Genomic DNA, 72,089 nt, shown 5'->3' with positions numbered 1-72,089 from the left:
TATGGTGGCTTAGCAGCTGTGGGAAGAGGAGAGAACTTAGAAGCCAGGAGGAGGCAGGGATTGGCGGGAATTCCCACCAATGGGTAAGCAGCCCACCCACGCACCCACCCACCAAGCTCTGCAGAGTTTCAGTGTCATGAATCACAAACAGAAGTTTTGTAAGTCGAGCTGCATCGCAACTGAGTTGGAAGAAAGTAGACTTAGCTGCCAAGGCTAATGAAGGCATGAGATCATCAGGGGCAGTTCTGATCTGGGGATGGTGCCAAAGCTCAGGGTGGATCTGTCCTCAATGGCAGGAGTTTCAGCACAGAGAAAAATGAGGTACTATTTCACAGAATGCATACTTAGACTGTGAAGCTGATATATATATACCAACTTGGACAGATTTAAAAACAGATTAGACCAATAGATTAGTCAAACCTGTGGAGGAGAAGACTATCCATGACTGATATTCATGATGGCTCTAAATTGTATCCAGAGACGTAGTCAATAACAGTGTCCAGAAAACACAACAGATAAGCCACTACTACATTCATGTTCCTTCTTGTGCCCTCTATGGCAACTGAATGCTGCACTAGATGAGATTTTAATCCAGTTTATTGTGGTCCTCCTTATATTTCCAAGACCAAAAAAAAGCATACATTTGAGTTGGTCAACAGGTCAGTCCTTTTCCTTATATGACAATATAAAGGAAGGGAAGGTGTGGTTCTCAAGATATTATTGGACTCCAGTGCCCATCAGCTGCAGCCATCAGGATTGGTGATGATGGTAGTTTTGCTTAAACAACATTTGGAGGATGACAGGATGCTGACCCCTGCAATAAGAGGAACCTTATTGTTGCATTGTATGTGCAAATGACACTGGAGTTACTAGCATTGGATCAATCTCCCGTATCTATTAGAAAGGTGTGGCCCATATTCCCTTTGTGCCATCTGCAGAGCCCCCCAACTGTGTTTCCTGAAAACAAAACATACCCTAATTTTAAAAGCAAAGGGAGGATCAACCAACCAACCAACCACCTACTCCCATAAAGAATTTGCATACGTGCTACCATCCAAGCCACTTTGCCTTCTCCAAAGAAGGGTGTCCTTTAACCACCAGAAAGTTGTCCCACTCTACTCCAGATACAACTAGTTTTTATTTCTGTGCTTGCCACTGGAGGTGGCTTTTTTCCTGTTTGCTTTGAGGGGGAATGAAGTCACCTTTTCTGCAACTGGAACAAACGAAGTTTATCAACAATACAATATTTAAGATCTTGTACTTCCTGTCCCATTCATATTGTCCAAAACAGTTTTCAATGTTGTGTTTCCATCCATTGCCATTCACGCACACACACACCCCTCCACACACACACTTGGCAGACAGTGAGATAAGCTGCATAGTACACACAGGGAAATCATTTGTTTTTATCTTGAGGCATTAGAGAAAAGCTGATAATTTCTGATCGCTTGCAAACATTTTATACAGACCCTGCTGACATCTGCCGTGCTCATCACAATGTCTCCTCCTTTTATCTGAACTTTTCTGACAACGAACTCTAATGTTTGGCATAAAAGGGAATAAATTAAAGAGAACTGGATTTCTAAAGCCAACAGCTCAATTTGTGCAAAGTAATTGCATATGTTAGTGTTATATGCTTTTTATATACTGCATTGCAAACGAAAAGCTGCTTGCAGCTGTTAAATGTTGTATGAAGTATCCCAGTCTTGATCTAAAGATAAGTAAGGATTACCATATCCATATTACCAGCTGAAGAAAGACCTAGAAAATATTTCGAAGGGAGCTGGTTTGCAAGATTAATCACAATGACCTCTGCTGTGGTCCAGGCGACAGCATCCAGTGGAACTTACTGGGGTCCATCTTCTTCAAAAATTACATCTTCTTTCCCCCAACCTCCCCATATTTTCCTGAAAGTAATGTATGAAAAGGGATAACAGTGAAAAAGAGAAGAGCTTCAGGGAAATTTAGTTCACAAGAACATCAAGGAAGGGTTAAACGTTCCATCTCTGGTGGACTTGTAAGAAAGCTAAGACTTATTGGGGCCAGCTATGTAATTCACAGGATTCTTAAGGTCATCTTACACTGAAAGCCAGAAGTTTTTTCTTTTAGGTTGGATGGGTAAACAGTTTGAAAGAAAATCTGGACTTTGTTTTTATATATGATAACAGCAGCAAGACTTTTATATGCACAAAGGTGGAAGGACTTACAAATTCCTACAGTGGAAGATTGAATGGTGAAATCGATGGAGCTGGCAGAGATGGTGAAACTGACTGCACTGATTAAAGAAGATAACATTTATTTATTTATTTAACTTTTATCCCTCCTTTATTATCTTTATAAATGACTCAAGGCAGGGAACATACCCAATACTCCTTCCTCCTCCTATTTTCAACAACAACCCTGTGAGGTGGGTTGGGCTGAGAGAGAAGGACTGGCCCACGGTCACCCAGTTGACTTTCGTGACTAAGGCGGGACTAGAACTCTCCTGCCAGGCCTGATTGGCTCTTGGGCTGAGAGAGAGGGACTGGCCCAAGGCCACCCAGCCGGCTTTCATATGTAAGGTGGGACTAGAACTCATGGTCTCCCGGTTTCTAGCCTGGTGCCTTAACCACTTGACCAAACTGGCTAACTTTGTTTCTACTTGGAAACCACTTTTGGACTTCTTGCTTGAAAGTGAAAAAGATGAAGTTTTAATTTTGGGATTTGGCTATTAGGATTGTATAAGAATATAGAAATAAAGTGTTTTATAGTTAAAATAGAGTAAGAGGTTAATGTATTTTTATGCTACTAACTGTACTGAAGATGGTTGGAAGTACTTTTTTTTTGTATGTCTCTTTTTATTTCTGCACTTTTAAGTTTCTCCTTCCTTCCTTCCTTCCTTCCTTCCTTCCTTCCTTCCTTCCTTCCTTCCTTCCTTCCTTCCTTCCTTTAGTCTCTTTCTATTCTTATGGGTTTTACTTATATTTTGAAATTTAATAACATTTCTTAAAAAAAAAAGAAAAGTGTTAAGCATTGGAGTCCTTGGTGCTCTCTGAGCTCAGTTAACAGCATTGATGGTGTTGCCTAGTCTGACAATGAAACGTCTGCAAACCAACAACCAGGCTCAGAGAGCACCAAGGACTCCACCATTCAACCGAGCTACAGAAATTCTCTTCTGTTGGAGTGTTCAACATTGTTTCTGCGAAAATATGTGTTAAAATCCTGAATTATATTGTGCAGACATGAAGTTTATGCCATCAGCAATTTTTCTGGATACAACCTGCAAAGCAGAGCCCTCTTTAGCTATTGCAGACATACAGTACATTTAAGCCGGCAAAGAAGCAGTTTTTTTATACCATCCTCCTTGTTTAAAAAGAAGTCCTAGGCCTAGGCTGACCATATTTCCTTGAGACAGAAATGGGGCATTGGGATGGCAAAACGGGGCAGGGCTGGGCGACGGGCTGGATTGGCAGGCAGGAACTTCTTCGGTTTTCTCGGGCTGGGAATCTTTGGATTCCTTTGTTTGTGAGAGACAAGGCTGGGCTGGAGAGTCTAGTGAACGGTTGTCCCCAACAAGCTGTTCCTCTCTGCCCATGCTTTTGTTGCAGAGTGCTGGAAAGCATTTGGCCCAGAGAGATCAGAAAAATCACACACCAGGCATTTCTATAAAAATAAATTTATTTACAGAAAGCACAAAACCATATTTACAGGCTTGTGCATTCACACACGGTCAGAGTTGAGAGCAGGAAGCTTACTTAGGCTGCAAGGCTAAAAACTAAACAAAAGTCCTGCAAGCTGCCTTCCCCTCAGGCAATGCAACTATTAACACCTAAACTGAGGACAATTAAATTCTACCTCTTCACCCGGCCAGAATGATTTGTTACCATAGTAACCTTAATTTCTGTAGCAGAAAACAATATACCAATAGCTTTTATGTTCTTTCTTCCCACCCTTTCAAGGCAGGAGCCAATTGGCTCGCCCTTTGATCACCGTCTCTCAGTTGATCCTTTTTTTTTCTTTTTAGGCTTCCTGCCAGGTTGAGCTCTGTGGCTTTTTTCCCACCATTTCTGCTGAGCTCCCCCTCCTTCCACTCAAAGTCAGACTGCATTCTGACAGGTTCACGGGAACTTTCAATTTTTTAAGTAAGGTTTTTAAGAAAACAGGACAAAATGGACATTTATGTTAAAACGACGGGACGGTCTGGAAATGTTAAAAAAACGGGACTGCCCGATTCAAAATGGGACGTATGGTCAGCCTACCTAGGCCTGATTACTATGGAGTGGGTTCCATCCCATTCAACAAAACCTTACTCTGATTAGAACTGCATCCGTGATTATGCAAAAGTATATGAAAAAAGAATACACTTGCCCACACCCGCTCTTCCTGTCTTTGTAGAACTCTGCAGGGGAAAAGCAATCAATTGTTCTGATGCATCTCAGATTAAAAAAAAAAAGATTTTTTAAAAATCTGTTTCATACATAAAATAAACAACCACCTGGTGACCTCATCAAAATTCAGTCTTTGATAAAGTCTAGGGTTTGGTTTGGTTTTTTAAAAAAGGAGATCTAACCACCCTTCTTTCTTCTAGAAGCAGGTCTTCCTGGTGGCTCCTGTCCCATAGCTGCTCTTGGTACCTTTACAACTTCTGTTTCCATGATCAGGGAAGGACGTTCTCTCTGCACTTGTTCAAGACGTAGTTTGTGGGTTTATTTATGTAACTGATACCCCTCTGCAATCTGATGACTAGCTGATGCAGAAAGCACTTGGCTGCACACATTATGTCAGGGCTGTGGTGGATTTTGGCGGTGCCGCTGGTTCTCAGGAAGGAAGGAGCACATTCCAAGAAGGTGGAAGAGATAAAAGGAGGCACAATCTAGGAGGCAGTGGTGGGAAAACAAAGAGGTTCAGGATAGCCCCACCCTAGAGCCTTCTCAGGTTATTTCCCCTTACAGTAGCTTTAGTCTGGGAAGATTCTGTCTATACGGTGTGAGCAAATAAAGAACTGAAGTTTGGCTGGACTGATCCTTCGTCGTTCTTGGGCTGGGCCTGACAGTGCTAGTCGATAGGGAGGTTGTTGTTGTTGATGATGATGATGATGATGTGTTTTTATAATTGGAAGATATCATTTACCTGGGGTGCTGTCAGTCCCAGCCCAAGAACGACCAAGAATCAGTCCAGCCAAACTTCAGTTCTTTAGTTGCTAATGACGTATAGACACACTCCATAACAGGGCTGACATAACTACATTGACGGGCTATTAGCTGTTGAACCAGGTTCAGAGTTCTGCTTCTACAAGGTCCTAAACAACATGAAATTAGGAAATCTTACAGACCATGTTCCCTAATACCAACCTGGGTAATCACCAAGCTAAGCACAAGAATCCTGCAATGCATGCCATGACATATAAGCTATTTCTAGTGGTTACTCTGTTGTGGTGTCTAAAATGCTTTCCTTTCTGGGGATGGGCATTGCCAACCATTAGATACTTAAAGCACTACTGAAAAGCAATCTCTTCACCCAGGACTAACAGATCTGGGCTACAAAAATCTAAACCACTGGATGGCAGCAAAGAGTTATAGAACATTCTCTCTTTCTTCGTCCTGCCATCTAGTGGTTCTCCAGAATAGGTAGCTCTGTCCCAGAGAGAAAACTGTGTACTATGTATCCCATCTTCCATCGTAGTATGAAACATAATGTTGAAGTTTGGAGTTTTATTTTAATATTAATTCTTTTTTGGTTTATTATACTGGTGCATCATACGCAGTGGTTTGAGAAATGTTAGCATAGGGACCCAGCATAGAAATAATTAAATAAAAATAATCATACATTTTTAATTTATTTATAAGATCTGTACAGCCTCCCATTTTAAAGCACAACTTCTTTCTTTAAGAAAAATAAACAAGTAAGGGCAGGAAAAAAATTTTTTAAAAAAACTTACGTTTGCATTACATATTGGAAAGGAAAATCTGAAATGTTATCCTATTTTTAAACATTAAACTATTGTACATTTTAAAAGAAATCTCCATTTTTGAGCAGTTGTGTTTGGCTGAAAAAGTTTTCAAGTTTTTTTTATTGTAAAAACTTAATTTAGGCATAAGTCCAGTAATCTGGATCTCATGATCCCATTCAAAAAAGTAACATCTCTAGGTTTTTCTTTCCTCATTTAGCAACTATTCACAACTTGGGCACAACAAAAAAATATTCTACCAGCTCTGGACAAGTTTGAGAACAAGCACTTTCATGTAATATAGCAAAGCTTCTCTTGAGCCTTCATGTAGCAAATAGTCATTCAGCTGTAAGAGCTTGGAAGAATTCTCCAGAATTCATACTGGGAGAGAAAAAACCCATCAAATGTAACAAGAATATCTGCACATATCAAACTATAATGCAGAGGAATTTGTTTCCAATCAATGCAATTACTATCCTCCTCCTCTTTCTCCTCATCACCTACAATTATTCTGTACAATTTATTTCTGGATATAAAACTGAGCTCCAGATTTTGGAGTTCCAAATTTCACCAGACCAGTACCAATGAAGAATGTAGATTTCACTACAGAAATCAGAGACTATGGCTGAAAGCAGATTTGATGCACTGTACATACTGACATCTATATCCTTTTGTCTGATAATTTTCCAGTGTGCAAGAATGTGCATGGATGTGCACTGATATGCTTGCATAGAATATCAGGTTGTTACCTTCCAAGTGTTTTGTCATGTGCATGCAAGTGGCAAAAAGTTGTTAGTGAACACTAGGTCATTCAGGCTTTGGCTAAGAAGTTAACTAAAAAAATTCTCTTTTTAAAGTAGATTGCAAGAGACGTGGATTTCCCGACCACACTAGAGAAACATTAAAGAAATAGAAGTATTTCTGTATTTGATAATATGCAGATTCATCTACATTTTAAATTGAGATCCTAGGTAATTCGTTGAAAGGTTGATGACAAATCAAGACAAATGTCTTTAACTGTTGTACAACCATAGTTTTTATGTATTCAGAACACAAAATACAAAGACAATTCTTTACTTACTTCATTTTCTAATTAATGCCAATGTTTTTATGCAGAAGGCCAATTGTTTGGGGGTTGTATTAAAGCTCAAATGACATTTGGAACATCAGAATTCTTTTTTCTACTTAAAAAGAAGGAAAACGCTTCAGATTTTCCTCCTGAAATTTGACTATCAGGAATCATTTTAAATATATAAGATTTATTTTAACACTAAGATAAAGTTAAGAATTAATTAAATAGTGGTAATATTTTGCTTGAAGCAAGAACCCTGCAATGAAGTTGTTGATCAAATATCAAAAATCAAACAATACCATTAATTCCAAGGAATGATAAAGACCTGTTGTTTTTTTTAACCTTCCCAAATACAGTATATATAATTTATACGATCCTGAACTGTCAACAGCTAGAAATCCTTCAGTGAAATTGTTGATCAAATATCCTGACCAGAAGGGACAGGGAGTGTAGAACTTGTATGAGACATTTTGGAGGTGAAGCAACTGTCTTTTGACCAGAAGCAATGTCCAGGAGATACATTAAGTGATGACTAGGAGATCTTCTCAGAACAGACTACTGTGTGATCTCCACATTCCTGGCGTAGCCTGATCAAGCACGATAGAGAAAATCCAGCCGAGCGAAACCCTAAAACTTTATTGTTCCAGGATTATTCCCTAGAGCAACACAACAGCAGAGTTTAAATTTTAGGAGTCTGGGAATGACAAGCTATCCGGGGAAGCTTAAAATGTCCATGTGTTTGGACGTTATTGTTCTAACAAGAGGCTAAATGCCCATTAGTCTTAGCACATGTTCACCACCTGAAAGTTTTATTGCTTCTGACAGCAAAGAAATGGTACAGATGTTTTTTAAAAATGCAGTTTTTCAGCAAAGTAACTTGTGCTCCCAGAGCAAGTATGTACATGGCATATACCATTACCATGTGTCTGCATACATTCCAAGTAGCGCTGGGCTAAGATCTGCCTCCAAGTTCTAGAAAAACTTCCTTTCCATGAAATAACAACCACCACCACCACCTACTTTTCTACTTCATCAAACATTATTAAAAAGAAAATATTTTTTTAAAAAAAATCTAAAAGACACAGAATGAATTGACTGAATTACTAAAGTTACCAATGACAATGATTTACTGCCGAGGGCAGTAAAATTACAATTTAATTCAATGGTTGCTAAAATTTAATTGATAGCTCTAGGAAGACAGGCTTGAAGGTATTTAAAAACAACTTTGTAAAAGCAGAAAATAATGGTCTGAAAATCCTGCCTGGGGTCCACAAAGGCTCTAAATAGGGGAGACTAATTTATCTCACAACAAATTGCAATGACAATACCATTACCACGCATTTGCATATATGAAAAGTAGTCTTCTGCTGAGATCTGTCTTCCAGTTCTTGAAAAATTACTTTCCCTGAGAAAAAGACTTCTGTTTTTCTACTGCATCCTCAGGTGCTTTAGCAGGTTTTCTTTTTGGCAGTTATTCTGAGTTTATTTTATGGCTGTAAAATAGCGAAGATGCTGAAGTGTCTGTTGTGGATCCCTCCTTTGCTCTAAAGCTGCTCTGGTGGTCCCTGCTTGCTGACTTGCAAAAGTCTAATGATCTGTTCCTTTATCTTGTCTTCCCTTGGGATTTAACTGAAGGAGGGGAAGCCTGGGAATCTGCAGAGTTTCAGAAAGAGGACTATATGGTGAAAGACAGGAAATCTTCACCTCTCTCTTGGTCACTTCTGATTTAAGCAACCTAGCTGACCCTGGCTGATCTCAGAAGCTAAGCAGGGTTGGGCCTGGTGAGTCCTTGGAGGGGGGGATCATCAGCCGGTTCCAAGGCTGAGGCTAAACTGGGAACCAGAAAAAAATATCATGGAACAAGCCAATGGCAATGGCATAACATTGCCAAGAAAATTGCATAGATATTGACCGGATATCATCATTACTTTAAGCCAGAATCCTGCACTTCAGCCTGAACATCTCACTGAATTTTTATTCTCTTTGAAACTTGAATGAATAAATAAGCCATTTCTTTTCCACTAAACTGAAGGAGAACCGTTGAAAAAAAAATTCAGAATAAATTTTTGACAGAGCTCCAATTCCAGTGCTGAGGATTGGTCTTCACTCTCATCTTTGACTTCATCTCTCTCTTGTGTTTATGCAGTAACCAAAAAGCACAATGTGCATTTATCTGAGCACAGGTGATGAACTGAACCATAGAGAGTCCACTTCTGTAACTTCCATTTGCTCTGAAATCAGTGCCATGGATAACAAACTGTTTGCCCATTAGCAAACGTTACCACTTAAGAAGCAAGGACCTGTCTTTCTTGGGCACCGGTAGGAACAAAAATTCAGATGTTGATGGCTCACCTTCACACCTCCCATTTTATTTTTCCCCAATGCTTTGGATGAGGCACCATTTTAGAATGCTTTGCCATGAAAATATAGCAGCAGTAACAAACTCTGCTGCTGCTGCTGCTGCATTGGGATTAGCACTTACTTGTAGGCTGTTTTACTGTATTTCATTTCAACATCTCTCCCAAGTCACTCCCATGTTCTCTCTACCACTACTTGGAGTAGCAAGAAGTACCTGAAATTGGGAGTGCAGGAATAAGTGAATCAATGCAAGTAAGGAAACAAAGGTAATAGTAATTGCAAAAATGGATAGTAGAGAAAGTCTGCATTGAAGCCTCTCCTCCTGCTTGTAGCTCCCTACACCCCTCAACATTTGGTGGGTACTTGGTGTAGAGTGTCCAACCACTTCTTTTGTCAAGATAAAATGTACAGGTTCCCTCAGGTAAGATGTTAGCAAATGGATTATGGAATGAAAGGATCTTTTTTTGAAAAAGAACAAATGGAAGAAATGAATTGTTTTCCATACTTGGAATTGATTACACTCAGCCAAATGTATGAATGGTTAGACAAGACGTCACAGTGCTGTAATAGACATGTTCTACACCATGTTCAGTAGACACCAACAGACATGCTCAACTCTCATGTAACTGCTTCTCCAGAAGAGTCATTTAGGTAGACTACAGAAACCAAAGAATTGCAGGTTCAGTTTCACTTCTCATAAAGATATATGGATATATGTGGTGTGTGTGTGTGTGTGTGAGAGAGAGAGACAGAGACAGAGGGAGAACTAGAGTGTGCATTATGAGCTGTAGAGTTGTTAAGGAATTCTAAGATGAAATCCATTGCAAGAAAATTTGATGCTGCTGCTGCTACCAGATTTCTCAAACACCAGCAGCGTAGCCCAGTAGAGTACACAAAGAATCTTAACTGAAAAAAGGTACATTTCTAAAAATGGCTTGTAAATAGTGATAGGTGCATTTAGAAGAAGGGTTTACAAGGAGAAAGCAGGGTGATTTGTATTAAAAATGCTCCTTGCCTTATGCAGACTTATAAAAGTTATGGGAAGAGGTACGCAGAACACGTCCACATTAAAGCTGTTGTGAATGTAAATGAGTGAAAAAAATCCTATCTTTTAAAAAATAGAGAATGGAATAAGACCTTGTGAAAATGAAATAAATCTTTAGCAATTTCTAGTGTTAATCTTTAGGAACTGAAAGAAACTCAGTATGCCTCTAATGACAACAGGCACTGGGAAATTTCTTTGGCGGTTTTGTCCATGTTTGTGCAGACCAGAAGAAGCACCACATTACTACAAAATATGTCTGGAAGGAAAAGGGAAAATAAAGGTAATTTGTGTACCTATACTTCAGAGCAATTGCAAGCAAAAAATTAAACAAAATGTAGAACATAATGTGAAATAGAAATTGTCAAATAGTCCAAGAGCTAAAGGAACATTATATTGATTAAAGCAGAATAAGGTAAAAGGCAAAGTTCAATCTTACAAGTAAACAGTGTTTTTTAAATCAATTAATATGTTTATTATTTTTGTCTTTCTTTAGGCCTAGTCTCTTCACCTAGTCTCTCAAATAGTATAAAGACTTTTTTTTCTTCTTTACATACATGAAGAATATACTATATTGAAAGTCGGTCTTCAATATTCAAAAATGTTAGGATTGTTATTTTTTAATTTTATTTTGTTATTGATTTAGCATTATTTTTATTATTACTATTGATTTTTATCTTGAATATTGTGCTAGTTTCTGCAGTAGGTTTTCATGTTTACTGTTTTATGTTGTATAATCAGTCTTTAACTGACATATACTGCATAGAAATGGGGGAGGGGGAGCGTGGCAGTTTAATAATCGAAATAAATAAATATGCACAGGGTTAGTCTGCCTATCTAGCTGTAGAACTGCTGAACTTTTCAAGAAGACATTCGTAATTCATGAATATGGTAGAGTCTGTGAACCTGGACTTGTCATGTTGCATTTCTTGTTCTTGTCAATGTATTGTACCCAAAGATTTTACGATGTTTTAGGGATTTGGTATTTATATTTAGAATATCTGTCGCAGATAATGTGTTTATTCAAAAGATAAAAGAAAAAAATTAAAGAAAAAAAATAAAGAAAAAATAATAAAGATAAAAAGATAAAAAAGATAAAAATTAAGATGTGTAGCTAGGCTATTTGTAAAAACAGATAAAATATATAAAATATGCCGGTCTATGACTGTAATAAAGATCTGATTTGATGTGAACGTATAGCTCTGCCAATTGATGAATATGTTTAAAATGGTGTGACTTATTAAATATTGTATCAAAGTTGCTTTCTCCTGAGAAAAATGTCTACTTCATTCTCAGGGTGCTTCATAATGTCTTGAGATCTTTTTGCAGGAGTTTTTGAACAGCTTTTCTGTGTTGCACAAGGGCAGAACTGGCTGGTTTTCTTCCTTTGTGTTTCTATTCCACATCTCTCCATTTTTCTTCAGGCTCCCTGACTGTTCACATGTGGCAGTTGGGAATCAAAGAAAAACACCCTTAATGAGGTTTTCCTTCTGAATTTAAGGGAAGGGGGGAAAACTTGGTTGCCACCATAAAATCAAAGCCTCACTCCTTCTGTACTGTGTCAATTTCTGGCCCATACAAAGGGGCAGGGTATCATTCACACTCCTGTGCCCATCTTGACCCTCCTTGTGGCAAATACTGCCGTAGATGATTGGACAAAGGAGTGTGCAGTGAAAATCAGAATGGAAATCAAAATCGCTGCATGAATGCCACCATACTCAACCAGGAAAAATTCTCCGTAATTTCTAGTTGACCTATGGACAGTCAACTAGACAAGGCTCATGGACAATTGGTTTTATATATGGTAACTGCAGCAAGGCTGTTATGTGTACAGAGATGGAAGACTACACAAACACCAATAATGAAGGAATGGATTGTGAAGATGGCTGAGTTTGCAGAAATGGCTAAATTGACTTGTTTGATTAAGGAGGGAAGTACAACTACTTTTATAAAAGACTGAAAACCCTTTATAGACTTTCTGCTGAAAATGGATAAAAATGAACTGCTGATTTGGGGATGTATTGATCAAAAAGTTTTGTTTATGGGAAGAAGGGAACTATGAAATACAATATGGGAGGGAGGAGATGCTAATTGCTATAACTGTAACCGCTGCAAAGAAGATCGGAAGTCGCTTCTTTAGATACCTTTCTTTGTCTTGCTTTTTTGTTATCTTCACCTTTTACCTTTTTATAATTTCTTTCTTCTTCTATTTCTTCTATGTTTCTGTGGTTTTTAAAATCTTTCTGAAATCTTCTTTTAATAAAAAAGTATTCGTTAAAAAAAAAGAAGGAAAAATTCTCCATAACCCTCTTCCTCTATAGAAAACCAAAATCAAACCATTTTTATTGCACTGAAAGAAACCAGCCAAAAGAATAGCAAAGAGATGCTTATGTTTCAAGTACAACAAATGTAGCTTACACTAAAGGAGAAAATACCTTGCCATATCAGTTTTTGGGAAGGTTGCACACTTATGCATCTTCCTCCTTCCACATGGTTTTTTGCGCACTTTTTAAAATGTATGCACTTTACAAGTGATTTTTAAAACATTATTTCTCACCAATGGACCAGTTTGGGGATGGAATTCCTCGCATTCCAGACACTTTCATGTGTTTTATATTTCAGTTTTGAGAACTGTAATGTGACTTTTGGGGAAATTTGTACTTTGGGGAATTTTTGGAGGGGTTTGCATAGTGATTCAAAACCAAAATTGGGTACAATTGCACAAAATGATGTGTTCCTTCTTCCCACATCCAGGCTAAATAGAATCATTAAAGGAGTCTGGATGCAATAATATTAAAAGGGGACAAACTTTTGTGACCCCCTGCAACCTCTCTCCCCCTCCCCAAAGATTATCAACTGCGTAGAAGGTCAAAAGCAGTGGTGAATTTTTTTCTGAGGTTTTGAATGAATGAATGAATGAAGCAAAACAGGAGTATTAGGTCTCCAGTACATCTGAAGAATCTGTTTTTAAACATATTCTTTAAATATAACATATTCTTTAAATTCAACAACCAAATTGCCCCTCATTTTTTAAAGCTGGTCTGAAAGGTGTGGGGGGACATCATTCCAACTCCAAAATACCAAAGCCCAAAGAATAATAAATTTGGTGCTGAAAACAAAAACAATGTTTTTTGCATCTATTAATGTCCATTAAGGCGGCAGATGATGGAATGCAACAGATTTTTATCCTCGGTGTTGAATATAAAATGTATTCAATTCTATATTTAGCTGATGTAATAACTAATAATTCTATTAGGTTTTTAAAGAAAATGAGATTATCTGTGAACAATTTAATTATATTCTATGCTAAATCTACAGTAATGATGATAGGTGAGAATGGGCATCCTTTTTCCATGTTTTGGCTATTCAAAAGAAATTAACCACCATACCAATGATGTTCACAAGTGCTGGTGAATGAGGCTGATTAAAGAAATGAAACCATGTCCAAAGCCCATCTCCAGTCCTAATGTTTTAAGAAATTTCCATTCTACTCTATTAAAGACATCCCAAGATTCAACCTCCCCCTCTCCAAAAATGAATTCAGATTTTTAAAAGGGGGACTCCAGATGGCACAGAAAAGGAAAGATTGAGAAATATCCAAGTGAAGTTCATTGTACATACAAGACCAATTACACCCTAGCATTCAAGTTTCTTTGTGGATTTTACAGCACTAATCCCCTGAACCCACTTTCCATTTAGGACTCACAGAGTCGTTATGAGTATGACGGTCTTATAAATGTGACTTCTAAATAAATAAACTTCTGCACTTTTAAGATTCCTAAAAGCCCTTTCCTCAACAGCAACAAAGAATGGGAACATTAGGGAGAAAGAGAAAGAATGGACCTAGCGGTTGGAATTCTTGAAGATTAATCTGAGTAGAGAAATTTTGCTTTGGGGGTTTCCCCCCCTCCGGCCTTCAAATCAGTTCCTGCTCTATTTTTGAACAATTCTGATGCTGTCCTAATGAATTGTCCTTGTATGTATTATTTGTTGTTTAATGTAATGGGCAATAGTGCATAAGAAATGTGCATGTAGAGTATGCGTGGGAGGCTGTTTAAATTTGCCATGAGCAAAAGGCCCTTCGGCCTCTTTCTCATTAGTGATGAAAGCAAAATAATTGGTGCAGGAAAGACGCATTTTCTGTGCAGCTAATAAATCACAGATGCCCTATGTTCCAATTGCATGTTCTAAGTCAGCCCATCAGACGGCTATTCCTGTTTGCAAGAAATCTATTTTGTGTTTCATTCACTAGGAACATTGACCACCTACTTCTCAGAGATTTGGCAAAGAGAATTAAAGAGAAAAGAAACTGACCAGATTCAAGATGCATGATTTCCTTTAAGGACAAAACTTCCATATAGTACTTAAAAAAGGAGCATAGTGATACTTCGAAGAGCTGGGGTGGAGGACCTGTGGCCTCCAGATGTTGATAAAATATAGCCCAGTTTTGCACCTCTACTGTATATGTGCTATTTGTCTTACTTGTAGTTGAAGATTCTGATTTATTCACTTCCTTGTATTTTATGTTATTTTATTCTATTATCCTTGTACTTTTATCCCTGTATTTTTATATTCTGTATTTCATTCTTATTCCTTGTTATATATCTTACATTTATACATACTACTTGTAAATTGATATCTATAGAGAGAGTATTTATATCCACTTACTTTTTATGTTTTATATCACTGTTTTCTAGCCTTATCCCTGTAATAAAGTTATCTGATTTTGATAAAATACTGTATAGCTCCCCAAATCCCTCAGTGCTGGCCATGCTGGCTGATGCTTCTGGTAGTTTTACAGCATCTGGAGATTCACAAGTTCATTCTCACCATGCCTGCTTTCCCTCTGTTCCTGGGGTAAGCAAACAAATTTACAGCAATTTGTGGTTGCAGTGATGAAGAAATTTCCAAAACCATGAAGAGTTTCCACCAATGGTCAAAATGTTAATGTTAGATAATTCCTTTCTGGAATGATTGAAGAACTGCCTACTTTACACTGTCTCAGTTCTTAAAATGGCTTCCATCAGGGAAGGGGAATCAGAGACCTTTTAGATGTTGCAGAACTACAATTCCCATCACGCTTTGGGCTGCTGGGAGTTGCAGTTCACCAACATCTAGAAAGCCAAAGGTCCTCCATGAATAGCTTTGTTTATGACAGAATTTGGCGAGTGGAGTGGGCAATAAAGCTTATTTCAGCACATGCATGAATGTTGGGCTCATTTGATACACAAATGCATGCTCCCATATAAACATTAATGGCTTTTAAAGTTGCTACAGTTTTCTTTGCATGGATGAGCCACTAAAGCAAATGAACATCGGAACCTTTTTGGAATCCCTTCCGTATTGTGTTTGAAGCAGATACTTACAAAGCATCAATGGACATTATTTTAAGCTACAGACCTAAAAGACTTCTCTGGATAGGATTCAGCTGAATGTACAGTGACTGCATTGACAATGTGCTGCCTGTTACTTGCAGTGCAATCCTACCCCTTTATATTCAAAAATAACTCACACTGACTTCTATGGAACTTAGTCTAAAGTACCATTAGGATGACAGTCCAGATAATATTGGGAACAAAGAATAAGACTAGAAAATCAACCTGAACTTTTCATCAGTATGCCTATAATCTATCATCAGACATAATTTCTCAGCATGACCTTAGCTCAGTTCACATCATTGTGGTGAAAGCCTAGCATAGCTGGTTCACTTTGGGCTTAGCAGGTGGTATGCAGACTAAAATTTCTGGTTTAGTATTGCATGATTGCATGAATCAGTCATGCAATCTGGTGAAAATAAAGAAAGATTTAGTACCTTGTATGCACCCAGGTAATAGATTAGTATACCTGAACCTTTTATTACTTGACTATATTTGCCCCATATTTCTTGCAAGCATGGGAATGTAGGAATAACCCTGAGGAACAGGAGGAAGAGCCACAACCAAGGCAACAGTCAGATAAAAGAAACCTGAGTCTGCTCCAGAATTGTAACATGAGAAAGCATCTCAGACAGGACCCTCCCTCATTCTCAGGAAGATAAAGGGAGGGAGGGGGGAAGCACATTCAGGCTTGCAAGTTTCTGCTACTGTAACCTTATAATAAAAGAAGTATTAGCATTCCTAACTCTGGTTTCCTAGTCTAGTTTACCCTGAAGGGCTGACAGGGAATCTTGGTGGGGGACAGTGACATAAAATACATTATTTGAGTCATTTGTGCAATGACATCATGATGCATATGATGTCGCTGTGACTTGTGCTGGACATGTAGGCTTCCAAGGAATTCTAGGTGGTTTTCACCACTCATTCCCCAGTGCTCCTTTGATTCTCAGGATAACCCTGTAGTGAGGCTGAGAAACAATGAAAGGCCTAATGTTACCTTAATCACTGGTGAGTCTATATTTGAATTTGGGTTTCTATAACACTTTCCTAGTATGCTAATCCTTACAGCACATGCCTTTTCTAAACTATAGTTTATGAAGGCAGCTTACAGTGATGGCTTCAATTCAACACAACCAAGAAACTCCAGCCTCAAACCATAAAATTACAATAAAAACATAGCCCATGCCTAGTTGCTGATTCAGATCTTCTTCTGAAGGTCTCGTCCTTCAGGTGACTCCTGGTGAAAAGCCAGCATTGGGATCGTGGGCTCGTGTGAAAAGATAAGTTGTCTGGTTGGATCCCATCTGTAGAACTACTTCACCAGTAACATGCTTTGTGTTTTATTGCTTTTTTTTTATATAGTACATTTCTTTCCAGCATTGAAGTGGTGAGTATTGTGGATCAAAATGGCACCAGCCAGACCCAAGGCAGGTATCAGTGGGTTTGGGTGTCCTGCAAGGTTTGCAAACAGAAAGAAAAAACTAATTTTGTATGGAAAGAAATCCATGCAGTGGTGAAAGGACATCAAAAGAGTTCTTCAAGAGACTTTCCTACAAGAAGACCAGGGGACAGAGTTTCTGCAGGGAAGCTGCACATCTAGGCACTACGCAATGAAAGCAGGAAGAAGATCCAGCACTGAGGCAGGGGTGGGGCTTTGGAGGAAGGGAGGAGCCAAGTTTAGGACTCAAAGGCCAGATGGATTAGAAACCACATCATCTCTTTTAGGTCTCTGGAATCTAACCCTTTCCCTTCCTTTCTTGTGTGAAGGTGGGAACCCCCTCAAAGAACAAAGGATCACAGAGCTGGCACTCCCCACTCAAACATGCTCCAGCAGAGTGCTGTATCATTTGCTATTAATTCTATCATCTTTGCAAGACAAGGAGAGCAAGAAATGAATCTCATTTCATACACCCAATTGTTTGGGCATTCTGTGCCCCAAAACATATGGCCCTTGTTTGAAACTTCTCCAACTCGTAGAGGTCCATGTGCAACTGATAAAGCCCAATTTAGCTGGAAAGGTGGGGAGGGAGAAGGGGGAGTGGACAAGTCTCAAATCAAATTCGAGAAGGACGTCCTCTATGCTTCCTAAAGTGCTAAACCCAAGGGAAATTACTTCATCAAAACCTGATCCAGACCACAGTAACACAGGCTGTGATGTAGCGAGCGTTCGGCCATGTTGACTTTACAATACTGGAATTAATCCATCTGCATAGCAGTTCAGTGAAATCATTTCCAGGCTTCAGAGTCTCTAGAGGCGGTCACTTTAAAAAAATACACTTTTTTTTTTTCCCAGGGCCAGATGCTTAACTCTTCTAGCTGGGGGAAACAAAGGATATATCCAATATATGGTTAACTAACAAGCCAACAAATAAATAAATGTAAAGCAAGGACTGCTGCCTACCTCAGTGGCACTGTGTCAAATCTTAATTAAGAGGATTATAACCTCCAACATCCTGAAGGACCTTCGGTGGCACCTTCATGAGCTGTGAGCCTGTTTTCCCACTTCAGCAATACCATAGGCTGCCTTCAGGGGTGGCTGAGCCATTCCAGCAATCCTGCTCACCATCCCATGGCTTTTCCTGCAGATGAATGGTTTGCCTTGCTGGAGGTAGGTCTGCAAAGGGTACTGAGATTTCTTAGGAATAGTCAGTCCAAGGGAGTGTTGTCACTAAATAAAACAGGAGGCAGGAATATTAGGTATGTTCATCGCCTTGAGGTAGGTAGGTGGGTAAACAGATATAGAGATAGATAGATAGATAGATAGATAGATAGATAGATAGATAGATAGATAGATAGATAGATAGATAGATAGAGATGGTATAGGTATAGGTATAGGTATAGGTATAGGTATAGGTATAGGCATAGGCATAGGCATAGGCATAGGTAGATGTAGATAGATTAGATATAGAACTCACCTCACAGGGTTGTTGTTGTGGAGAAAATAGGAGGAAGGAGTATTAGGTATGTTCGCTGCCTTGAGTTATAAAATAAATAAATAAGTAAATAAATAATAAAGGCAGGATAAAATTAAATAAATAAGATAGATATAGTTATAGATATATAGATATATAGATATAGATAGGTTAGATATAGAAGTCACCTCACAGGGTGGTTGTTGTAGGGAAAATAGGAGGAGGAAGGAGTATTAGGTATGTTCACTGCCTTGAGTCATAAAATAAATAAATAAATAAATAATAGAGATAGAGACAGAGACAGAGGCAGGATAAAAATCTAATAATAATAATAATTAACAGAACAATTTAGTGCACAACTAATACATTTTTTTTTACTTTTAGCAGAATCTGTGCCCCCCCCTTTCTTTTGTACATGCATGGAGCATCCTCCATTTTGCAGTGCACAGACAGACAAAACGCTTAAAACATGCAGGCAATAGCAGCAGGACTCGTCCCCACAGTCTCCCAGTCAAGTTCACCACCATTGTACTAAACCAAAGTCCCGCTGTCTAATCTGCCCAACAGTCCATTGAGCCTTCTTTCCATACCAGTAGACCATGGGTGAGGATGGCTGGATCTTTTGAAGCCCATCCATTGTTATAAACCATCCAGCTAACACAAAGGAGAATGGGAAGTGGCTGCTACCTTCCCCGCTTCCTTCTTTCCTTTCCACCCTGCCAAAGTGAAAAACATCTGCTCAGGATCAAGGCAACAGGCTCTGGAGGGCTGTCCATTTTCTACCACCACCCCTGCCCCCACCGAGCAATGAACAACAGAAAGGCAGTAGAGGTAATATTCCTAGAAAAGCTCTGTTTTGGTAGAGACTCTCTAGGATGTCATTTCAATCTTGGAACAAATAAGAACTCATTAGCCTCCCCAACAGCAGTTCAGTTTAGCCCCAAATATGACTCAGTCTCCTAGGGGCTTAATCTTACTCCATGGAGTTAATAGGTTGTCTCAATTAACCCCAGTTCCTTCTACTGCATGCTTGCTAAACCTTCCGTGACTCAAAAGTATGTCATGTCAACAAAACCATTGTGGTTTAGCACTACAGTACATGTGCATCAGGCCATTATTTGTTCAAACTACTGTATATAGTTAAAAAAAATCAGGCTTAGTATTATATGTCATTGGAGTCAGGAGTCAGGAAACTCACTCCAGCCTTCCTAAGGCTTGGTTTGCACAACACACTTAACTTGATTAATCAGTTTTGTGGGTTCACAGACTACGTCAATTCGTTAGCTAAGGAGATGGACTAGGTTTACAGAATAAGTCAAAGGTGTCAAAAACAAAGCCAAACCCTAACCAAAATTCAGACTAACCTATTTTAGGATGCTCCATGAACCTAGCCATTTGGTCTTTACCTGGCCTGATTAGATGTGTTGTGCAACCCTGCAAAGATGTTGATTGGCCCTAGATTTCATGCAACCTCTCTCACTCTTGGCTGTGTGCTGTGTTGAACAGGCATACAGATGAGCGATAAACCTGGTATACCTAAGTCTATGCACAAGAGACTTAGATGTCAAATTCTGTTCAATAGGTTGAGCAGATGACTTGTATCCTCCAAGAAAACCAGAAAATCAAACCAATGCCAGAGAAAAACAGGAAGAGTGGAAGCTGCCCAAGATGGTTGCATGATTTCTTGTAAATGTCCTGCAAATTGTAATCATGTACAGATCAGCACTGAGGGTGGGATACTGGACTGATCTACTATTGCTCTGACCTCGTAAAACTCTTCTCATGTTGCTTACAGATAATGTAGGCTTTATTATGCACATTTGATTTATTTTTCTTTCTAAAAACAAAAGCACGTAGATTGGTAAACTCAATTTAGAAGGAATACTGGTAAGCAGTCAGATATAATTTAATTTAGAAGTACTGGATTATACTATGTGTAACCTGATCATTTCAAAAAGTTGAACTTGGTCATTGTTTCTTTAAACCTTTGTATGCGGCACTTTTTTAAAAAGAGAATTGGGACAACCATGATTTTAAAAAACAAACTATTTCTTCTGTATTGAAACAGAAGTAGAATATACACACAGCTTTTTTTAAAGTCACTTAATGTTTCCACACAAGTCCCAATAGTTATACTCTTCGTTCAGTCTGGATGCAAAGCTTAAGCATTTTTCTGTGGACACTTAATGGAAATTAATAGGAACTGACCTCTTCCTGTTGAAAAAGCGAATGCAAGTTGAAAGTTGATGCCTGATACTTAGGGCCACATGGATCTGTGCTAAGAATAGTAATCAAGATGATGCCACCAGAGTGATGTGTTCCATAATGACACTTCTTTTTTCTTTTTCAAGTTAAATGAATCTCTTCAGAATTCAAATGGTTCAGAAATGAAAAGGCATCCCTGAAAGGGCCTTGGTCTGCATTAGAACCATCTGTCCAAAGTCAAACAAAGTTTGAATACCCAATGACCAGCCATTTGGATGGAGTCAGTCCAAATCCAGAGAATATTTCATTGTCCAGGACAAGAATTAGATCTTGAGGTTCTCAGTGTCGGCATTTCTGAGCAACATTCTCCCATCAACATTTCCTGGAGCGTCTTCTAATCTCTGTCCTTCATCTGATTTGTTCATGACTGGCTGTTCGGTGAACTTGCAAGCCACCCCACTTCTTGGGGCAGTCAGAACACCAGAGCCAAGTTCTTAAAATTCCAAAGGCATCCATTGGCTATTCAGAAGAAAGAGCAAGGGAGTAGCAGGACTAGCTTACCCAGTTCTGAAGGGTGCAATACATACTACCATCACTGTAAAACAAAATATTACCTATTATACTGGGTTCTACTCCTGACACCTCTTTTTAGTTCCAAGAATTAAAAATAAAAATTACTCAACCATTTTTTAAAGTGTGCTGTATGACGTAACAGAAAAGAAAAATGATTAAATATGTATGTATGTATTTATTCATGTCAGAAGCATCACGATTAAAATAAGGCATACTGTAAAACATAGAATTTAAAATATAAAAGTTAAAATATATAAAAGTTAAACAGATCTTGCCCAGAAACTGGCAACATTAATTGCATTCTGTCACACTGTCATGAGGTCCTCAAATGTGCATTGATCAGGGCACAAAGGACAAGTGTACATATGTATTGTTGTCTGCATGTCTCCACAGTCACAAAGGGCAGAGGCCACTGGATAGCCCCATTTGTTCAGAGTATCTCTGGATCTTGTTATGCCCTTGTGCAGTCTGTTCAACGATTTCCATGCTTCCCAACTTTCGCCAGACCCAGGTGCCAGCTCTTCTGCTGGTTCCATCCAGTGTTGATTCCTTGTAGCTTTCCATAGGTCCATTCTACTTTTAAATTCATCAAAATCTTCTGTCGACCTAAGGAAACTTTTCCTGGATTTTAATCTCTGAGGAGCTGGTTGTAGGCCATACAGAGGGTGTTGTTTGGATATTGGTGATTTAAGCCTCTCTCTATATGCTGCTGTTTCTCTACGGACAGCAGGCAGGGCAATTCCAGTTAGGTGGCAGATCTTATCTAGAGAGGTAGGTTAAATATGTGAGGAGGAATTACATTACCTGTATTAAATTAGTATTCAATTTTGTTAAATGTAAATGAGATATTTTTATTCTCACCCCATCTACTTTTTGGAGTGCAATCCTCTGCATACCTTTCTAAGCCCGTTTGTGACTCTGTGTTTCTGCCTCAAATACACAAAATACCAAGTTGGGTCTTCATACACCTGGGGTGCAAAGCACAGTATTTCTTCCTGAGATACATCATCTGCAAGGCAACAGTGTTCTGCTTGTATATGGTACCTTTGCATCCATCTTGATTCCTGGCAACTGCCTGGATTAGTCCCTGCACTTTTCTTGGCAAGATTTTGGAAGTGGTTTGCCCTTGCCTCTTTCTTCCTAGGACTGAGAGAGAGTGACTGGCCCAAGGTCACCCAGCTGGCTTCATGCCTAATGTGGGACTAGAACTCACAGTCTCCTGGTTTCTAGCCTGATGTCTTTACCACTACACCAAACTGGATGGCTTGTATAGGACTTAGTTCTATAAAATGGCGCATGGAATGGATGATGCTCACACTCCTTTGATGTCCCTACTTCTCTGGCATAAAACAAAGGTTCACCTTCCCCTGTAACTGTCCACAGTAAAGCTCTGTTATCTTCTGAAAGAAAGGGTGAAAGTTCAAGTTGGATCTGGTGAGGAACTGATCATCATAAGATGATCCTTGGTCTTCCAAGTTTCTCTCAGAGATTAACTGAGTCAAGTTGGAACTGGGAAGGACTCATGTGATGACACTCTCCAAATTTCATGCACCTTCTTTCTTTTCTCTCCTTGGGTCAGGCAACATAGGACATTCCCCATCCCCACCCCATAATTCCATAAGCCATTGGAACTGTCTAACATAGTCTCTGTAGGTGGAGAAGAGTGCTTTCTTTAGATAGTACAAGCACTCAATTGTTTTCCATTTGCAAACATTCCTCTGAGTTCTAGGAGATTAGAGGAAAACATTGGACTCATAATTTCAGCATTAAAAGGAAGGGGAGGGGGGATTGTCCCAAAACTCTGCTGAAAAAACCACCCCCAAACCTTGATACTATAACTAGCCTAAACTCTGTAAATCATACAATTACTTTCAGAATTGTCGAGCAGTAGATTGCTTCCTCTGTGACCCTGAATTCTGTAGAATAAACATAATGGATCAAATGATTACTTCTATGAATGTCAGTCAAAAAAGCATGACCAATTCATACATATATAGCCACTAAACTGTTCTCTGTCCTCAGTTCTGGGATAATATGGTACAACTGCAGACCTCTTTAATTTCCAGCAAGCAGATCCCTGAGGTCCTTGGTTTGAAAAAAAAGCATAAAACGCAATTGTGGTCCATATGCATTTGTTATTCATAAAATCTAGGCTTTGAGATTTCCTGTCCCCATTGGAAAATGAGAGTAAATCCATTAGTCCATATGTGGAACAATTCCGAAGTTCATAGAATGTAAAATAAGAATCAAGTGATTGGAATGCAAAGCTAAGAGGGGAAAGAGAGAAAAAAGGAACTTATTTGAATCAGTAAGGGAAAAAAGGTGCTTCCTTACTTCAATCCTTGCATCTCGGCTTAGAGATGTGCAAGAATTTTGCTTTCCCCCACTTCTAAAGTGAAACAACCTGATTTGGGACATCCCTCTTATATCAAGTTGCATTCGTCTTTCAGCGTTCACATTTCCCTGAACTTTGCAATACAGTTCTTAGCTCAGAGCATACCAAATGCAATGCAAAACATTGCATTGTATTTTATGAAATATTTTATGAAACAAACAAGAACCTGAATCCCACCAATTGGGAAGAATTGTGCAGGATTTGGGCTTACTCATTTTGTCTGTTTGCTTTTTCTAAAAAATTAGTTTGGTCACAAAACACATTGGGACTGTGACAGTGTGGGATATATGTTGTGTGAATGAGTGGAAATGCTCTTACATGGGCATTTACATAATTTTTGGAGTTGAGATGTAGACTGATCCAATATATTCCCTATCAAACCAAGCCTTAGCATGATCCAAGCACTGCTTCCAGAATTGCTGATTCTGGATTAAGAGTTTGTAAATCCAGAGTGATTGGGATGTTGGATGTCAGAGTCAGGACCTTAAAATGAAGCTAGTCCTTTCAAGCAGGAATCTATCTCCCATCTCCCAAGCTGACACAATTCTTCATAAGTACTTTCTGGCCTGCATCCACAAATGCCTGTCTTCCCTGTTTTGGCAGGGCATCAGCATTTTCATCTTACTTGAGGACAGAGCCCCGAGCCCAACATTTCCCTTCTGGTAGTCTGCCTGTTCAGAGCAAACAAAAGTGAAATATTTGTAGAACCTGCTTGAAGTGTCTCCCCCAACTCAACATTTATTTTACTTACACTCTTGTACCACAGAATAAGAGGTATTCACCTCCAAAGGAAAACCCATGGATTAAACCTGTAGGGGTTTTTGCTTGCTGCCCAAAATCTCAAGATTGGGAGAAATACTTTGGGTAAAAATCCTTATTTTTCTTCTTTATAATAAATAGCTACCATCACTGCTGTTACTAAAACCTTGGACAGTAGGAATATACAGATGGAAAGAGCTGCTCTTAAATTGTCTGAAATATACTCCAACCTGACTGAAGCAGTCTCTGCAGGTGTTAAGATTTCACCAGCCTTATCCATGCTCGGAAGCTAAGCCAGGCTGGACTTTGTTTCCAGACCTGTAAACTAGATGGGAAGTAAAAAAAAAAAAACGTTAGAAGAAGGCAATTGCAAACCAAGAGAACTGCATAGATAGGTACCTAAATATAATTGAATATGGAGGGTTCAAGCTTTAAGGGGTAAGTGTCAGTGCCCTCTGCCTGCATGGGCAAATCTATCATTTCACTTTCTTTTCCATATGGAGAGATTTGTTCTTTCTTAGCTCACTGTTAAATACAAACACTTTGTTCTTCTTATAGACCAGATCCAAATACACAAAGAGAGGGACCCTGTTTACAAGTTGGGGGAGGGCACATTTTGGCTCACAAAATGTGGGGTGGGGGGAATAATCTGATCTAAAGCTAAATAATCTGATCCTTTGAATGTCCCTGTCTAAACTGAAATCAAAACCTTCACTATGGCCTTTAGGCCAGAGAACGCTACAAGAAAAATCAGCTACATCTAGTACTAAAACCTATTCAAGAGCTGCTTGTATCGACCTTGACTTTCCAGTATTTATGGTCAAGTAAATCCCTAGCTAAGACTGTTGAGACTGAAATTTACAACATGGGAAGTGTTGAGCCACCAGGTGGTTACTGCATTTAATAACTTGGGGGTTGGGACTGGAATCTGAATAAACTGTCTGTTTTGCAAGTTTTTAACTAGCTCATATATTAATTGTGGGCATCCCTTATTACCTGATTCCAAGAGATTATTTTAATTTTAAGAAATACAAAATAATTTACAGCCCATCTGCATGGCCAGAGGGACAATGAAAATTGAGGTAAGACTTTAGGGACAGATTATTCTGTCCTATGATCAAACTCCAGAAAAAAATGCAGCTTGCTGAGGATGCCAGCTCAAGTTGATTTTCTCTTCTAGAGTAACATCTCTGTTAAAACATGAAATTACACAGAAATACAGATCAAAACTCTCCTGAGTTCCCATTCCTGTCCAAAGCCTCCATTTGTCTGCTTTTGTCCAAATCAGCTGGTGTTGCTGGATGTTCAGTCCATCATTTGCACTTATTTATTACTTTAAAATTAAAACCAGGAAACTATAACCAGTATCCCTAGGGAATATTCTTAGGGAGCGAGATTTCACTCTGCTTCACGCAGAAAATTCATACGGTTCTAATTTCCAATATATAAAAAAAATATATAGCTTATTTAGTGGTTGACATCACTTTTTGTAGAAAGTGACTTAGTCCTCCTCCTCTGTTTTAATAAGATATTCTTTTATCCTATAATCAGGTGTTTACACTGGCGGCTCTCATGCAATATGAATGGGTTTTATGGCTCTATTTCCAGTTGTTTGGAATAAAATGCTTATCAAATTAGGATGAAAATGAAAATGGAGATTCTGAACCCAGTGGAATAATTCCTCAGCTGTTGATTCGATCATTTTTTTTTTTTAAAGTTCAAAATGCTTCTCTTGCCTCCTTCCCTTTTCATGCTTTTGAGTCAGTGTTGGGTTCTGGCGATTGCCTGGACAAGTCCCTGCGGTTTTCTTGGCAAGTGGCTTGTCATTGCCTTCTTCTTAGGGCTGAGAGAAAGTGACTGGCCCAAGGTCACCCAGCTGGCTTCATGTCTAAGGCAGGACTAGAACTCAAGCCTCCCGATTTCTAGCCTGGTGCCATTAACCACTACACCCTACAGGCTCTCCCCAAAATGATTTAGCCTTATTTTTGCCTTCTCCTCTTTATAATATGGATATTATACTCTTCATTTACAGCAGGGCTCAAATAACAAAATTAAGTAGAGTCATGAAAATTAATTGCAGTTTTTAAAACCCACAATTATGGAAACCATCCGTAGCTGACAAATTGTGCAGAAGGATATGATACATCGGCCTGAGCTTTTATGCTTCTCCAGCATAACTGCTCCAGAGTTGGATTGTAGGGATTAGTCACTTTCCATTGGAATGACATAACGGATGGTTGGCAAAGTAGAGGGCCTAGACTTCTCACTTGGACCCATGGGGGGTGGGGTGGGGGCTCTCACTATGAGGGAATATTCCCCCAGAGAGAGGAAAAACAGCTGTAATTTTCATTAGCTGATGAGCAGTGGAGATTTGTTGGGCCTTACAAAAGAGAGATCTTCATGAAGAAAATTAAAAAAATATGCAACACACAAATAGCCTCTGTTAAGAAATACAAATAGTGTTCCCCAGGATAATGTGGAGTAAGCTATAACATCTGCAGCTGTTCTCTGCCTTCTCTATTTGGCTTCATAAGTAAAGGAAGAAACAAAGATGAAGGAAATAGGGCATCACCACCAACCTGTAATGAACATAAAATTCCAATCAATGACTTTGTTGGAAGGGACATAGGTGACTTTAGGTTCCCTAATCGATTTATAAAACAGAGCCTAGTTCATGAAACAGGGAGCACATCGATAAGAGCCTTACTTTGCCTTTGAGAGACATGCCCTATTAAAAAAAATAGTGCAGCATAAACAAAAGCTACACTGAACATAATTAGAGTTAAACTAAAAATAAATAAATATAGAAAATAAGGTGGCACAACTTGTATTTAATAATTCTCTCTTCTAAAGATTACAGTATGGTAAGAATGTTAGAAATGTTTGGTTCTTTGGTTGTTTGACAAAGGGAGAAATTAATAAAAACAAGAGTATCTCTGTTTAATGAAATATAAATGAAACTAAATAAAATTGTCCTGACTCTTGCTCTGTCTACTTTTTGCAACATGGCCCTAACACAGAGCTTTGTCTCAAAAATCGTGCCCTTTTGCTTTATATTTAAAAAAAAAAAAAGACTGAGGCCTCCTGCCATCAGGATCAAATATTGGAAAAATACTTGAAACAATATAATAAAATCTAATGGACTTTTCAAACTAAGAACTAACAAAGGCTACAATATTTGTTCTGATATATTCTATATGCAGTATGCCGACCAAAGAAAGCTTGTTTAAATGTGCTTTGTTCCCTTAAGCTACTAGAAATGGTATTTTCTACCAAACGCTGCACCATCTATGGCTTAGTGTGATGTAAATAGGCAATGAAGGCGCTGGGTCCAAAGATTTCCTTCTTCTGATAGAACGAATGTCTTAGCATGGGCAAGGCTTCAGCTCTTTCAAGAAGGAAATCTTAGAATTCAATCCACAGTCTAGTTTTGGGGCCAGCTATTTTCAGCACTGTAAAATCACATCGAGTTAAATCAATTTTCAAATAATAAACAAGAGACTCATTCTACAGAATTTGGTGGTGTTTTGTTTTCTATTTCCTATGACAAAATTTTATATAGGAGGGCATGAAAACGGTTTGGTCCATTCTACTATTTCCTTCATCACCCTAAAGGTGTCCAAAGATAAGGTCTATAAAGCTAATGCTGATATGCCTAAGAATTTCTATGGGCATCACACAATTCTTATTTTAATTATCCTGCCTTTGTGCATCATCCTGCACATTTGTTTTTGTTTTTTAATTGTCATGGTTTCAACAACACACCTTCACAGAGGGAACTCCAGATCTTTTTGAGTATTATTAGTCTATTTGTATTAGTCTCTTTGTATGGTTTTACTCTCAGTCCATATTCATACCCATTCCAAAGAAAGGAGATCAAACAATGTGGAAATTATCAAACAATTTCATTAATTTCACATGCTAGCAAATTTTTGCTGAAAATAATTCAATAACGTTTGCGGTCTTACATTGACAGAGAACTACCAGAAGTCCAAGCTGGATTTAGAAGAGGATGGGGTATGAGAGATATCACTGCTGATGTCAGATGGATCTTGGCTGAATGTAAAGAATACCAGAAAGATGTTTACCTCTGTTTCATTGATTACGCAAAGGCATTTGACTGTGTGGACCATAACAAGTTATGGCTAATATTACGAAGAATGGGAATTCCAGAGCACTTAATTGTACTCATGCAGAACCTGTACACGGATCAAGAGGCAGTTGTTAGAGCAGAAAACGGTGATGCCGAGTAGTTCAAAATTGGAAAAGGTGTGTGGCAAGGTTGTATACTTTCACCCTACTTATTCAATATGTATGCTGAACAAATAATTTGAAAAGCAGGAATGTTCGAAGAAGAACAGGGTATCAGAATTGGTGGAAGACTCATTGACAACATGCAATATGCAGTGATACAATTTTGCTTGCTGGGAGTGAAGAAGTCTTGAAGTACTTGCTGATGAAGATTGAAGACTGTAGTCAGCAATATGGACTACACCTGAATGTGAAGAAGACGAAGATACTCCCAAATGGACCAATAAACAATGTCACAATAAATGGAGAAGAAATTGAAGTCAACAATTTTAGTCTATTGAGATCAATGATCAATGCCAAGGGAAGTAATAATCAAGAGATCAAATGATGTATTGTGCTGGGAAAATCTGCCATCAAAGACCTATCTAAAGTTTTCAGAAGTAAAGACATCAGTTTAAAAACAAAGGTGTGTCTGACTCACGCCACAGTCTTCTCAATTGCCACATATGCCTGTGAAAGTTGGACATTAAAAAAGGAAGATAGAAGAAGAATTGATGCATTTGAATTGTGGTGTTGGAGAAGATTATTGAAAATACCATGGACTGCGAGAAGAACAAACAAATCAGTTTTAGAAGAAATACAACCAGAACGTTCCCTAGAGGCGAAGATAACTAGGCTCAGACTCTCAGACTCTGGGCACATCGTCAGGAAAGACTGATTGCTTGAAAAGGACATCATGTTTGGTAAAGTCGAGGGCCAGTGGAAAAGAGGAAGACCTTCAGTGCAATGGATTGATACAATTACCTCAACAATGGATGCAAATATTGGAACAGTCAGGCATATGGCGCAAGACCAAACAGCTTTTCGTTCTGTTATACATAGGGTCACCATGAGTCATAAACGACTCGATGGCAACTAACAACAACTCTCAGTCCCAAATGCCAAGCATTAATAAGTTCAGTACAAGGGGATCTTTTACTCTCTTTGTAAATGAAGAGGGAAAGCCATAAAGTCACAATCATTTCTATCCTTGCTCAAGAAGTTATGATGCAAGATGCAATGGTAGTTTTGTGCTCAGGGAGTGATCCTGTCTCTGTTTAAATGCTAGGACTTTACAAAGGTCCGGTTCAGACATTAAGTGTGAATGCAACTTGCTCAGAACTCGAAAACAAATCAATTTTCCCAGTCAGATTGACAGTTCAAATCACATTGTCAAACCGGATTAGATGCCTTCAAATCAAATCAATGATTCAGAAGAGGTTTTGTGCATTTTAACTCAATTTGGAAAGTGGGACTGATGTTTGATTTTCCAAATCTATTTGAACAGTTGAATTGAATCAAAAGAATGAAACGAATCTGATTGACAATCCAAGTAGAATCAGAACTGCTCTGCATACCCCATTAACTATCTCCTAGCAAAAGAAAATGCATTGTTCCTCAGTATAAGGCAATCCGATGGAAGCATCTGCATATTAAGATAAGCAGGAATGTGGATAAAGTTTTTTTTTATTATTTTTGCACAAAGTAATAAGCAAGAGTAAAAGTGGGGGAAATTCTATGAAGGACAGCTACAGTATGTATGCAACTCTGGGTTGGAGGAGAAAAGGTGAAATGGAAGCCTAACAAACAAATAAGCCTCATCATTGGGAAACCCCAATGTGATTAGAAAGTCTGATCATGTGGAACCCCACAAATAAGAGCTTGTGCCAAAATGTAGATATTGGGGTGTGATGAGAGAAGCTCCTCCATCACGATGTGGATCCCTTTCAAAAGATTCACATTCAAAAGGAGGGGCACTCTAGTTGAAATAACTCAACCAAGTAATTTGGAAAAAGATTGCTCTGTAGCTCAATAGCAGAAAACTTCCTTGCGTATAAAAGGTTGAATGATCAGTTCCCCAAATTGCTAAGCACAGCTGGAAGAGATGCCAGTCTGAAATCTGTTGCCAGCCGGCATTGATGAAACTGAGCTTGGTTGGTCTGGCTTGGTAGGAAACAGCTTCCTCTGTTGCTAAATTTGCAGTTATATCTAGTTACTGCCTAAAATGGGCCAGATCAACAAGTTAGCTGGTGGAAAGTATCAATTTTCCATCCCCTAATTTCTTTCCAGTATATACGTACTGCCTCGTTTCAGTCCTTTGCTTGATTGAGGTGGGGCAGCCAAGGTGAAATGAACAGAGGGATCTAACCTGATTTGCCATAGCGTGTCAGTCCACAAGGACTAAATTTCATTTGACGAAGGAAGTGTGGATTTATGTTTGAATAAGGGAAAGCAGCCAACACCTGCAGAATTCTTTGAGATGGTTTTTTCCTAGATCTCTGTATGCTTTGCTTTTCTTTTTTAAAAATATTATATTATTTTCCTGGAGGCTAACCTAGATGCTGATCAACTTTCCCTCATTATATGTGACAGGTACAAGCCCCCTCCAATCAAGTGGCCTTCAAAACCTTTTTCTTTCTTTTTTTCATTTGCTCAAGAGAAGTTTGCTTACATTTCACACACTTTCTGTTTCTGGAGAACAGACTCTGCTCTAGCCCTTTTCCCCAGGATGAAATTGCTCAGAATACATTTAGTTGTCATTCAACACCCCCACCCCACCCCAAACACAGACAAACTCCATTTTATCCATAGGACTTAATTTTGTGTTCTCTCTTTAATGCCCCTATTGTTACATATTCTTTACCAGCAGAAGATCTGATAAATGTTGAGAATTCTCCCCTTTTCCCCTTAATTATAATTATAATGGGAAAAGGAGAGGCAGTTAGAATGTTTTGGCTGAAAAAAAATTCTTTTAGGAGAGGAAGGAAAGAAAGAAAGAAAGAAAGAAAGAAAGAAAGAAAGAAAGAAAGGAAGGAAGAAAGAAAGAAAGAAAGAAAGAAAGAAAGAAAGAAAGAAAAAGAAAGAGGAAGGGAGGGAGGGAGGAAGAAAGGAAGGAATTTTTAATGAAACCCAACTGTATTGCATAATATTTGCTGCCGCATTCTCATAGCTGATAGACAAAGTTTGACCGCAACTTTGTGGCCATATGGTCTGCTAGGAGAAAAGAGATATACCAATCATCAGGCCTACCTAGAAGTTCTTTTATGAGGGGTCTAATTAATATGACACATAAGTCCATACATATACAGTATAGTTGGACGTGTTACACATCTTCTATAGCTTGGAAATCACACAGCTTAGTATATGTTCAGACAATCCACATTATTTGCCTAGTTTCCTTAAGTACTAAGTACTGCAAGATACAGATTACTATCCAGCTTATGTGGTGAAGAGTTTTTGCATACCTATTTCCTGCACAGAAGGCTGCAGAAGAATTTGCACCATGAAAAACTGAGAATTGCCTCCTTCTTTTTGCAGGTTTTATTTCTCCCCATCTGATCTTGCTTCTGCGTCATTACCTCTAGCTATCTTTCTGGATTTACCACATGGGCAATCCTAGCCCATTAGGGACCATGTTTTGAATTTGACAGCCTCATTGAAATATAAAACCCAACCAGTTTTGGCTTTGTGGGCAGATCAGATCAGCTGAGAGGAAGGATAAGACTTCCTGGGTTAGTCACACCGCACCTTTACCAATCGGAGATCGTGAACTCAACCAGCCAGAAATCATGTAGCAAACTGGTATTTTCTTGATAGTATGTAGCCGGTTTGGGCTATGTCATCATAATTAGCTAGGTGCCACTGAGTCTGGTTTGACTTCTAGTGGCTGGCTGGACAAATGCCCTTCATCTTGATCTGATGACAATTCTCAGTTCTTCCAGAGGCCAAATAAAGATAAATGAGGTCAAAGGGGTGAAGAAAGGAGAGATGGTAGCGTGGACGAAATAGATTATTTTTCAGGACCATCCAAAGTTCTCCCCTTTTGCAAAACAAAACAAACAAAAAAAGTAAGCAGTTTTGTCATAACCCTAATTATAACGTCAATAAATATAAGAGCGGGTTTTATTAAGCTTCATTATGGGCTAGATATGATGGGGAGTGAAATTGAAATTATGCTGTGGGATTTGATATTTGAGCACCCTGAGGAAATAATTTGGGGGGCATGACTGAAAACGAACTACTAGATATAATTTCAGTAAATTTTACTACCAAAAGGATTTTTTTTAAAGCAAACCCAGAATCCCTCCAAACCACATAATGGGTTAGAAACACCCAGGAGAGCAATAGACACAGAACAATTTGTATTTTGATTCATAGTCTGAAATGTTGTTTACATTTTCTTAATAAAAGGAGCTAATATCACTTTCAGCCCAGTCTAATGCATGTTTACTTGGAAATAAGTCCTGTTGATTTCAATGGGATTTATTACCTCATAACGGTACAAAGAACTGTAGCCCGCTCTTATAAACAACTGTAATCACATGTGGCAACCAATTGCGCCACAATAAAGTCAGCTTGGCCCCCACCCCGACGCCTTCAAATGCCAAAAACAGACCTGAAAAGTTATCCTATTGAGAGATTTTCAGACATTATGGAACAATTTATGGAAGTTCCACTTTGGGAGTGAAAGTGAGTTAATGTCAGATTTATAATGACAGAGTTATACCATTCAGGGCAGATGGAGATCTCCCAGATGAAAGCATCAGAAGCCTGATGAGATACAGGTGATTGGTAATCCCAAAGCCATACAGTGAATTTTGCTTTCCTTGTATTATTTCTTTTGTCAAATGAGAACAGCCTTCCAGCCCTACCCTATAGGAAACCTCCTTAGCTGGGATTACTTTACAACCTTATCGTCAAACAGGACTATTTCACAACGTCCATTCATTACCAACAGAACTGTGAACAGGTGTTGCACCTGTTCCTGGGCTAGAAGGTGTGAAGACAGTGACCCAGGCCTTTGTCATCTCTTGATTACTGTTGTAGTTCAATCTATATGGGGCTGCCCTTGAAGATGACCCCAAACTTGCAGCTGGCACAGAACGCAGTGGCATGGTGGCTGAACAGAGGCAGATGGTTCAGCAGAAAAGCATCTATTTTGCAGGAGCTGCATTAGCTTCCAGGCCCAATTCAAGGTGTTGGCTGTTACCTATAAAGACTTATGTGATTTGCACCCTTGTTATCTTTGGAACTGTCTTCTGCAGCTAGAATCTGCCTACTCTACCTGATCTGGCTGGGAGGTGGGCCCCAAATGATGGTCAGGCTAGTGCCCACCCTTTTGTTCTTCAGGAACCAGATAAAAAATATCATGTCCTCTTCCCTGCAAAGGACAAAATACCCTTTACAGTATATCTCAATTCACCAGGGGTGCCCACAAGCAGAGGCAAGCAACATCATGTCACATATGATTTCCACCAGACACCATTGTACATTTTGTAGGACTTGCTAAAGCTTCTAGAAGTTGCTATGTTGGATTTGCAGATCAGTTCAGGGGCTCTAGATCAGGACATCTGCACTGGAAGACCAACCTTCCCCTCCAACCCCCTTGCAAATTTCCGTAGCAGCTCTAAACAGAGATACATTTGATTGAGCCCATGACATTTTGCAATCCATAAGATGTCTCTGCTTCTATAGTCCCTCTTGAGGTGTTTAGCTAAACAGGACACCGGATTTTTCTCTCCTTGATCCATGCTTTAATGTAGTGCTGTGTAGTGTCAATAAACAGGAGGAGGAGGGGAGAGGGGGAGGGGAAAGGAGAAGGGGAAGGGGAAGGGGGAGAAGAATCTCAGTGAGATTCCCAAACCAAACTGTGGGAGTCCAGCAATTGGTGCAAAATTTAGAAAATAAAAAGATGGAAAAAGTTGTTGCGACACGAGACGGGCGGTGAAGAAATGTGATAAATAAATAAATAAACAAACATTCTGAATATATTGCTTCTGCTTTCAAAAAAAAGGGCAAAAAAAAAAAAAAAGCTAGGATCAAGAGTTTTAACTGATGACATATGAGAGGGGAACCTTAAGAAACGGAAGGAATTCCCTTCTTGGCCCTGTTACGTTTCCCCTGCCTTGTGCTGTCCTGAGTCCTGCTGTCCTCCTGAATTTTAATTAAACTAGGAAAACTTCTAAAAACATTTTGGGACTTGCTAGCTGTTAGCTGGCTAGAACTCTGGAAACCTTCTGATCCTTTGCCATTTTCCCTTTCTCTTCCCTGGCAGTGAGCACACCCTGCAGCAAAAGTCGCCTTCACGTGAAGCTGGGTGTGTTTCTGATTACCGCAAGCTCCCTGGACACAGACGCCTAAAACACCACACCAAGCATCGTCATAAGGTAGAGTCCCATCCAGGTTGACTTTTGATGGCTTTTGACCAACCCACACATGGTGCACATCGTTCATAGGGTGGGAAGGAACTGAAAGCTATTTTAAACAGGGTCCATGCACACTGCGCTCTTTCAGAATTCAGAGACAGGTTTCTTTTAAAAAAATGAAGCGTTGCAACATGCCATGGTCCTGTTTCATATTATAGTTAAATTTTATATACAAACTTCCAACTGGTTTTCCATCTCTCCATCCCCACCCCGCCCTCAGCTTAATCCTCACTGGGTTCTTTGCAGAAAGTTTCTTCCTGCTTAGGAGAAACTTAGAATTAGGAGAAACTTCGAAACTTAGTAGGAACTTGAATACTAGAAAAAGCAGTAGGAAGGCTGGATGAACTGATGCACTTACTTAAATCCCCAACATGGTGCTCTTTGTGTTTCCTTCATTACAAGCCCTGTACTCCCTGTCCTCTGTATGCGCTGAACCACAAACCCCATCTTCCTTGTCCCTTGCATTCACTGAACTACAGTAAAACCCTAATCTTCCTAGCAAGCGAGATGGACAAGATGCAGTTGCTCCACGCAGCTCTAAGAAGAAATCTCAAACAGAAAAACTCAAAGAGAAATTTTACGAATCTTCTGGCAAAGTGGTGCATCCATTTTCCTCCCTCCCTCCCTCCCTCTTTTCCTCCCTCCCTCCCTTCCTCTCTCTCCCTTTTCCTCCCTCCCTCCCTCTTTTCCTCCCTCCCTCCCTCCCTCTCTCTCCCTTTTCCTCCCTCCCTCCCTCTTTTCCTCCCTCCCTCCCTTCCTCTCTCTCCCTTTTCCTCCCTCCCTCCCTCCCTCTTTTCCTCCCTCCCTCCCTTCCTCTCTCTCCCTTTTCCTCCCTCCCTCCCTCCCTCCCTCCTTTCTTTCTTTCTCTCTCTCCTGATGACAAAAATAGTGGGCACACTATCAAATAATTTGATTCACAGAATAAGATCACAGAAAAGGATCAGTCAGCCTATGAAGATTAAGGGTTTCCATATCTTTGGAATAGTTTTAAAGGATAATAATACATTAATATGACCTAAGCCTACAAACCATTCCTGATTATATCTTCTGCTCCCCAATTGTGTTTTGCTTTTATTTAATTCTTCCCTATGCTTTACTTTAAAAAAAAAAGAAGAAGAAGAAGTTTGGTTGATCCTCAGCCAAGATATATATATATATATATATATAAATATATAAATGTGTTGCAGTGCGAAGGAAATAAAAGACCCCTTGAATTTTTTTTGCTTAATAACATGTCATCTCAGCAAAGATAACAGTTACTTCGAAATGCCGTCAGCTGGCTTCAATCAGTATCAATAAGAGAACAAAGAAATAAAACAGTGTGTACACTCTTTAAAAAACCACATTTCATCCTTGAAGTGTAACAGTCCATCATCACCAGAGCTGGAAATGAAAGTATCACAGCAACAATAACAACCACCACAACCACAACAAATGTGTGGCAAAGCAATACATATTTTTCTTTGCATCTAACTCAAAGAGTAGTTCAGGGAATAAATGTTATATGTTAAGAACCATAGTGTTTTCTTTTCAAAATCAAGGTGCTAGTCCTTATGAGTAGTTTAAAAAAATGTTTGAAAAGACATTATGAATTCTCATAAAGATAAATAGCACAGGCAGAAGGAGGTTATAAGCTTCCTCTCTTAAAAAGTCCTAACTTTGCTTCCCATTCAAAGGTTTTTATTCCTATAAAAGTTCACACATGCTGGCAAGCACAGATTGCCTTTCTTAAAATATTTCTCTTATCCTTCAGCATAGTTCCCCACTCTAACATAACCAGGAGCTTTCTTCATGGCTTGTAACAGCAGATTTTATAGCCTAACTTTTCCACAGTTTCGATCAAAGATTTCTCCCTCTGCACAAACCTACAACAGATTACCAGATCCATCTGGACTGCAATAAGCCAGACGACCAACAGATGGCAAAGAAGAGTTAGAGTTTCCTGTATCTCTTTCTATCCACTGAGTGGTCGTCTATGGTTTTCAGCCAACATCTGGTAGCTATAACTTTCAACAAGCTGTGATTCTAAATGATAGTTGGGATGGTGAAAGGGAAGTCTTTTTTTTTTAATGGAACTGGGGTGAGGAGAAAGGTGTGCAGGGGTGTCCACAGGGTGTGGTGAAAAATCAAGATGGTGGCCACAATGTTGCAATCAAAGCTCTGTCCATTTTTATATGCATCATGGAGCTCCAATCACACTCTGTGGCCAAATATTGGCTTTTTTGACCACACTATGGACACCCTGTGATACTGTTTTGCCTATTCATCTTTTACAGCTAAGATTGGATAGATGGATGGACGGATGGATGTACGGACGTACAGCAGACAGACAGACAAACATGACTTCAAGTCAGTGCTGACTCCTGGCAATCGCCTGGACTAGTCCCTGCAGTTTTCTTGGCAAGGTTTTTGGGAAGTGGTTTGCCATTGCCTCCTTCCTTGGGCTAAGAGAAGGGGGCTGGCCCAAGGTCACCCTGCTGGCTTTGTGCCTAAAGTGGGACTAGAATTCATAGTCTCTCAGTTTCTGCCTGGTGCTTTAACCATGACACCAAACTGGCTTTAAGATTGGATTAACCAGTCCTTATTGGATTGGTTACCAATGTTGTTATATATGATGTTTATGCTAGTCTATGACTGTAATAGAGAGCCAGTTTGGTGTCATGGTTGAAGGCACCAGGCTAGAAACCAAGAGACCATGAGTTCCAGTCCTGCCTTAGGTACAAGGCCAGCTGGATGACTTTGGGCCAGTCCCTTTCTCAGTCCCAGGAAGGAGGCAATAGCAAAGCACTTCTGAAAATGTTGCCATGAAAATTTCAGGGATTAGTCCAGGAAGTAACCAAAGGTCCACTCTCAGTTGTAGAAACTCACTGGATGACTTTGGGCCAATCTCTTTCCTTTGATTTTGAATTTATTTTAAAGGGCATTTACTTTCCTCCTGTGCTTTTTCATGAGACAAGCACAAAGACTCCAATTCCCCCTTCAACAACCTTGCAAGATGGATTGGCTGAGAGACAACGCCTGGCCTCAAATCATCCAGTAGCTCAGTGTTTCTCAGCCTTGGCAGCTTGAAGATGTGTGGACTTCAATTCCCAGAATTGCCCAGCCAGCTATGCTGGCTGGGGAATTCTGGGAGTTGAAGTCCACACATCTTCAAGTTGCCAAGGCTGAGAAACACTGCAGTAGCATCTGTGTGGTAGATTTGAATCTGGGGTCCCTTTTGTTCTAGTCAAAGACTTTCACCACTACACGACACTCTTATTGATAGATTTCAGGCCTTCTGCATTTCCATCTTAATACTTGCATCCAATTTAACATAACTTTGTAATTCAGTATTTTCAGAGAGAAATGATAAACGGTGTCCTTGAAAAGAAAGAAAGAATAGCTACATCAATATTACTTAAAACTAACTTCCTCATACACAATTAGAAAAGTTTCCATCATTTGGGAATTAATTATAATTGGTGTTGATCATTGAGACTGATTTTAAAATGGTTGCCTTGTCTAATTAATGCATTGATTAGACTATCCATTTTTTTATTATTATTTTCAAAATGTGTATCTCACCCTTTTGCAGTCCCGGATGGAATGGATAAGTAACTCAAAAGATCTATCCACCGACATTTACTTCTGAGATTTAATTTTTAAATTACATTTTAAAATTTACTCCCCCCCCCCCATCTGTTGTTTTACTCACAGGCAGCATTCTACCAGTTCAACCAATTCATTTAATCAGGCTCTTGAACTGGAGAAGAACCCCCCAAGAACTTGGCAGAAGACCTTTGCAAATAGAATTTGCTTATCAGCCCAGCACTTGGAGCATTTCTCCCCTCCCTCTATGTCAATAAGCATAGAATATACGATTGCTCTGACAATTAAATCCCTGGACTTAGCACGGATGGCAAGACTCACTGATCAATTAAACGATAAAAATATGGACGATTTTAAAAATGATTGGAAGCCCTTTTTCAAATATGTTGAATTGACGCCAAAAGTTTCAATATAAAATGTACATATTATATTAGTTATATCATCTAAATAGAAATATAGATGCTATACTAGAGGATTAAGAAAAGAAGATAATATGTTAAGACATCATGATCCACTGCTTAGATAGTTGGAAATCCTGTTTTTTAAACCATTCTTTTCTTTTTTCTTTTTTTTCTTTCATTTTTTTTTCTCTTCTCCTTTTCCTTCTCCTTTTCCTGTTTCTTCTCCTCTCTTTTCTCCTTTCTTTTGTTTTTCTATAAGTAATGTGTTATTGTGTTCGTATGTAAGTTTATGGTCAATAAAACTAATAAATTTGTGTATTAAAAAAAAAGAATATACGATTGCTCATTTTAGCAAGAAGGATAGATTTCACGTACACGTCAATGCACAGTCACGGCAACAACTCTAAAGAAAAACCAGGAAGGGGAAACTGACTCGCTTCGGGTCGGCTCCGAGGCGTCGTGGAAACTTCGGGTTGCGCCAGTGGGGCTCCCAGCTCTGCGCGAAAGAGGGCGGAGAAGGTCTAAAATAGGAAGTTCTTGAGCTCAATTCTCCAGCCGGCGTTCCCACGCGAAATCCGCGACACAGCTCCGGTTTGCCCTTCCCGTTGAGGTCAAAAGTTAGTTTGGGTAGACATCTCAAGGGAAAATAAAGTACGTTGGAGATTTCCAAGAAAAATATAAACCAGGTTTTCTTTAACTACTGGGTGTGTGTATTGGGAGTGGGAGTGGGGGCACTCTTTGTCGACCTGCACAGAAGCCCCCGTCTCCAAAAAGGGCAACCCGCGTGTGAAACCAAACGCTCCGCGTTGAATCAGCCCTGGGCGGAGATCCGGCCTGCTAAACCCGGGGCAGGGTCTGTGGGGAGCGGGACCAGCCCTACGGCTCTCGCAGAGCAGGTGCATTCCCGGAGGGGCTCGACGGTCCCGCGGTCGAAAGCCTGGTTTGGTTTGCGCAGCTCGCCCACCGGCGGAGTGAAGGGCTGAAAGGAAGGCTCGCAAGGGGAGAAACGGCCTGTATTTGCAATACTGTTTTTGTCTATACCTGTGGAAGGAAGGAAGGAAGGAAGGAAGGAAGGAAGGAAGGAAGGAAGGAAGGAAGGAAGGAAGGAAGGAAGGAAGGAAGGAAGGAAGGAAGGAAGGAGGAAGGAAGGAAGGTCAGGAGAAAAGGAGGACAACTAGATGGAAGGAAGGCAGACTGGACTGGACTGGACCCCAGCTTCTTATTCTGCTTCTCCACTCCCGACCGGCCAGGTGAAAATGCCCAAAGACCTGCTCTCATCTGGGTATCTCAAATTACTTCGCTTTGTTCCGCCCTGAGGATACAAGCGGGCATCCTTGCTTTCGCCCTAAGCCGCCTGGAATCGGGTGGCCTCCCTCCCTCCCTCCCCGCTCTCCGAAGCCTCCGGAGCAAGCTACGATGACGTCATGCGCGTGACGACACATCGGGCAAATGATTGAACCCCTCTCCACCCGCCTGAATGGACCTCGGACCGGACCGGACTTGCGTGGAAAAACACAGCTCTCCCAAAATGTGTAGGTCGCCCTGCACGCAAATCCCGCCGGGGCCTTTCCGTAGGTAGGGACATATAGGCGGATCTAGCTAAGCGCTTGGCTTACACACCCGGTGTGTGGAAGACCACTGGCCACCCTATTAAACGGCGCCGACATGTAGCTGCGGCCAGGCGAGAAAGAAACGGAAGCCCGGAGCCTAACCACGATGCCAAAGCCGCAGCGATGCTAACCTCAGGGAAGGTGGCTTGTGTGCAGAGAGAAGGAAGAAGGGAATAGGCGAACTGAAGAAGGAAGCTAGGGGGAAAAGAGGAGAGAGCGCCTCCCCCGCCCTCCGGCAGACTTCTCTCGCTCCCGCCCCGCCCCGCCCCAGCCGCTCAGGCGGTTCTCGGCCTCGGAGGCACAGGAAAAAAGAGAGGTCTGTGCGCGTGCAAAGGGACCTCCGCCAACAAGGATCCCCGCGGCCAGGCGCCTCGGACCTCGGTCGCCTCAGTCGCCCCGCCGATGATTTTCCATACTTGTCGGAAAGCTCCGCTCGAAGAGAAGGGGAGTTACTTCTGGGTGCCCTGCGCGTCCAACTGGGAACCCGCGGGAATTTGGAGGCCCGCTGAGTGCTGAGCCTTTTTCAGGCTGAGCTCGCACGAGCCGCTTAACCCGCGCCCTTTACTGCACACCCGCGCTCCGCATGAATGCAACCGCTCGACTAATCTGGCCGGGCGGGCAGAGTAGAGGCGGCCAGGGTGATTTATATCTCAGCTTCTCTAAGACATAAATCTGATCTCCAACTTTTGGTGATTTATACAGCACGCCCTGGTTCAGTCGTAGCTTACGCGCCCGGCGGAACTATAGCCCAAATTTCTAGAGGTAGCAGGTGGCAGCTCCAGTTGCAAGAACAGATGAATCTGCTTTTGCACAACGAGACAAAGCTGGCCTCCACGTCGCCCGGGAGAATGAGATGAACCAGTGCCCGCAGCAATAGGCTAGCTGCGCATAATGGAAGTTGTGGTCAACCCATTTGAAAGCGGCCACGTGACATTTAGAACGGTGTATTTCGTTTGGTGGCTGCGGGACGTGTAACTCTCGGTACCCGTTGCTTTGACACATGGGGGAGGGGGGGTGGATAAACCTTGTTTCTGGCCCCTCCCCAACTGCAAGGTCCCCCGCCGTCCCTACTCAACCGCTCATCTGCTCTCCTGGGAGATGTAGGCTGAGCCGAGATCACTTCGAGTGTTTTTCAGAATTCGTGAACGTTTCCTAAGTCGCTCACCTCCTCCGCTCCCAATCCCGGCCCGCCGGACCTCATCTGGTGCTAAGAGCGCAGGTCGGAGCGCTCACTCAGCGGCCTTCGCTGGGAACCCAGGACGCTACAGGTCCGCGATTGCGCCCCTTCTAATTGAGAAGCTGGCTGGTCAATTTCGTGACCGCGGACAAACTTCACAAGCTCAAGACCCCCTGATCCTTGGAGATCTTCCTCCTGAAAGAGGAAGAAAGTGGGTATAACTGGATCCCTTCTTTTCTAAAGTCTCTGTTGTCTCCCCTCTCAATTTGCAGGTAGTCCCGTCGCCCCTCCCAGAAAAAGGAGATAAACTGCCTTAAGTGTTTGCATCCACCCCGCTCCCCTCCAACCAGGAGAGAGTCAGGAGGAGCGATCAGCGCTCTAAACCATCCTCCCATTTCGAATTTGATCTCCCTGTCAGCCTGCCTTTCAGCCTGTTCACACGTGCGCTTCGGCCCGAGGATGAACGGGCAGGGGACCGGTTTCGTCTCGCCGGGAAAGCCAGTACCTATTACTTATCAAGTGGTGGAAAAGCTGCGTCCATATGGGAGCCAGCTGCTCCCCTATCTGCGATAAATTAAAAACAGATTTTTTTTATTATTATTATTATTATTATTATTATTGTTATTATTGTTATTATTGTTATTATTGTTATTATTATTACGTAAGAAGCCCTAGCACCCTTAAGAAACGAATGGTTTTCAGACAATAAAACTCCAATCATTTAAGGACTTTTTCAAAATAAGTTTTCATGCCTTGCTTATTTCCTGTTCCTACGATTTCCCACATAAAAGTGATGGCTCGGGATTCAATATTTTCTTTTATTCTGGACATTTCTCTTCAGATCGCTGAAGTTCCATTTTATAGGCCAGTCCCGTTGCCCCAGTCAGAAATCGTTTCTACTAACTTCATTAGGATTACTTATAAGTAATAAACCTTGGTCCACAGGGCAGGCGAGACAAACCCACGGAGGTTCTTCAGAAATTCACGGGGCCCTAAGCTAGCAAAGCGACTTGAGTCTGGTGCCCCGGGCGAATCGACCCAGCGTCTGGCGCCGCCTGCCGTGCGGACGCAGAATAGCGCTTTAATGGAGAAAACCACGCGTGCCAGGGGAAGGTTGCCAGGGCGCTCAGTTTCGGAGCCTCAGAGGATTTTGCGGTTGTCGGGCCCTCCTGGCTGTGCAAGGATACTGGAGTGCGTTGCACTTCTAAGAGATTCTCTGGAGTCCAGTTTTTAAAACAAGAAGTGCGGTGGAAGTTTCATGCGATTTGTAAATGCGTCATTTCAGAATAAGTGCATTGCACCCCCCTTGCACCGTTAGCAGTGAGGGGAAGGATTGGGGTGGGGTTGGGGGTGGAGAGGTTTTCTTCTTCGGCCTATGCCCTGGTTAGAGCTGTGGGATGACGTCACCCATGCAGCATTTCAATTTGAGCCTGGACTTCAGGTCTTATCAGCCCCCACCAGCAGGGTAAATGCTCAGGGACCAATGGAAGTTGCCCTCTGGCAATAGCTGGTTGTCCACTCACCTTCCGCAACTGCTTGGCAACTATCTTGGCAACAGTACAACCACTATTGTCTTCTTCCGAGATGGATGGATGGATGTGTGGGTGGATGGGTGGGTGGGTGGGTGGATAATTTCCAGGCTACTCTACAGCTTTGAGATTTCCTAGTGGGTAGGTAGGTAGATAGGTAGAGTGGTTCAAGGCACCAGGCTGGGAGACCGGGAGCTCTAGTCCCGCCTTAGGCACGAAGCCAACTAGGTGACCTTGGGCCAGTCCCTCTCTCTCAGCCCAGGAAGGAGGCAAGGGCCAACCACTTCTGAAATCATACCCAACGAACTGCAGGGAGTAGTCCAGGCAGTCACCAGGAGTCAAAAACTGACTTGAAGGTGTGTGTGTGCGCTCACACACACACACACACACACAAAGTAGATAAGTGTATCAGATAAAATGGGCAGATAGATAATTTCCAGGCCAGTTTGTAGCTTTGAGATTTCCTAGTGGTTTCCCATCCCAGCACAGACCAGTTCTAGGTCTGCTTAGCTTTTCGAGGCACACTCCGCAAAAGGGCAGCAAGATCCCACCCTGGTAACCAGAGTGTCCCACTATGGCTTCAACCACCAGCATATCCATTACTTCAGAAAATGTCCTTGATGCAACACCCGCCCCACTCGCATTTCTACTTTCGTTCGGTATGGATAGAGAGCGAGTTTGGTGTAGTGGTTAAGGCACCAGGCTAGAAACTGGGAGACTGTGAGTTCTAGTCCTGCCTTAGACACGAAGCCAGCTGGGTGACCTTGGGCCAGTCCCTCTAGTCAGCTCTAGGAAGGAGAAGGCAAGGGCATAAAAGCACTTCTGAAATCTTGCCAAGAAAACTGCAGGCAGGCAGGCACCAGGAGTCAAGGCTGACTCGAAGGCACCAAAACAAAACAAGAAACAAAACAAAAAACCTCGCACAGGATCAACCTTTACAAGTGCGGGATTTTACAGCAGAATCGAAAGAACGTTATTTTAAATGAAATGGAGGGACGTTGGGGGGGGGGCAAGGTGGTCCCTCCCACAGGTGTGAAATGGATACAGCCACGACCATTGGTTCCCTTCATGTATCCTCAGATTTGCTAGTCCCTGTTTCAGGGGATTTATTGGAACTCGAATTATCTCTGCAGCAACCGTTGTCTTTTAAAAAGGGGAAGGAAGGGAGAGAGGAAAAACGAAGTGAGAGCAAGTGGAACAGTAGAATCGAGGCAGTTATGAACTGAGGCATGTGGTGCATCAAGATAGGATCACTTTTTATATAAAAGGGTGGGAAAGGTTACATACCTCGTCCTTCCCTGAAGAATGGGTGAACTATTGCGTAACACTGTTTAAGCAAGACTAAATAAATGTATAGCAATTTCTATGTATTTAGTTCTAGATTGAAATCTAGCAAAAGCACTGGAAGAAGGAGAAGGAGAAGAGATAGTACCCATAATAATAAGCGCCTTGGGTGCAATTCCAAAACATCTGGAGCACCACTTGAACACCATCGGCACTGACAAAATCACCACCAGTCAGTCGCAAAAGGCAGCTTTACAGTATTTGGAACAGCTTCCTGTATATCCTGCAAGGTACCTTTAACATTATTAAACAACAACTACTATCCCAGGTCCTTGGGAAGGACTCGGCAGGTGGACAAAAATGCCAAATCCAGTCTAAACATCTGGCTGACTGGGCGACCAACCATAATCATACAATCCTTTTCAGGCTGCCCTCATATAAATCCAGCCGCTTGTCGTGGTGGGAAGCTAGTCAGTGAAAGGTGTTCGATTGCGCTTAGACTCCGGAAGCCAACCTGGAGTAGCGATTTTTAATCAAAAAACGAAAACTGAACAACAGCGATCTGAAATTATGTCTAAAATATTGCCACTGTAAGAGGTTTAATAATAAGGAGATTTCAGTTGCAATCCTATACACGCTGCTCGCGTTAAGATGCCTTGAACTTAGTGACCCCCACTTTTGAAATATATAGGATTACATTCGAAGGATATTTATGCTTATGCAGGAGTCCACGGAACGAAACATGATTTGCTTCCCAGCAGACCTATATGGATCTGCACCGCGATTCAAGTGGAAATTCTTCACCGAGGTTTTAGAGATCTCTGAAGAACCCATTGCCAGATTAATATTAAATGTTTGCATCGTGGAAAGCGGAGCTGTCTAGGAACTTCTTCTACTTAACGTACTTAACAATACAAACTTATGATGCGTTTATTTGGAAATCCCATTGCGCACAATGGAGTTCCCTTGGGTGTAAATACAGACAGCGCAACCTATTCGAAATCAGATATGCAGGAACTCTGCGGCTGTTGAATCTCTTTAGCTTCTATTTTACTTTAGTTCGGCGCTTGACAAACATGTCTTCGTTATCCGGATTGCATTTATTCTGTACCTTATACTCGTTGCTAGCTTTGGGTTCGTCGTGGTTCTAAAAATGAATTTTTAACCTGTTCGGCTGCGCGCGTGCCTGGCACACGCACGGTTATGAAGGGTGGTATATAAAGGCTTTAAAAAAAAAACAACTCGTGGATTTTAATCCTAAAATGCTTATTATTAGGGAGTTAAATCCTATTGAAGTCGGTATGAGCTCCTTACCCTGTTAGGAATCAAGTGAAACGGTCAAGGTTTCGGATCAGTTTGAGCATCCCTTGTTCCCGACCATGTGAGTGCCTGTCTTTTGCGTGTGCGAGAGAGGCAGAAAGCGAAATTAAAAACAACAGCAAAAATCCAATGTTGATTGCGGACTCCTGGGATTGCAACGAAACCGGGGAACATCTATCTCTTTAGACATTCTCAGCTTCCCTATATCTACGGTTTTCGACGCGCATCCTCCTCCCGGGTTTGCTTCTATCCCGCGGAGGTCTCAACCTCCTAATTCACTCCAGAAACCGGGTGTGTGGAAATCAGCTACCCTGCCTGAATGTGGAACGTCAGATGGGAACAACGGCGTTTGAAAAGCGGGAAGGAGCTAGCGCTCGCTTCGTTCCGCCGCCGGATCCGTTCGGAGGACCCGCGCCGGGTCCATTTCCCTTTAAGTTAACGTGAGCGTGCGTGTGCTTGTTGAGGAAAATCCCTGGATTTAAAGGTTTCCCCTTCTGCTTCACCTCTGCTTGCTTCTCCCCGCTTTCTCATCCGACGGATGGGGTCTCTCGCCCCAAGGTCGAGATCTTAAGCGCGCTCCAATAAGAGATGAAATCTGTCATTTACCGATTAGGCCCGGTTGCGTTTACCGTTCGCTTCCTCCTATCGAAAGCAATGGCCCTTTCGAAGCAGCGGGATGACCCCTCGCAAAAGACAAACCGCAACCCTCAGAGTGGGGTCGATTCCCCAGCCCGCTCCGTCATTCTGGACTATACCTCCCATCATGCCAAGCCACAGATTTGGCGGAGGGTGATGGAAGTTGGAGTCCATGGTATCGGCAAGATCGGAGAAGGTTGACCTCATGCCCACCCTTTATAGGATAGGTATTGTTATCCTATCAGGTAGCAAGTTTTAGAGGGATCTAACCCCTCTTAAAAATTCCTGCCTGCCTTAAGGCCACGGGTCTTAACAGGAGGGACTGAAGTGGCTTCACGTGTCTGGTCAGAAGTCAACGGACTCTACTCTTCAGTAGTAACTACTTGGGCCATTGAAAGGAGCTCTGGTCTTTGGGGAGAGTGCCCGTGGTTCCCAGGGTCCCCAGCACGCCCAACCAGTGAGCGCTTACTCAGGAGAAAGTCCCACTGACTTCCGCGCCAAGAAAGGGCGCAGGGAGTGACCCCCAGGGAGAGTTTTTGGCTTAAGGCAGAGCTCGACGACCCAACCGTTATGACATTACTCTGTGGACTCCCCCTTTCCCGTTTCTCAAAGGGACCAGTCGCCTCTGGACTGCGAGAGGCCTCAGGGGCGAGAAAGGGCGCTTCCTCTCCTCGCCCCCTCCCCATCTTCTGTTCCCCGCTTTGCTAGGGCGAAACGACCCCAGCCTTCCCTGAAGGCGGCTTTCCTTCCCCGTTGGCCAAGGGAAGGGAGCGCTGAGCCCATGCTATTTATCCCCCCGTCAGGAGGGGCCGGCCATTTCCCCCTCAACCCTCTTCACCACCCCCTCCCCTTCGCCAGTTACCTCTCCCCCTTCCATCCCCCTCGCGGTTTCTACCCGGGTCCCTTTCTCTCCTTCCTCTCTTTCTCTCGCTCTCCGTCCCTCCTAAGGGCTCCCACGCCTTCCAAACCAAACAGCGCTTGTCTGCACTGCCTCCCAGTTCAGCGGCCGTCGGGACTCGGCTTCCCGCATCCAGCCTCGCGTCTGCGCGTTTCCCTGAGATTTGCCCACTGCTGTTTGGTTTTGCTTCATTTTTTTAAAGAGGAGGAAGAAAAGAAAAGGAAAAAAAAACTTTCCCCGTTCTTCAACTAGTCCCCCTTTGGAGCCTTGGATGGAATCGAACAAGGGGAATTTTTTAAAAGGAAAAACCCCGCGTGCGGTGCTGGGCAAGTCCTAAAAGAAAGACCCGCTCGCTGCCCAGGACGTTTCTGCGCTGGGCTGAAAACTCCCGTCCGGTTTGAAGAGGGGTCGTCGCCGAGGGGGGAGCGGAGGACGGGGAGTCCCCTTTAACTGACGCCCCCCGCTGCGCGCGCCTTTTGGGGCGCCCCGAGGTAGCGAAAAGGACCCGGCGTCTGGCGCGGGGGCCATGGCTTTGAGCTCCCGGGCGCACGCTTTTTCCGTGGACGTTTTAATGGGCAACGGCAATTCCACCAAGCGCAAGCTGATGGATTTGGAAGGGGGGCGCTCCCCCGAGAAAAGGACGGAAAAAGCAGCCTTCAGAAGGAGCCAAGCGCCCGGTAAGCACCGCTCCTTCTCTCTTTCCCGCTTAGGAGTCGAACAGCGAGGATCAGGACCCCAAATCCACGGGGGCCTTTCCCCCCCCCCTCTGAGCCGCGCATGCTTCAGTGCCCCGTGGGATTCTCTCCTTTGCTTCCCGGAGGGGGAAGGGGCAAAGTTTTAGGATTGGGTTCCCCCACCTCAACTTGATGGCCGAGTTATCTTTGGGCAATACACAGAACCGCGAATTCACCGAAGGCGGTGCATTCCCACAACAGGCGGGTTAACAAAAAAGTGCTAACCAAGATTAGCACTAACCAAGCATGGAGAGTCAATGCGGCTGCTAATAGGGCTGGTCGGGATCCGGCAGATCTAAACTTTGAATACTTTGGAGTTTACAGCGTGGGGAATTCTGCCCTGAGCAGGTTTCCTCAGAAGTAAGTCAGCTAGACTTCAGCAAGGGGAGGTGCAGAGAGCTGGAGGCAGATCCCGTTCGGCTCAGAAGGACAAATCCACTCTCGATTAGCACATTCCTGTCCTGTCTCCCCAGCACAAGGCCAGCTTTATGTATTAATTTAATCTGATTTCGACTCCTTAATGACTCCAGCTGGCTTACAATTAAGAAAGAGGAAAAAAAACATTATATCAGAAGAGTTTGGTTGAGTTTAAGGGAGAACTAACTTCCAGGTTACTGCAGCCTAAAGGCATGCCTTGAGACAGAATGTGAGGTTCCTGGTTTTGGCTATGTGTTTTTGAGAAATGCAGTCATTGTGGATTATTCATTAAACTCTGGTTAAGCAAACCGTGGCTTAGTGGTTGAACGCAGCTGATGTTTCCTCATTAAGTCTGCAGGCCTAAGGAAAGAGTAATTTATTGTAAACCGCCCATGGTCCCCCATTGGGGGCAGTAATATAAATCAAATAAAGAAATAAAGAGTGGGGAGATAAATTGATTCTGGGTGATCCCCCCCAACACACGGCTTGCCTCTGTCTGCCCTTTTATGCTGCCTTCTCAGAATTTAAAACAAAATAAAGCGCATTTGCTTGCTAAGTTAAATAAGCCCAAGGAAATGGGCATGGGAGAGAGGAAAAAGGGGCGAGGGACACTCAGCTGAGAGGCTGGGGGGTCAAGTGAGCCCAAGGGGGAAACAGGCCACAGGACAGCCCCCTTCTGCATGGAACAGAAAAAGAATGTGGCCACCAGCTGATCCAGCAGGCCTTTACGGCAAAACCGTTTTCAATAAAAATATCAATTGCAGATTTCAAAAGCGAGCAGTTGCTTAACAAATAAGCCCACACCACCTTTCATTTGTGGGGGTCAGCCTGCAACAAGCTCCTGCACATTTCAGAGAAAGGGGCATCTCAAGTCATGCAAGACATTTGCTCCCATCCTGAAGACATCTGGGAACTGAGAAATGGGAGCGAGTGCTAAAAATCTAATATGTAAGGAAACTATTTCCTCCAGGTGCTATAGGAGAATTATTGACAGTCCTGTCCATGCTTCTAAGGTGTGTTCAGTAGGGCAACCTAAAATGCTGCCACTTCTTGCTGGAAGGAAGGACCCTGGGGCAACTGAAGGAGGGCTGATGGCTGACATTATTGTCTTTCTCTGACTGGAAGGAACTCCTGAACTGGGTTCACATCACATTCTTGACCCACCTTAAGATGCATTGGTTCAACACACAAAGCTGGATTGGTGCTCATGTTGGTTAGCTTTCTCTAAGGTTGGATGGTTTGTCATTCAATGGTGTGATCCTTCATGTGAAGGCAGCCACTAAACAGACATCTTCAAAGGTCCTTTCTGCTGCTTCCCACATTTTATTGGTTCTTCACATTTCTCTTTTCCAGAAAAGAAAACCAAAGGAGAAATAACCCTTTCTCTTTGCGAGGGAGCCAGAGAAGAAACTGGGGAGATCCAGGTGGACTTACAAGGCTCAGAGCTGTGGAAGAGATTTCATGAGATTGGCACAGAAATGATCATCACCAAAGCTGGCAGGTAGGAGTCTAGGGATTTAGATGGTCAGTGTGTGCATCTAAGGGGCATCACTGTGCATCACAGTGTTTCACCTTCCCTCCCCTGCTGTCTACCTACTGCCTTTAATTAATTGTTCCAGTCCTAGGAAAATATTTATTTCTGCTAAACTACAAAATGATTAATATTTAGGATGATGATGATGATGATTTTATTCTGTATTCAGACATTGCACTTCTTTGGGACAATCCTTAATTTAGTTTCTAAGAATACACAGAAAGGCGGTTTGTGCAACACAATTTGGAGGCCACTGAAGTCTGACTAAATTTATTCATCATCTCTTAAAATAAAAACATGCATCCCTACAGATACACAGCATTCTTCATTTCTTAATTCATGTGGTTGCCCTGGTTAATAACATTTATGCAACTGAGAGAGACCAAGCAAAATCCTAATCAGTTCTGCTGGTTTCAAAGGGAGAAAAAGAACATTCTTGGATGTCCCATGGAACTCAGAGCAACTCCCACTGAATGTGGGTGACCTTCTGCATATGTGAGCTGTGCCACAACAGGAGATCAAGTGCCTTCTGGAATGGGGAGGAGGTGAGATGCCAACCAAGGTCCACTGTGGTTAAGTCAGATCCCCATCCAAGATTCAATGGGTGGCATAGACATGGCTCTTAAGCACCTCCATCTACTGAATCTGTTGGCTTAATCAGCCCAATAATTTGCTTAGGCAGTACCTCTTCTGCTCCCAGGTAGGGAAGGACCCCACCACTCCCACCCCCCTCAAGAAATACCTGGATGTTCTTTAAGCTGAAAGATTAATTGCTCCTGCGTTGTGTATGTCTCTGCATGTGTATCACATAGGAAAATGCATACACAGCAAAACAAGGGGTAGCAGAGGGAACATGATACCATGATGGGCTGTAGGGAAGAGGAATGGAGTTTAGTGTTGTGTTTGCGTCCTTCGCATGCTGTAAGAAAACCTGAGATGCAATGACTTTGTGGGCTCATCTGTGGAAATAGTTCATCTAAGTGGGGTGAAGAGGCTTGACAGTGGACCAGAATGGAAAATTATGGAAAATGGCATTTCACCTCTGTAAGTGATAACAACGCACCTTACTTACAAGGAGACTTGCCTTAAGATGGTTGGGTAAGAGCATTTTGACCTTGTAGCACAGGTTCCTATGGTGTCTGTTTTTTAATTCATAGTATATTTATGTGCCAATGGCTGCACATAACACAATGCAATTAAATTGGTTCCTGAATTAATCCCTTTTCTGCATTGGCATGATGCACTGGCCCCTGAAGTAACCAAACTCAGCTGCTATGTGTTTTATTTTTTATACTCCATATTTTATCTATTTTATTGTAAGCTGCCTAGAGTCAAGTATGAGAGATAGGTGGCTATGTAGATCAAATAAAAAAATAAATAGAAACAGGCTGGGTTCACACCACATTAGAAGCCATTAAAAACGAATCATGGGCAACCCAACCATGTTTTGCATGTTGTGCAAATGCAGTGCTAGGTTTTAATGTATTGGGTCAATGCTACTTTTGGCATTTCTTGAGTGGTTCATTAAGAGGTGAGTCTTTTACTTCTACAGAAGTTTGGCACCATCGTCTCATTTTCCTCTAGGCCTATTCTTCCCTTGATTGCAAGACACCTCTCAGAAATGTCTCAGCTCTAACTTGGTTCCAGTTTTCTGACAGTAGAAAACTGCAATCAACAGCTGAGGTGATGTGGCAGCAGCCAAATCATCAATCATAGCTTCTTTCCAAGGTTTTTAAAAAATCCAGTTCAGCTTCATGGGGACTTATTTTTTCCTTCTTGCATCTCCTTCTGAAGCTACATGCTCCTTGCTAGCTGATCTCCTTCTGAATCTTATGATTAGTTGTCTCCCAAGTTTCTGCTAGGCCTGTAAAAAGGGGGCTGGCTTTGATCCCTTGGTTGTGGCCACCCTCTTGCTTTTTTTGACTCCCTGCTGGATCACCTGCAGTGCTGAGTCGCCTGCACTACTCAGAAGTAAGTGCCATAGAATCCAATGGAGTTGGCACCCTGTTACCATGTTTAAGAGGGAAAGCTGTCTATGCTTGTACGGATGCCTTTCAGTAGAAGGAATCCTTCCTGTTCATTCAACAGAACAGACTAGGTGAAATAAGTTGAGTACTTTATGATTCAGCATACCAACCTTTTCTTAACCATGGCTGAACCAGGTGACTATAGTAATCCATAATGTGGTTGATTTGCTTGGTCACAGCGTGTCAGGTGATCCACAATGTTGTGTGAAACCAATCATCAGAAAGCCACGTGGCCTGGTTGTAAAACTGAACATTGAGCAAACCATGGTTTAGCTTACAGCATTTTGCAAACTCAGCCCCCACGGTTAGTTTGTGGTTCAGTATGCCCTGCCAACCCAGAAAGTTGGGTTAATTGAATAAATGATAGTTAACTTTTGGTAAATGTTGGGGGAGCAGAACCACTGAGCTTCACAGAGATCAATATTTCAGATGCTGATCAGGTTTATAATGTGAGATGTTCATCTCAGCAGATGGAAGCTCCTGGCTACCTTTATCCGGGTTTCAAGCTAAGCACGGTTGGATCTGGTTAGTATTAGATGGGAGACATCCAGAAAGCCTAAAGGCTGTAGACTAGATATGGAAATAATCATAATAACGAAAAGAATAATATCCCAGAAGGCAGTTGCAAACCATAATATTCCTTTCACTAAAACTAGATGGCTATATTCATGAAATCATCATGAGTCAAATTTGTTTTGAAGCAGATATTTCTTTATTGTATAAACACAGCTAATGTAGTTTGTTTGAGCAATGATTTATGGCTTAGTATATCATGCAAACCTATAAATAAAATTGTGTTTTATTCAATAAACCATGGTTACCCCAATCATGGTTTCATGAGAAGTGTGAAGCCAAGCAGTGGGACTTTCCTGAAACTATAGATACTTCTGCACAATGAATTTGCTTTGGGAGATGTAAAGCCTGCCATCATAGCAATACGTCACCGCAGCAATGGCTAGATGAAGCTATAAATCATTTGTGTAGAAATGGAACTAAACATTGCCTTCGAATATGATATAATTTTAAAGCAATTTCTCTTTGTTTGAGCACCAGGAGTTCTGTGTAACTCTAAAACTGGGGTTAAGCATTTTAAACTTGGTTGGAAGAATGACACGTTGCTTTGTTCTGATTTTGCTCCATGCTTGTTCTTTTGGACAACCATATTCTATTTATGGGCTTAAACAAACTGCTTAAGACAGTTACGTTCACGACGTTGAGAAGTCGGATGCGATAATTTCAGCATTAAAACAAAAGAGCTAGCACATCTTGCAATTTCTGGGATTAATCTGCCCCACTCCTAAAGTGAGAGTTTAAAATGCACCCCCCACCACACAACGTGGCAATAGATGACTATCACAACATTCCACCTTCATTAAGTGCCTTGGAACACAGAAAAGCATTAGCAGCGCTGAGCCTAGAAGACCAGTTGTTGCTAGATGGTGGAACAAAACAAAGCTGGGGGCCTAAAGTGGCACTCTCGCACATGGGCTGCATTCTCCCATGGGCAGACATTTGGAAAACAAAATTAAATCTTCTTACTGTGAAGCATTCTGAAGGAGCTTACTCCTGTCCATATTTTGCTTTACTTCTGCTATTTATCTGCAAGTCTTATTGTAAAAGTGTTTTGTAGGGTGCTACTTTCAACAGAAGTTCCAACCATCTAGATAATAATGAGAACTAGAAATTGTTGCAAGTTTCTTTCCTTCTGACTTCACACTTCTTGACACCCTTCCTGATGGGACTGTGGAGTATATATAGTACTATAGTAGGAAGAATACTGGACACAGCTGATTTATTCATAAATATGCCAGAGAAAGTCTGATTATGTTCCATTGGAATTTCTTCCAAGTAAAAACTCACCAGATTGCATCTTATGATTATATCCATTGACCAACTGCAGTGATTTTTAAGAACTTGATGCTTCTGCTAACTAAAATGCCTACTTCTATGGACAAGCAATTTAGATTGATTTGTCTTTTCTTTTTTCTTGTTTTTTTTCCCCCAAAAGGGTAGCACTAATTAATGTTCTAGATGTGGTATGAATGCTTTGGGGTTGAAAAAAACAGCTTGTGTGGCTAAAATGGCTGAAAGTTGGAGAGAAAGTTGTGGGACTGGCTAGCGAAATGTTGCCGTAAGGTAACCCAGTTTCTGTTTCGCGCAGGAGAATGTTTCCTTCAGTCAGAGTTAAGGTTAAAGGTCTGGATCCAGTGAAACAATATTACATTGCTATAGACGTGGTCCCAGTGGACTCGAAAAGATACAGGTAAAAAGTTTTGATTTTCTAAAATGACCTAACCTGTGGACTTTTTGAAACCTAGATTCGAAGCAAAATGCTGTAGGTTGAAATCAATTCACGCATGTCAGGGTTTCATCTGGGGATGATTTAGGAACCAGTCTGCCAACTCCTCACAGCCTCTTGGAGACACTAGAGTTCTCTTTTTGATATAAGAACTTTATTATTTTCAAAGTACGTTTAAAATACAAAATAAAAGATATAGAAAAGATAGAAAATAGACTAAAGAAAAAAGAAAAAAACTAAGAAGTGTTGAAAGACAGAAAACAGAAAGTGACTTCTGACTTTCTCCAATACAGATATAAATCCATTTACAAATACAATCTCTTACCATTCGTTAAACCATAGTAACATTATTTCTATTAAAACAAATCATTTAATCACTAAAATCCAAGAACAAAACTTCATTTTTTTCTACCACAAGCAACTACTCTAAAAGTGCTTGCCAAACAGATATAAATCCAGAAACAGAATGTTGCTAATTTAGCCATTTGTGCCAGGTCCATTAATTTAACAATCCAATCTTCAACCGTAGGTTGGAGACACTAGAGTTGAAGAAACGGTTCTCCTCTTTAGTTGCCCATGAAAAGGAGGATTCTTACTTGCACGTGTGAACAAGATCTTCAGCGAGGTCTTGCGGGAAGCCATTTCCCCCGGATCACAACTCACAAGATTTGCTTTTGTGCCTTCTTCTGCTTCCGAACCTCTGGAATTTAGGCAACGTTGCCATCCTGCATATTTTCAACCTGGCGTCCCCTACTGCTCCTAGTTAACCTCGTGGTTGAATACAGTGTATTTACAAAAACAGGTCCCCTTTTTCATCTTTTCTGCAGGCCATCAAAATACACAGGCAGTTACTTGTAGCAGTTGCTCTACTGTTAAGCTGCGACAACGGAGAGCTGGAATCTGAACCGATAATGCACCATTCCAACTCGATTGGATTCTCTTTGAGCCCCACCAGCTCTAAACAGATTAAAAAGCAATGCAGCAGCCATCCCTCTTCACAACAGGCCTATCAGAAAAGGAAGATGGTCTGTTTTCCTGCTATTCTTGGTTTCAGATCAAATCTTTATTACAGTCATAGACCAGCATATTTCTTGGTTTCTGCAGATTCCTTTCGAGGGAGGAAAGAGGCCCTTGATCACAAGTGCTAGCTGGCAGAGAAATGGAATAAGTCCCTGGGACTTTGGAAAGTTTAGAAGAGTTTTGGCCACAAAGTTCTCCAATCTTTCCAAAATACACCTTAACAATTCTCTCTCTTGCTCCCTCTCCCCCCACCTCCCTTCCCCCCCACCCCCCCACCCCTTCCATATGCCCAAATGTTATATCATCCCATCGCACTAATTTCCATGGGAAATCTTTCATTATTTGCATTGCATTTTCAGTTTGTCCACTGAAATCAGTGGGCAGGATCAAGAGAGAGGGAGGTGCACAGGAGAGTCCCCTTTTCGGGAGAGAAGGGCGGTGGTAGAAATTTGAAAAATAAATAAACCTGTCCTCCTCCATTCAGAGGAGAAAAAAATAAATAAATCTGTCCTCCATTCGAAATCTGTCCTCCTCCATGGAATGTGGGGGGCTTCCTTAAATTTCCAGTTGCATTTGATAGGATGTATTTCTGAGTAAAGTGTTAGCAATGATCTCTGTGTGTGCATCTCTCTCTCACACACACACACGCAAACACACACACTATATCCACACAATTTCCAACTTCCAGATTGGATCTGAGCCATATCTATTTCATGAATTATAAGGACAGTCACCCCTCAGTTTCAATAATTTTGGGGAAAAGGGGGAGGAAAGAGAGGGAAAGGCCCCTTTTTAGAGCTCCATCCACACAAAATTGAGACCTTTGTGTTCCTGCTGAGTTTAGGACAGAGACACAGTCATGTATTGAGCAGAGCTTAGGGTGAAAAGAAAACAGCAATAACCCCACAAAAATGTTGCAAACAGCATAGGTTTTTGCAAGCAACACAGACTGATCAAATACGGGGAATAGGAAATACAGAAAGCAAGATGGAAAGGTTAGTTGATTAACGGGACTATAAATGATTAACCTAGCTTCCAATGCATAAATAATATTTATTGCTGTTCTACAGTGGAAAGTGGAATATGATGAATTCAATTCCCAAGCCAACTGTGGGTCCTGGCTCAAGGTTTTGTATTCCAGTTTCCCATCTGTTAAGATGTAATGTGACTGATGTAATTTTTGGCTTAGTCTATCACGTGAATCCTGTTGTTGTTGCTTTTAAATGGTAGTTTATGGCTTAATACTGGTTGTGTAAAATCAGCCAATTGCGGCTTACTCAACAAAAATGGTGATGCCAACTGGTTGGGATTGCCCTGTCCCTTGCTCTGTTTTGTAGGTATGTCTATCACAGCTCACAGTGGATGGTGGCCGGAAACACGGACCATTCCTGCATCACCCCTCGGCTTTATATCCACCCCGATTCCCCTTGCTCTGGGGAGACATGGATGAGGCAGATCATCAGCTTTGATCGGGTGAAGCTAACCAACAATGAGATGGACGACAAAGGGCATGTAGGTGTGGATTTGAGGTCACTACTTTACAGTGAGTGGAGGAAGAGGGAAGGAAGTAGAGCCAGCTTTGCCATTAGCTAGAGCAGAGTTTCTCAACCTCAGCAGATTTAAGCTCTGTGGACCAACTCCCAGAATCCCCACAGCCAGTCTTGATCTGAAACTCTAAGTCAGCCTTTCTCAACCTTGTGACCCTGGAGGAACCCTTGAAATATTTTTCAGGCCTCGGGGAACCCCTGCACATTCAGGCTCAAAGATAGGCCAGAAGTTACCAAAGTATTGCATTCGTTTCATGGGCAGGCCTGTCTATATGCATTAACAGTGTTCTTAAACTGAAAATAAAGAATGAAACTTGCCTCTTTAATGTGAAGTTGCCTACATTTGAAATAAGTTTTTAAATAAATCATCTCCCAGGGAACCCATGACCTCTCGCAGAACCCGAGGGTGCCATGGAACCCTGGTTGAGAAACCCTGCCCTAAAGTTTAAGTTTGATTTAATGCACTGTAAGCTCAAACAGAGTGGGCTATTATGTGCCAGCATTCAGTTTTCCAAATAAACATTTGAAGGGGATTTTTCTCTTCCCGTGAAAGAAGGGTGATGTTCCTTTTAGAGCTCCCAACAACAATCCTGTGAGGTAGGGTTAGGCAGAAAAGAAAATGTTGGCGCTAATGGGAATTTGAACTAAGATCTCTCCCTGGTTTTAATCTGGCATTAGACTTGATTAGTGCCAAACACATGTAGAACATGCCCTTTCATCATCCAAATTTCACATTGTTCAAATGACTGAAAAGGACAAGGATGAGAGTTTGTTTCAAATTATAGGCTTAAAGCAAATCTAATGAGGATTATTTCTAAGTAAGCAAACTCAAGATAGACTTTTTAAAAAATATATCTAAAGTTAATAATGGTAATGTTCACTGTTTGTGATTGTTCTCTCTCTCTCTCTCTCTGGACTCCAGATAATTTTGCAATCAATGCACAAATACAAACCTAGAATCCACATTATCATCCAGGATTCCCGGTTTGATCTATCTCAGACCCCATCATTGCCTGCAGCAGGTGTCCAGACCTTCTCTTTTAAAGAAACTGAATTTACGACAGTCACAGCCTATCAGAACCAGCAGGTAAGTTAATCTGCCATAGGCACAAACAGAGCTTTGTGATGGTTGAATCAAAGGGCAGGTTTGGTTTATAAACAGCTGGAGGATAACACCCCCAGTGTTGATGTAACAACAAATAAAATGGCATTGTTTTGACGAACAAATGGGTGTCTGTAAAATATGGTGGCAGGGAATGCCAAATAATTAAAGGGCATGGAAGGGGCAGGAAATTGGTCGTACTTCAATTCCAAACTGATTTTAGAAATTTCCTAGATTAAACTGAGATTCAGGCGCATTGTAATTTTGAGCAGATTAGCAGACTAGCCGCAATGAAGGGGATGGATAAAGAAAAGTTCTCATTTTGACGTCGATTGGCCCCATCCTTTTCATTTCTCCTCTTCTTCATGATCAAGAAAACATTTTCTCCCCAAGATCTGGTTGTTGTTTTTTCCTGGCATAATCTTTGAGGAAGTATTGGGAAGGTCAGAAGCAAAAGTGGGTGGGTGGAGATACCTTTTCCTGCATCCCACCTTCTCTTTCTGATTCCATTCAATGGGGAGAGACCTCTGTGGATCATTTTTAGCAAGCTTCTGAAATTTTGGGAAGGATTAGGTCCTTGGGCTGCATTTCATTTATCTTTGATCGGTGGTCACATTTATCTCCTAGGAGGGCAACATGTCAGGTAGTGAATGAAGTAAACTTTATTCCACAGAAGATTACAACATGGCCCAAACGAAGTTATTAGAAACTGATTCTAATTTTTAATAGAAATCAGTGTCATGCCGTTAAATTTCTTTTGGGCAATATCAACTGGTAAGAAGTATGATATTCAGAGTTCTTGGCTGTTTGTCTGCAAAATATCCACAGATAACAAAATTGAGATTGATCGGAATCCCTTTGCTAAAGGATTTAGAGATCCTGGAAGAAACAGGTAATAAAATGCAATTATTTTACTGACTAAGCTATTGATTGTTTAAAGACTTTTAAACTGATAAAAAGTACATGCTTTAGTTTATTAATTGCATACATTAATAAATACAAATATTATGGTATCATTAATAAAGTTTATTAATTGTAGTTGCATGTAGCATTCCAGTTTCAGTTTCCCAAGGATAGTTTGAAGGGTGCAAGGTTGTGAGCAGGATCGTCAGCATGGTCCTTGTCTGCAGCATCTTGAAGGCGTGCCTTTTCCTGGGATTATCTACCCAGCTACATTATGACACTGGAGACACTTGCTATATTTGTATTCAGTAAATATGTTTTGGAAATTGAATCTGAACCACAACACCATTGGTCTCATTGAATACGAGTAAAAACAGTAGTTACACAGTTAAAAAAAAAGATGTCAGGTTAGGCTGGTCTGTGATCATAATAAAGCTTACTTTGATTTGATATTGTTGTGGGATACATTAGCAGGGGGGTATGCAAACACTCCTGTGCATACATGTATTGTAATAGACTCCCTTGTGCATATGTGTGTCGTAGCAATTTGGAAAAGGATATCCTTCCCAAATTTCTCTTTTGACAGCTTTTGCCATGCTTATACACTATATAAATGTTGCTTGATGGGTTGGGAATGTGTTTTAAGATGATCAAAGGTACTTAATAGTTTGAAAAATCTGTAAGGTCCAATTGAAGCATCATTAATTGCAAATACTTTAAGGTGTGCGAGAAACATCCTTTTTTTTTTGGCCAGCAGCATCTCATAAGCCACATGGGCAGTGACATAATGTTTTTATTTATTTGTTTGTTTCTTTATTTATATTCTAGATTTCTTAAATGTTTATTGCACTTCTTTATTATGAAACACAGTCCCCAGATGGCAGACAAGTAACCATAAGTTTTAAACAATTTAAAGATAGTAATTTTGTCAGACTCCAGAAGTATGTAAAACATCTTAAGTAACTTTGAAAAAACACTTTTTTAAAAAAATCGAACAATGCAGTCAGAGTTATAGCTACACCAGTTTAAAAGTCTTTGTAAACAAGAACATCTTTGGCAGTATCTAAAAACTGACAAGACTTAAGGAAAAATAATTTATAATCCAGACAATTGTATCAAAGATGCCGCTTCTGAATTTCTGGATTCCCAGAAGGTACAGCATGCTGAATTGGGCATTTCCAGTAGATCTTAGATGACAGGCAGGTACATGGGGAAGAAAACACTTTGTTAGATATCATGGTTTAAAGCCATAAAGGAATTTGTATGTTATTACTTCACTTTGTCCAAAAATGTGGTTAAATCAACCTTTTTGCTTATTCTCATGAATGAGGCTCTAGACTTCTGCTCCATGTACCTGCCCCAATGGCCCTGTTGCATGAAAATGCAAATCTAATTTCCAACTATCCCATTGCAGAGGAGTGTTGGATGGACTTCTGGAATCCTATCCATGGAGACCATCACTGACCTTAGATTTTAAGCATTTTGGGACAGAGCGTCAGAGTGAGTATTGAGTCTTCAGAGATGCTGTCTTTCCTTTCTGCAGCTTCTTTGTTTCTGTTTGTTTTGCTTTGGAGGTTCTTGGGTTTTGTCGTTCGATATTTAAGATGAAATTGTGGTTTGGGTGTTTGGCTGTGTGAAAAAACTAGACTCCATGTTGACAATCATTAGGAGAGGAATGAAAAATATAACCGTCCCTTGGAGTAATCTGTAACATTGAGTACTGTTCTGAACAACAGACCACAAAAAGGAAAAAAAAGCATAGAAAAGGGCACGGCTGAAATAAGCTGGCTATGGGGAAGGATAATTAGGCTGACCATGCATACCATTTTAAACGGGACAGTACCGTTTTTTTCACATTTCCCAACCATCCCGTCGTTTTAATATAAATGTCAATTTTGTCCCGTTTTTTAAAAAAACGTTACTTAAAAATTTGAAAGTTCCACGATCCTGTCACTGGTGATTGGACAGGTTTCGGTGACGCGAGCACGTCGGTGACGCCACAGCAAGCCATGAGGGAGAGCAGCAGCTTGATCGAGCGGGAGACTGCAATCAAGAAGTCACGAGGGAGTGCAAATCTTTTTATATATATACAGTAATCTGTTTAAGGATCAGCAAATGGATCTTAAAAACTCTTTAAAACTCTTTTTATCGTCTTGCTTTTTCATGAATACGGAATATTACATAAGTCTAACCCCGTCCCGTTTTTGCCATCCCAATGTCCCGTTTTTGTCTCAAGGAAATACGGTCAGCCTAAGGATAATCATTTGGGGGGTTGGGGTTGGCTTAGCTTAGGATGAAAGCAAGGAAGGGGGGCAAAATCAAAGTGAATAAAATTATGCATGGTGTGGAAAAACTGGACCTGGAGTTTCCCCCCGCTCTCAGAATACTGAAGCTGAAAAGCAAGAAATTCAGGACGGAAGGAAAGACTTCTTCATACAGGATGTAGACAGACTAAGGAACTCCTGCAACAGGTGGCAGAAAATGACCCCTGCTTTTTTACCAAACAAAATATTTTCCATCTGAAAAGACATGGCTTTTCAATTTTCCTTCAGAGGAAAACAATTGTTCAGAGAACCTCACAAATGGAAGGTGATTCCTTGTTCTTCTTTAGCAATGGGGTGTCCAAGAAAATGTGTCTCTTACTGGTGGTCCAAACCTTTCATTAAGCCCCAAGGAAAGTCATGATAAAGAAACTTTCCTTGGGGGTCTTTCTCAGAATGGGAAGTATGGGCGACCACAGAAGCTTCAGATGGTGGAAAGGAGTGTTACAGAAAACCATACCACCTTCAGTAGCATCTTGTGCCACCTCCGGCAATAAAGTAAGCTCAAAGCCACCACCTTTGGGAGTAATGTAGAAAATGCTGAAGCCTCTTTTGCAAGCCATGAATACTTTTGAGAACGTGCGAGGCCATTTCTGGCAGGGCACGATGATGTAGAAATGCAGCCAACGTGGGTAACTTAATGCAGGATAAGGCTAGCAAGTTATTTACTCTCGCATATTTCTTGTTCTTAGTCTTTGGTTTAATTAGTCTTACTAGTTATATGAGTTGGATTTCAACACCAGGACTGGAGACCTCATACTTTGCAATAGCTGATGACGTTGCAGCCATGCTCAGGTTTGGACATTTGGTGGGCATCTGTGGGAGATGGACAAGTACAGTCTTCAGGGGCATCCAGCTGGCCCTTTCAATGTTAGCAATGGATGCTCTTTAGCAATTTCAACCCCATCAACACTTTGGACCCTAGGCTGGCAGCAAAGCACCTTGCCCTTGATGGTCAGCTCCATCAGCCAATGTGCTCGTGGCTCTTTTGGACTGGAGAATTCAAAATACCTTCAACATTTTCCACCCAACCTCTTCATCTTGCAATGGCTCTCCTGTCCAGTCCACACCTACTTTTGATAAAAAGTGCTGCCTTTGATGTCGATCCATTGCCTTAATATTGCAAGCCACCCAGAATCGTGTATTGGAGATGGATGGCCATATAAATCAAACTTGTAAATGGAGAAATAAAATGAATATTTAGAGGGGTGCTCCAATGCTACATGCACAGGCACTAGTTCCTTATATCCCCCTGCAGTCCCTGCCTTTGTTCAGGTTTGCTGAGGAAGGTCTCCAGCCTTGCAGGAGAGATTTGGAAGGCAGGAAGGTAGATGCAAAATGGGATGAAAATTGGTGCTGTTGGTGGATTTTGTTCCATAAGTGGCTGAGCACAATCACATGCGGTCTTCTGTCTGCATGCAGAATATTTTATATGTACGCCTCTCTCTCTCTCTCTCTCTCTCTCTCCCCCATCCATCCATCATCTCTATCATCTCTATATCAATTATCTCTCTATACCTTCTCTCTCTCTCTTTCTTCCTCTCTTATCTCTATCTATCTCTTCTATCTATCTCTCTATCTATCTCTTCTATCTCTTCTATCTATCTATCTATCTATCTATCTATCTCTTCTATCTACCTTCTATCTATCATCTCTGTCTCTGTCTCTCTCTCTCTGTCTCTCTCTGTCTCTCTCTATTCCCATTAGCTTATTTGCTACTTAAGAACAATAGAGTTGCAGACTGCCAAAAATTCTGAATGAATTTGTTTTGGGGGGATGGGGAGGGTGGGGAAAACTATGGCTGTCGGGCTTCTCCTGGCTAATATTAGATTAAAAGCCACCTTGCAGGCAGAGTTTCAAGGACGCAGCACGTTTGATAAGTAGGTTTACTGCAAACGCTAAGAAAGCCATTAAAGAAGGATGACCTCAAAATACGGGAATGATCTCTAGGGAAAGGGTTCCTTTGAGGTCAGGACTCTGGGCAGCCTGCAAGTTCTATGGCCCATCTGACCTGCAGAAAAATAGGAGTAGACATTTTTCCCCTTGTGTGGTGGAAACATCATGAAAACTGTAATGGAGGTGGTTGAAGAAGCATAACCATTAAAAATGGGGAAATCCCTATAGACATGCCACAATTTGTCCCACTTTATGGTCTCCAGTTTTTCAAGTGCAGCCTTTGACTGATCTCTGCAATATTTCCCCCTTGCATTTGATCATAGATGGGTGTTTTTTCCCTCTAGGAAACATTCATTCATTCATTCATTCATCTGTCAAGAGGAAACTGGAACTGCTGTTAATGTACAGACAGTGAAGAAAGCATGCCTTAAATAAATAAATAAATAAATAAATATATTTTAATTTTATGTTTGAGGAGGGTCTTTTAGTACAAAATAGGGGCACTGAGTTTTAATACATCAATGTTATCCCTTTCTTCCTTTTTCCAAAATCATGGAATGTGCTGTGGAAAATAGATGATTTGCTTCCAGATTTTGGCAGTAGGATTGGGGGAGGGGAGGGGATGGGGTGCAAAATTGGTATGGGGTAGCTGTATGCAGCACATAGCACACCCACACACCCACACACCCATGGCTGCTTTGATGCACTAGCCATATTGATCTGCAGTTCAGCTGAGCCACAGTTCTATGTGCGTCTGAAAAGGACGCAAGCCATTGTTTTAGCCTAAATAACTTCTCTCTAAAATGTTTGCGGACTTTGGCTGCCAAGTGGGTGGTGAAAATTAGTTCCTTTTTCATCAGTGTGGCAAAGAAGGAACTGGTATAACGCTGGACCCTGAAGCAGTTTTCCCCTTTAAGAATCCTACATCTTTGCGTTGTTCTGAGCTGGACTGATTAATCAAAGGGGAATATTTATTCCACTTTTAAAACTTTTGCATGTTAATCTATCAATTTAATCACTCAAAGCTTGCAGCCTGGCTAAATACCACAGCTTATATTCTGGGAGAGACAATTATGCAAGCTTGATTGTGTAGAACATTCATTTTATTTTAAACCCTCAGTCCCTTCCCTTTTCCCTTTCTTTCTCTCTTTCAAGTTGGCACTTAAGGGAAATCAGACAACTTAGTATAACTTTCATGAACTTCCCATAAGGCTAATGCTGTAAACCAAATACAGAAAATAGTTTTTGGCTGAATTTGTGAAAACTGTTAATAGTTTCAGCCAAGTCACAAATCTACTGACCCAACTGTCACAAGAGGTTTGTGATTTGTCTTTAGAATTTCAGAGGCCAGACTTATAATGTGCTCCATTGTTAGTCCAGAGCCGAAACTCCCCTGTCCCAAATGAAGGTTAACATTAAAAATAAAAAAGTAATCAAGATGCTTTAATGGAAGACAAGGATCTCTCTTCCACCTCTCCATAGATAGGCCTCTGGGGAGTCAACAAGTTCAGAATGGCAGCTACCATCATGGACTCTTCTGGGTCTGCCTTGACAGATGGGTGGAATAGAGCCATTCTGCCTCATTTAAATACTCAGCTTCACAGACAGGGACTTCTGTGCATGGACAGAAGTGTCAGACTCCACAATCATGCCCCTGTTATCATGCAAAATGACACTGAACTGCCTCTGATTGCAAACACGAAGCCACTTCATAGCTTTGGGTGTGGGGTGGCTTTGCTTGGACCACCACCAAAGTGAAGCATCTCGTTGAAGATCTACAGCCATAGACAACCGAAAAAGCAAATCACATCTATATTTGTATTTCATTAAGCTGTTTTTTAGCCCTATGGATCTATTTAAGGCTGTTGTATGTAACAGCTACTAGTGGCTAAGTTACCTGTTAAAGACATTTCCCAGTTTTATTATTTATTACAATTTTTTTATATAGTGCCCCATAGCAGACGTTCTCTTCTTGTCCATGGATAATAGGTTAAAACATATTATAAAGTTATCTAAACCACAGAAAGACAATGTTTTAAAACAGCTCAAGAAAAATGGGAAAATCATGAGCCATGGGGAGAAGAGATATTATGTTGCATTTAGAGATGGTGATAGGCTATTAAAATTGTTTTTACTTGCGGGGATGAAGAGGGAAGTTACTTCTTTTTTTCTTTTTCTTTTTTTCCTTTCTTTTTTGTTTTCCATACCCCTCCCTTCTTTTTTCTTTCTTTCTTTTGTATTTTTCTGTTTGTATTTTTTGGTAATTTGTATTGGCTTTTATTCTTTCCTTTTATAATTCTTAATAAAATTATTTTTTTTAAAAAGGGGAAATCACTTTAAAAAAACAGCATGGTAGGCAAGTTAAAAATGAAGAACAGCAATAATCCCAGTAATAAATACACCATGAAATTATAATGAGTATTTGAAAAAGATGGTCTTGGGATGAATGATAGATCCTTTCATATTTATTGAACAGATGTTTTAACATTTCTCCATTTCCTTCCACCCAGCCCTTCACATTTTCTCCTCCTTTTTAAGAGAAGGTATCATTTTCAAGGAGCAGTCTAGGTTAAAATAATAATAATAATAATAATAATAATAATAATAATAATAATAATAATAATAATTTAGGGCTGTGGTGATAGTACTTTAAAGATGGGGACACCTAGATAAAAATCTCCACCCAGACCTGGAGAACACTGATTTCAAACCAGTTACTGGCTCTCAAACCACATTGTCTAATGATGTCACTGGGAAAACCTTACAAGCCCTCTATCCTCTATTCCTTTGAGGAAGGTTGGGATGAAAACGTAGCAGACAACAGCTAGTGCAGAAAAGTATCAGAAATGTGTGGATTTGTAGTTAGCTATCCCATATAGTCTAATGCTTATCCCAGGGTTTCTCAACCAGGGTTCCGTGGCACCCTAGGGTTCCGTGACAGGTCACTACAGGTTCCCTGGAAGATCATGATTCATTTAAAAAATTATTTCAAATTTGGGCAACTTCATATTAAAGAGTAAACTTCATTCTTTAGTTTAGAACCCTGTTTATGCATATATACAGGCCTGCCCATGAAATGAATATAATAATTTTGTAACTTCTGGCCTCTCTTTGAGCCTGAATGTTCAGGGGTTCCCCAAGGCCTGAAAAATATTTCAAGGGTTCCTCCAGGGTCAAAAGGTTGAGAAAGGCTGGCTTAGAGATTCAGATCAAGACTGGGGAGATCCACTTCCAAGTCCTCTGCAAGGAAGTTCCATTTGAGCCAGTTTCCATTTCTTAGTCTAACCTTCATCACTGCAGTGATGTGCAAGAAACAACAATGCATGTTATCTTGTGTTCTTGGAGGAAAAGACAGGATTTGGGTGCAAACTTAGTAATAATATGTTGTGTCAGAAATAAGATGACAGCATATGGAGGCATGCATTATGAGTTATTCTCAAAATGATTGGACATGGGATGAAGGATGTCTACCAGAAGTGCAGATGACATGAAGTTCAGTCAGTAAACAATCCAAGGAAGTGGTTCCATATGGCTCCAAATTTGTCAGAAGACAAGTCTTTGCATCCATTTGGTCCACAGTTCCCATCTAGGTGAGTCATTATTTTCATATGGACAACAGATCCTGGATACTTGATGGAATAATAAGTGTGCCTGCATAAGTATTTCTTCTACTTGCAGCTTGGTTCTCTATTGGTGAACCAGATGTTCTGCAGATGTTGTCCTCTTTTGCCAAAAGTAGGCAAATACTTGTGTGTGTGGCATTGCTGAGCCAACCCTGTGAGTCAAGCATGGTGTTCCTTCCAGGTGCATTTGGGCTGTTGGGATTAGTTGCGAACCGTTGCATTCACTTTCAAAAACAACATTCTCTATGGGGCAGAGTCAAACCGTAGGGAGATGAGCAGAAATCCCCTAGCAAAACTCAGTCCAAATTCACTTGCAGAGTAATAATATCTAGAACAACATCTTTCCACAAAGGAAGCAGGGTTAGTCTTTTGCAGAAAAAACAAAATCAAAAGGACTTGTAGAATCTTGAAAATAAGCCAGTTTTATTTTGGCACATATGCAAGTCTCCAACTCACAACAGCTCTGCTTCTTTTCCTGTTTTTTCCCCTCATTCTCCCCTCTTATTTCCCCAACAATATTGTGAGCCCACCAAAAGCTCTGTCTGAGGTTGTTTTCCCACACATCTGGTGAAGTGAATCGAGAAACTCAAAAACATATGTGACAAAAAAAAGTACCACAAGACTCTGTTTGTTTTACAGCAGTACACAACTGGATAGCCTGTTTAAACAATCACAGTCCAGAATAACACAAATACAGAATTTGATCTGTTGCTGTTTTATACAGTAATAAAAAAATATAGTTTAACATTGCCAGCCAACAGTTTACGTACATTTTTTTTTTAATAAAGTGCCCCTTGAGGACAGTTTGTCCAAAGGAAAAATGGGAAATCATCGAAAATCTACTTGGTGTGTGAAATATTTCCTCAAGTTCTGTTTTATTTTTATTTTTGGCAGAGGGGAGGCATAGAGAAAACAGCTTGCTTATGATTGATATCAGGTTGTTGTTTTAATGCAACCAACATGATCTAAATTTTCTTGGAATTCACACTGCAGTAATTGGCAAAGAATGACAGCAAATGTATGGGTTCAGAACAGGTATACAGTAGGGATGTAATATTTTTTGTCCCTGTTTCAACCCTAAGGAGGATGACATTTTTGAAGCTAATGTTTGTTTGAAGATCAGGGCAACAACCCTGCCTGGACAGGAAATGTTTATAATTTTTTTGGTTCACCAGTTTGGATGAGTGGTTACTTCAATGCCTGGGAATGCACTGCCATTTTAAGAAAGCCTTCAGCTCTGGGGACCTTCCATGGGGAGCAGGTCTGGAGAGAATCTCAAGTTCAAAAGTCATAGCTGCCAAACTTTCTGACTTAGATGATCCTGAATGTTATGAATGGTGGAGAACAAATTTCTGCTTGGTTTGCTATCATTTCAAAATGTTGTTTCACTTGCTTTATCATAGGTGGAAGTCCCGGTTCATCTCCTGCGACACCCTCTGGGGGAACCCCATCTCCTCTCAGCTCCCTCCTTTCTCCTGCCGGTTCTCCTCCCACATTTCATCTCTCAGCAACCAATCTTGGCATGCCCTGCCCGGATTCTTACCTGCACCATCTTGGTCTACCGATCTGCTACAAAATTTGCCCTACCAATCTCTTAAGACAGCCGTCACTAATGTTCCCAAGCCACCATAAATTGGGAAATGCCACTGGTCCTCACTTTTTGCCCCACTTCATGGTGGAGGTGCCCACTTTGTCTTCTCTGAGCATTGGCAATGTCAGAAGTGGCAAAGCAGAAGATCTAAATGGAGTGATGCCCCAGGGGCCCAGTTCTGCTGGTCAGATGTTGTATGGTTTGCATGCATCTGGAAACATTTTCCCATCAGCTCCCATTGCCCGCGAATCTTTAAACTGTGCCTTGCATCCTCCATATGGGTTCTATGGTTATAACTTTTCAGTGCCTTCTAGGCTGATGAATTCATTGGGCCATTTCAAAGTTAGTGATGGCGTGCCACCTCTGCTCCAGGACAGCAGGTGTAATCATTCTCCCTGGACATCCACAATTAACCACTGCCTCTAAAAGACTCCTAATCTCTCAAAAACAGTGCAACGTAAAGTCATGGACAATATCTGGATCTGATCCTTCATCCAACACTAATGGATTGTAATGTTTGGAATGCCGTATAACACAAGGAGATGGGCAAAATGGAGTCCTGAAATGTTCTACCCTGTTCATTGACAGTGAAACTCTGTGTACACCTGGGTGGGTGGGTGCTAAGATGGTGGAACTTACTCAGTTATTCTCTGGTAGCATGAAATTCTGTTATCAGTTTGTGGGGAACTCCTCACCGAAACAGTAGGGAAGTGCAGAGAGTAAGGAAGATGACTTTGATGGAGATATGCAAGTTGTGTTGCCAGGGCAATGAGGGGTAAAACGTATTTCAAGTCCACAACAGATAGATAATATTCAGAAGTGACTCAGTCAGACACCTCCTTAATTCACTAAACTATGAGGAGGAGGAGGAGGAGGAGGAGGAGGAGGAAGAGGAGGAGGAGGAGGTAGAACACAATGAGACTTGCAAGATTGTTGTCAGTCCTGCTAGGCAGACCAGATCAAGAAATCAAATTTTGGGGGGTGAAAAGGCTTCTGAGAAGGCCTAACTCTAACCAAGCTGCCTCACTGACATCTTACTTCCTCTGATAAATACTATAGACCCAAACCAGGGCTATGAACCACTCAGTGTCAGAGATGTGGGTGGGAAAGGGGGGGTCACAACTAATTTATTTGGTTGCTTTCGTGGACCTGGGTAGAAGGTAAAGCTGTTCTTTAAACATGTGCACTTTGCAGCAGAATTCAAATATCACGCAATTCCTGAAATGTAATATGATCCAAATGTTCTTTTCAAGAGATTCTGTATCTTTTTCTTTTGTCTGAGGATTATTCTGAGAATATCACTTAATAGTCAAGTTGGTTTCTTGGTTCTTTTAAAGAGTTCATGCTTCCCAGCCTTTCCTTCAACGGTTCCCTGAGTAAAGCACTTCCTTATCTTCTCTTCTCCCATATTAACTGCTTATTGTCAGCTTCAAAGTACCCAGCAGCACTGAATTATTATGATTATTATTTGCTGCAAGGAGACATCTGCATGTGGTTAGGACTATTTCTGAATATTCTTGCCCTGTATGTATATGATACATGATCTTCTTCTACATAAATTAAAAACTTCATTGTGTATTTGGAAAAATCTAGGTCAGAACACTTTTATGGTGAGCCGTTTTCGACATAGAAACTACACAGAAGGTCAACAATGGCCCTGACGTGGCTAATTTTTGTTCACTGAAAACCAAGCTATGGGCTTTTTGTTGAAAACTTACATTCCTGAATGTTTTCTTTTACTGCCCTCTCCCCAAAGCTTCTCTATTATTCTCAGATATTTTTTAAATGGATTCTTATAGTGTGTTTGAAGATACTTTAGGATTACAAGGTAGTGGAGGGTACATGATAAGAATTTTTGTATTACATGTCCCTGGGTTGCAGTCTTTCTGGCTATCCTTGCTTCCTGATCCTGCGAGGTGGTGGGTGGGAAGGTCAAGGCCTGGGATATCTTCTCTTAGAACTTAATTGAAATGCAGGAAGCCAGAAAGCTGCAGATTCATGGGACAAAGGTTGTGCAATGAAAGATACACCATCTGACTAACGTAACCTGAGAACTTCTGCAAGTCCACTGACACAGATTTCAGTCCCCTAAAAATAAAAGTCAAAAGCAATTTGTTTTCCATTAAATTAAAGGATAATACTCCTTACAAAAAGAAGAAAATAGCATGGTTCAATATGGGTTACACCTAGGTGTGAGAGAAGAGTAGAGCTGAGTGGAATGAAAATGTGGTAATGCCACTGCTTTGTGAAGGAGAGAATGGTTGGGGGTGGAGGGAGGAAGGGGTGGAGGGAGGTGGAATGTCCAGGCGATGTGAAAGGTCCACCTTGGGCATCTTGCCTAAGTCACCCTCAATCCTGGAGCATCACTAGGAGCAGGATATAAATGGCCTTCTGAAATTTTCCATCAAATCTATAAGCAGAGAAGTTCAGTAGATGATTTTCTCACATTTGTCCATGGGGAGTAAAAGTTCTTTAACAGTTTTCCACAGGCTGGAGTCTCTCTTAGTGTTGACAGAAAATGCTATTTAAAAAAGGCCCTCAAAGGGGTTCCTTTCTGATGTCTTTCCTTGGGATTGAAAGGAAGTGTGGGAAGCCAGGAAGGTGATAGACTGCTGGGAAGAAGATTGTACCATGGGAGAAAAAAGGGCATACACATCCTATGGCAACCTCATCACCAAATTAGGGCAAGAAATTTACTTTCCAACTCCGTTTCCTCTTTGAAAGTTTGAAAGCAACTTTTATTTATCTAATTAATTGTTTATCTAGTTGAATGATTCTTGGCTGAAAACCAGCATGACTGGAATCAGTGCCATCCATTTCAAGATAGGAGATATCTCTGCAGGTCCTAAGAACAGATTCAGTTCCAGGCTGTTGAAGTTTCTCTTCCTGTGTCCACAGCTGAAACCCAGGACCTTCTGGAAAGTTCAAAACCAGCGTTTGAAAAGTATCTTTCCCTCTCATGGTCGAATTATACCCCGCTGTTCAGCCTAGAGGTTCCATACCATCATCCTGATGGAAAGCTACTCATACATCAATCTTTCATGAATTTATCTTGGTCCACAGCTCTTCACTTATGCAGATCGTTACATTATCACTGACACTTTTGGGAATCACAACCTAAACATTTCTAATATTTCTGTGGCTATTTACTTATTTGTTGGATTTACATCCTGTCTTTTATCCAGAATCTTATATAGCAGTTCCTCCTCCTCTTTTTTTTTTTCACAACAACCTGGTGAGGTAGGTTGGGCTGAGAGACAGAGACAGAGACAGAGGAGTGCCAGCTTCTGTGGCTGACTAGGGATTAGGACCTGAAGTTCCCATTGCTGGTCCACCACCACAACTCCAATACCATACTGACGGTGGATATATCTTTCAAGAGTTATTAAAATGTAGGTATTTTGAATCATGTATGATGTTCCCTTACAAAGATAGTCCATTAATTTAAGGCATTTACCTATATTTTTTGTAAACCATGTAGCATGAAATTATACATAAGAGGTAGTTACATTATCTTCC

The 72,089-nt window shown here is 41.2% G+C and overlaps 1 protein-coding gene across 1 annotated transcript; it reads left to right on the top strand.

Annotated features, from left to right (window-relative positions):
* Positions 1 to 48,082: 48,082 nt before the first annotated feature.
* Positions 48,083 to 68,996, top strand: TBX22 (T-box transcription factor 22). The gene is made up of 8 exons (XM_063313765.1): positions 48,083 to 48,233; positions 50,061 to 50,208; positions 54,430 to 54,531; positions 56,925 to 57,099; positions 58,057 to 58,225; positions 59,065 to 59,128; positions 60,554 to 60,639; positions 68,383 to 68,996. The coding sequence occupies exons 1-8, from the start codon at positions 48,083 to 48,085 to the stop codon at positions 68,994 to 68,996; spliced, it is 1,509 nt and encodes a 502-aa protein (XP_063169835.1).
* The last annotated feature ends 3,093 nt before the right edge of the window (positions 68,997 to 72,089 follow it).

Source organism: Candoia aspera, chromosome 12 (assembly GCF_035149785.1).
Source record: "Candoia aspera isolate rCanAsp1 chromosome 12, rCanAsp1.hap2, whole genome shotgun sequence".
Taxonomy (NCBI): Eukaryota; Metazoa; Chordata; class Lepidosauria; order Squamata; family Boidae; genus Candoia; species Candoia aspera.
The sequence above is the reverse complement of the archived record's forward strand: the minus strand, read 5'-3'. Positions and strand labels throughout refer to the sequence as shown.

What these genes read in the sequence shown, in the direction of transcription:
- TBX22 (XM_063313765.1), top strand. Translation starts at nt 48,083, where the DNA reads ATGGCTTTGAGCTCCCGGGCGCACGCTTTTTCCGTGGACGTTTTAATG. An exon ending in ATCATCACCAAAGCTGGCAG is followed by an intron (nt 50,209 to 54,429) that starts GTAGGAGTCTAG and finishes TGTTTCGCGCAG; the next exon opens with GAGAATGTTTCCTTCAGTCA. An exon ending in AGATGGACGACAAAGGGCAT is followed by an intron (nt 57,100 to 58,056) that starts GTAGGTGTGGAT and finishes TCTGGACTCCAG; the next exon opens with ATAATTTTGCAATCAATGCA.